This window comes from Eurosta solidaginis, unplaced genomic scaffold (assembly GCF_040869045.1).
Source record: "Eurosta solidaginis isolate ZX-2024a unplaced genomic scaffold, ASM4086904v1 ctg00001440.1, whole genome shotgun sequence".
In the NCBI taxonomy this organism is placed as follows: Eukaryota; Metazoa; Arthropoda; class Insecta; order Diptera; family Tephritidae; genus Eurosta; species Eurosta solidaginis.
Genome location: NW_027137128.1, coordinates 81,472 through 153,560, shown reverse-complemented (window position 1 = coordinate 153,560; position 72,089 = coordinate 81,472). Strand labels below are relative to the sequence as shown.

The 72,089-nt window shown below is 34.0% G+C and overlaps 1 protein-coding gene across 1 annotated transcript; it reads left to right on the top strand.

The window, feature by feature from the left end:
* Nucleotides 1-14,376: 14,376 nt before the first annotated feature.
* LOC137236177 (cyclin G-like) lies at nt 14,377-69,799 on the top strand. The gene is made up of 6 exons (XM_067758799.1): nt 14,377-14,410; nt 51,319-52,352; nt 53,827-54,066; nt 54,322-54,696; nt 54,763-54,977; nt 69,032-69,799. Exons 1-6 carry the CDS (start codon nt 14,392-14,394, stop codon nt 69,105-69,107), a joined length of 1,959 nt encoding a protein of 652 aa, XP_067614900.1. The 5' UTR covers nt 14,377-14,391; the 3' UTR covers nt 69,108-69,799.
* The last annotated feature ends 2,290 nt before the right edge of the window (nt 69,800-72,089 follow it).

Genomic DNA, 72,089 nt, shown 5'->3' with positions numbered 1-72,089 from the left:
CGAGAAAATGTTCTTTAGCAAAACAGCCAAATATTTGCATTGCTCCCATTTCCTGAATCTAGAAGTTTCTACTTATATTTTATTGACACAATCCACTAATGTATAAATAGCGCCCACAAAACCGTCTAGATTTTTGACTCCATTATGCACTCAATAAAACAATAATGAGATAATTAAGAATTTGTATTTTGTATGGAACATTGGTTTTATTAAGGGCTTTAATATAGAAAACGTAGCTAGTTATTTCATTAACCCTCTGTGTGAAATTGTTATAGAAATCTCTAAATTTTACGAATATGGGAAGGATGAACAGACGTCTAAGTCCACAACCAATTAACGTCTCATTAACACTTTACACAGGACTTTGTTTATGTCGACCCACTTAACTTCGAGCAATGTTGTTGCTCGAAACTTGATCCACTGCTCCCTACTCTGGTTTTGTGGGGGTATAAAATAGACAAATTAGCAGCTTGGAAACAGATAAAACTAATTAGTGCACCTTTTGTACTTTTCTGTGTTTATTCATTAAAAATACAAACATATCACATGGCCTTTCTTAATTCAATAGCAAAATTAAACTGTGCAAATATATAAACATATAACAATGAAATTTTGTTTTGAAAACAGCCAAATATTTGATTTGTGCCCATTTCCTGAATCTAGAAGTTTCTACTTATTTGTTATTCACACAATCCACTGATGTATAAATAGCGCCCACAAAACTTATCTTGATTTACTCAATATTTAACAAGCATCTCAAAAAGTTATAGTTTAAAATGAGTTTAAGAAATTATTTGGTCCTGTTGGTCGCGCTTAACTTCCCTTTCACCCACACGAATCCGGAATTTCGCGTGGGGGGTAGCAGTTCTACCAGTCCTGTGGTTACAGAGGATGAATTATATGTGGTGGCAATATATTGTCACGACATGTATATATGCGCTGGATCATTGATCACCTTGGAAAGCGTGGCTACAGATGTAAATTGCATGTTCGCAGTAGAAGCGTCAATGGTCATAGTTAAAGCTGGTGCCGGGCAAGAGCACGTTCGCCAAGGGAAATCTTTTATGATAAATGAAATCGACGGATACGACGGAACGGATATGGAATTAGGTATAATTCAAGTGGAATCTCCCTTTAATCGAGATACGGTTCGAACAATAGGACCTTGCAAAACTGCATTACAACGGGGCATGCAAATGGAAGTTAAGGCATGGTCTTCAAAAAATGCTCATCTTATCCGCTCTACTGTCGACATTATAGCAGAACAGGACCATTGTCGAGCTGAATTCGATTGGCAAATGCGTGTATTTCGCTGCAACACAATTTGTGGACAAGGTGCAAAGGGAATAGAACGTGGAGCACCGGGCGTTGTGGACGGAACTCTTTGTGCTGTGGCATCTCATATACGTACTTCAATTTTATATACAGATATATCTAAGGGAAAATATCCTCATATATATATAGAAAGAAATAGGGGGCCGCCATCAAGAGGGCTAATAAATGATGTCATAAATGTAGGAACGGATAGCACTGAGCATAGAAACACTGTGCATTTAGATAAAAAAGCAACACGCTCAGGAAAAAACTATTAAATTAACGTAGTAGTTTCTATAAACAGTCGTCGTCTTCTCGTGAACTTGAAAACGTAAATTTAAAATATGAGAATTTAAAATATGAAATATTAAAAATATGATATGCTTTTTACAACATTCAAATAAATAATAATTAGTTTTAAAATAAATATATAAATGTGAAAATGTAATACAAACAATGAATTGAAATAAACTATGTTACAAAATTGACAAAATTGTGAAGAATAAAACATTATTTGTGTAAACCCACATAAATGTATGTAATACTTAAATAAATGTATAAATAATTAAATAAATAAATAAATAAATAAAAATGTTTTCGTTTTTCTTTTCCATGAGGAGATGTACCTAAATTATAATTTTTTATTGTAGAACTTAAGCTGCTACAATCAAAATACTTCGTGAATTAAAAAGTCATTGCGCACATATTGTTGTAGCAATATCGAAGTATTACATATATGACTGCTGAGTGGAACATCGCCCTATCTCGGCTGAAAGCCTCATTAAAGAACTTGTTGTATAAATGCCCCATCTCACGTCAAAACATTTTAAATTTAGGCAGAGGTAGCGCGTTTTCGAAATGGTGGCTGAGATAGCGTGAAATTCCACTCAGTAGTCGAAATGGCGATGTTCTTATGGTATTATCTAGAAAATGCGATTTAATAAAAAGTTTTGGTTATATTCGTTGAATGTGTGATAAACTAAGATGTTACTTCCTTTTCTGACTTCAACCGAACTCATAAATTTATTTCTATTTCACCAATTATGAGTTGACAAAAAATTAAATACAAAAATACTAAAACTCATTGAAATACTTATCGCTTTTTATAATATTAAACAAAGTAAAATTGACATCTCTCCAACGTCCTAATCAAGGCTGCTAGGCACGGTCCCTATTGGATGAATTGCAGCCAGGGAATATTTTCGAAGCGGACCCTTCCCCATACCGGATCGCTTCGGGATGTAATAATGGACTTACCACAGCAAGGGGCGTTGTTGTAGCGGACGTTTTTTATCCCAACTCTTAACATTAGACCGCTGAGCCCGCCTTGCTGGACAGGTGGTCGTACGACCAATATGAGCTCAAAAACTTTTAAAGTAAGGATGAGAAGTAAAAAGCGATTGCGTCGCTAGGCCAACCAACAACGAGAGTGATCGGTTGGCATGGGCCAAAGAGACAGTGCCCGAGAGTAAATAGGCAACGATCAGCTAAACCTGACAAGAGTGCTTTTAAGAGTTAGGAGGCGTAGGGAAAACGCCCCGTCCCAGAACCAGGAAGCAAGCCGGAATGACAGGAACCAGACCTCAAATTCTGCAAGGCGGAGAGAAGAGGGTGTTCTATAAACCCATCCTAAAAGCTGTAGTACGGGAATAGGAAATAAGAAAAAAAAACGTAAATGGTAATAAGCTTAAGGGAGGTAATGACCAGACTCCAGCTTATTCGGTGATACTCAAAGAAGCTAATGATGAGTCTCCGGTTTTCACCAAGAAGAAGATGAACAAAGCTGCGAAACAGTCCTTAACTATGGCACTGCTAGATTGAAACAACTCCAATGGACAGGTGTCAACCGAAAGGCAGAGGTGTTGGAATTGGGCAAAAACCCTAATAAAGCTGCGAGTGTAGCAGAGACGCTTATATCAGAGGAGGGAAACAAACCCCGGACACAACGAAAAAAAGTATTGCTTGAGTGCAGTGGCGGAGAATTTGGAGAGAGGCAAACAGCTCAATGGTGTTGCGAGTCTTACAGATAAATATCCAACACAGTAAAGTGGCGTCGAGCAAGCTCCTCCTGACACTTTAGGAGGGTTTGTTTGATGTGGCGCTGATACAGGAGCCATGGGTCTGATCTGGAGGAAATGTTTCTGGATTCAGCGCTCGCGGATTCAGCGTTTATTATACAAAGACGAACAGCAGGGTAAGAGATGCAGTCATGGTTAGAAAACACCTATGCTCGTGTATTCTATCTAACTTCAGCATTGCAGACCTGGCAACGGTAGCAATAGAGGGGGAAAAAGAACCGTCCCTTATCCAAACATCCTGCTACATGGCCTATAACGTGGAAGCCCAAGCAGGAGAGTACAAAAGGCTGGTGGATCAAGAAGGGTGGCTTGTCATAGGTGTGAATGCGAATGCCCATCACAGCGTATGGGGAGGGAACGATAATAATGGTAGAGATGAGTCCCTTTTTATACTCAGTTGAGCAGAGCTCACAGAGTATATTAACTTTGATTGGATTACGGTTGGTTGTACAGGTATAAAGGAATCGAGATAGATATAGACTTCCATATATCAAAATCATCAGTATCGAAAAAAAATTCGATTGAGCCATGTCCGTCCGTCCGTCTGTCCGTTAACACAATAACTTGAGTAAATTTTGAGGTATCTTGATGAACTTTGATATGTAGGTTCCTGGACGCTCATCTCAGATCGCCATTTAAAATGAACGATATCGGACAATAACCACGCCCACTTTTTCCATATCGAAAATTTCGAAAAATTGAAAAAGTGCGATAATTCATTACCAAATATGGATTAAGCGATGAAACTTGGTAGGTGAGTTGAACTTATGACGCAGAATAGAAAACTAGTAAAATGTTGGACAATGGGCGTGGCACCGCCCACTTTTAAAAGAAGGAAATTTAGAAGTTTTGCAAGCTGTAATTTGGCAGTCGTTGAAGATACCATGATGAAATTTGGCAGGAAAGTTACTCTTCTTACTATGTGTCTACTCAGTAAAAATTAGCAAAATCGGAGAACGACCACGCCCACTTTTTAAAAAAAAAAATTTTTTTAATTCAAATTTTAAAAGAAAAGTTAATATATTTACAGTATATCAGTAAATTATGTCAACATTCAACTCCAGTAATGATATGGTGCAACAAAATACAAAAATAAAAGAAAATTTCAAAATGGGCGTGGCTCCGCCCTTTTTCATTTAATTTGTCTAGGATACTTTTAATGCCATAAGTCGAACAAAAATTTACCAATCGTTGTGAAATTTGGTAGAGGCTTAGATTCTAGGACGATAACTGTTTTCTGTGAAAAAGGGCGAAATCGGTTGAAGCCAGGCCCAGTTTTTATACACAGTCGACCGTCTGTCCTTCCGCTCGGCCGTTAACACGATAACTTGAGCAAAAATCGATATATCTTTACTAAACTCAGTTCACGTACTTATCTGAACTCACTTTATATTGGTGTAAAAAATGGTCGAAATCCGACTATGACCACGCCCACTTTTGCGATATCGAAAATTACGAAAAATGAAAAAAATGCCATAATTATATACCAAATACGAAAAAAGGGATGAAACATGGTAATTGTGTTGGTCTATTGACGCAAAATACACACATTTTGGTCGATATCTCGAAAACGGCTTCACATATACAACTAGGGCCACTCCCTTTTAAAACCCTCATTAATACCTTTAATTTGATACCCATATCGTACAAACAAATTCTAGAGTCACCCCTGGTCCACCTTTATGGCGATATTTCGAAAAGGCGTCCACCTTTAGAACTAAGGCCCACGCCCTTTTAAAATACTCATTAACACCTTTCATTTGATACCCATATCGTACAAACAAATTCTAGAGTCACCCCTGGTCCACCTTTATGGCGATATTTCGAAAAGGCGTCCACCTATAGAACTACGGCTCACGCCCTTTTAAAATACTCATTAACACCTTTCATTTGATACCCATATCGTACAAACAAATTCTAGAGGCACCCCTGGTCCACCTTTATGGCGATATTTCGAAAAGGCGTCCACCTATAGAACTAAGGCCCACGCCCTTTTAAAATAATCATTAACACCTTTCATTTGATACCCATATCGTACAAACAAATTCTAGAGTCACCCCTGGTCCACCTTTATGGCGATATTTCGAAAAGGCGTCCACCTATAGAACTAAGGCCCACGCCCTTTTAAAATACTCATTAACATCTTTCATTTGATACCCATATAGTACCAACAAATTCTAGAGTCACCCCTGGTCCACGTTTATGGCGATATCTCGAAAAGGCGTCCACATATAGAACTAAGGCCCACTCCGTTTTAAAATACTCATTAACACCTTTCATTTGATACCCATATCGTGCAAACAAATTCTAGAGTCACCCCTGGTCCACCTTTATGGCGATATTTCGAAAAGGCGTCCACCTATAGAACTAAGGCCTACGTCCTTTTAAAATAATCATTAACACCTTTCATTTGGTACCCATATCGTACAAACAAATTCTAGAGTCACCCCTGGTCCACCTTTAGGGCGATATCTCAAAAAGGCGTCCACCTACAGAACTAAGGCCCACGCCCTTTTAAAGTACTCATTAACACCTTTCATTTGATACCCATATAGTACCAACAAATTCTAGAGTCACCCCTGGTCCACGTTTATGGCGATATCTCGAAAAGGCGTCCACATATAGAACTAAGGCCCACTCCGTTTTAAAATACTCATTAACACCTTTCATTTGATACCCATATCGTACAAACAAATTCTAGAGTCACCCCTGGTCCACCTTTATGGTGATATCTCGAAAAGGTGTCCATCTATAGAACAATATGGTGATTTTCCCTTACTTTGTCTCCACAGCTCTCAACTGAGTATGTTATGTTCGGTTACACCCGAACTTAGCCTTCCTTACTTGTTTATTATATACTATAGAGTAGTCTACAGGTTGCTAACAGGAGTAGCGTTACTACATATGTTGGGCCAACGTCAAGCAATATGATAACAGATTGAGTTTTATTATATATCAGGGTATGAATAGAGGGTCCTTGACAGGACATTCTTCTCAGACCATAAACTTTCTGTTCTGTTCAGAAATGTGTATCAGGAAAACTTGGGCAGCCAAAAGAGGTTACCACCGTTGAGGAGTTGGAGGAGTGCAACAATTCTGAGAAGATTCAAACGGAAAGTAAAGCCACCATGGTGTAGTAAGGAGTTGATTCTTCTTAGAGAGCAGGTAAAGGAGATTCTTTAGTGCAGAAGTTGCGGAAATGAGGGGTACTGGGACGAATATGAGATCTGTTGTGGATCTTTAAACGTGAAATCAACAGGTCGAAGAGGGTTTCATGGAAAATTTTCTGTGGGAACATATAATGCTACAGCGAAACGACGAGACTGTATCCCCCAGCGGGTTAGAATATACCCGAGGTAGGTATGCCTGTCGTAAGAGGCGACTAAAATATCAGATTCAAGGGGTTGTGTAGCACAACCTTTTCATGTTGCCAGCGCAATATATGTATAGCTTCTCCTAACCCAATTGTCAACCTCACCTTCGAGCGGCGAATCCCGTTTCACCAACAGGCGAGGTTCTGGTGACCCCAAGCTCCTCATGGAAAGATTAAAAGATGTGTATATAAAATCAAATATGAGTGAGGAGTTAACCTTTTCAGCACAACATACACCAAAGGTAAGTCAATCGAAATTGCATTGCATAAGGTGGTCATAAATATAGAGAAAGCCGTGGAACACCGGGAAAATGCTCTAGGTGTTTTTCTGGAGCTTTCAACAAGATCACGAAATGAGTAAACATGGACAGTCTCAACACAATTAAAGTTCATCCCTCCTTTACAAAATGGATCGGCTCGAAGTTAACCTGCAGAGTGATCACGTCGCAATGGGGTCTATGCGACGTAACAAAATCTGTGAACATAGAAGCGGTGCAAGGTTGGGACGCTGGTTATCAACCAATTGCTTAGGCGTTTCCACGGAGGACCAGTCAAACTGCATGTCAGATTACGTTTCAGTCATAATAAACGGCAGATGCCTAACAACAATCAGCTATCTAGTGGATCAGGCACTTCGGCATGTACAGGCCTGGGCATCTGGCGTCGAGTTAACTACCAACGCTGAAAAATTGTAGTATTATTTACTAGGAAATATACGGTCCCTAATTGCACCAAGCCTAAGCTTGGAGGTGTAACCCTACAAGAAAAATATAGCCCCAAAATATCTAGGAGTCATCATAAAAGGTAAGTTGTCTGTGAAAGAGAGAGCGAAGAAAGCCAACGCTACATCGTATGCATCCAAGAGGATGCTAGGATGCACGAGGACATAAACTCCCTTACGGCAATTGTCAAACCCATACTTTACAATGGGGTCCTTGTTTGGTGGACAACCACACAAAAAGGTGCGAATACCAAACAAATTTAGGGGCATGCAGATTATCAATGATTAGCACAACGGGAGCCCTAAAAGCTAGTCCGACAGTAGCATTGCTTGCCATTCTACACATCACGCCTGCAGATCTAATGGCCAAAACTTTCGCGTTAGCCACTGCAACATGACTCAAGGCCTTGGGGCAACTTTAGTGCAGGCCGTATGGCCATAGCAGTATATCCTCATCTAATATCGGGTAAACGGAATATACGGTCCGGTGTTCAGCTTCGACTTCAACTACTTTTGAAGTTGCGTATCAGATTTACGCACGGCGACTCTTTCTAAGCAATAATTTGACATTTTATATCAACTCTTTCTAAACATTTTTTTTATTCATTGAAAATTTGAAAAATTATTGTGAAACATAAGAATTATTTAATAAACTTAAAAAAATTTCTATTCAAAATCAACCAAAAGTTCCTCAATCAAAAAAAAATGTACAAAAATCAGAATTTGAAAACATAAAAAAGACAGCTCAAAGCAAGTCGCCAAGCGCAAGAAACTCGGTGCACGCGCTTTCCTCGTTACCTCCTCTTGATCAAATAGCAAGTTTCAACAACAAAAATATTTGTGTATAAACAGCGACTTAAGCTCCTATTATATGGAATTGCAATGGACACGTCATTTTAAAAAGTTTTATAAACCTTTTGTACTTTTTCCTCCATAGTCATAACAAATAAAATAGGTTTATAAAGCTCTTATACCTCAAAATTTGTACGGAAATGTCAATTTAAAATGCCTTTTAAACCTGTTATATTTTTTATGAATATGGGGGCTTATCCATAAAAGGGTTAAAAGTTTTCACGGGTATTTCACTCAAAAATTTCAAAAATAATAAGATTTAGTTTATGTAGCTTTAACTTAAATTTAGAAGTATTTTTATTGTGTCAAATTCTTGACATTAGAAGGTAAAGTTTTTGTTTATTATCCATGTAAAATTTTGTGAAATGAGTTGTTCCCATGGTTTCCAATTTGTATATTGAAGGTCTCTTCAGCTAGCCCAATCTTTTCAGCCCAATCAAAAAACGAGACCGTACTAAATTGCACAATATTTAATGCTAATTTATTACGGGTTATTTAAATTTATTACACTTGTTCTTTTAAAAAGCAGCTTAAACTTAAGCTAGCCCAACCCATATGCACAATCAAAAAACGAAAACGTATTTAATGAGAGCTAGCCCAACCCTCGATATTTATTAAAATACAAGTGTAATAAATTTAATTAACCCGTATTAAATTAGCATTAAATATTGTGCAATTGAGTACGGTCTCGTTTTTTGATTGTGCTGAAAAGGTTGGGCTAGCTTAACAGACCTATTTGTATGGTATAGTAATAATATTTCACGTGGAATAATTCTGTTGAACATTTTATCCCCATAGCTCTGCCGCGAATGTTTTTTGTTTATCACTTTCTTGGATGGTTAGAGCAGAATGCCATTTAAGAGATTGGTAACGAACAATAAAACACACTAATTAGCCCGTGTGTTAATTTCCAGCAACCGATGTAACTAAGTCCGTTTAAAGAAAACCACTTAGCACTTTTTGCTGATTTTAAATTCTTTATTGATTTACCGACGGTAATATCGCGACGGTATGCATATGAGCGCAAAATTTTACTGCCTTTACTTTAATATTTCAATTGCCAAAAAGGTATCTATTTACTTATTAAATAAATTACATATGTAGGTAAAGAGTTTAACAAAGGAAATTAGAGAACAATTAAATCAAGAAAAATAAAATAATAGAAAATATTGGAACCAATAAGCGGACTGTAACAATTGAATGCGTAGCGGTAGAATCGTATGATGCTGCTGGCATTGAAATTGCATTCGCTTTGTATGTACATAGAGATAGGCATTAATATGTAATTATGTATGTACGCTTGTTTGTTAGGCAAATGCTTGCTAGTGAGCGCTCAACAGCTTTAGTAGGCTATGCAGTTATTATGTATTAAATATGATGTTATGTTGAAGGAGTTGAATGACTTCCGGCGCATGACGATATCGCAGAGGTTCCCAAGTAGTTATTACGATGGAACAAAGTAGTCTGCGGTTCCCAAACATACCGCCACCCCTGAACGGCGCGTTCAGAAAGGCAATGTCGCTACCTTTGAAATTGGACGCTTGTATTCTCCTTTGCTCGTTTTGATGGTAACTACACGTACTAGATCATCATCTCCTTTGTGCACTTCGACGATGCGTCCTAAAATCCACTTTGATGGTGGGAGATTAGGTTCTTTCAATACGACCAGTTTTCCGATTTCAAGATTAGTAGTGGATTGTTGCCATTTATTCCTCTGTTGCAAAGAGGTTAAGTACTCACTATGCCAGCGTTTCCAAAAGCCTTGAACCATAGCCTGCAGATGGCGCCAATGTTGTTTTAAGTTAAAAGTTGTAGTTAAAGCAGATGGCTCAGGCATACATGTATACGGTTCGCCAATTAAAAAATGTGCCGGAGTAAGAGGATCTGTATCAGAAATGCTGCACAGAGGTCGTGAATTAAAAATAGCTTCGATTTGGCATAGTACCGTGCTGTATTCTTCGAACGTAAGTAGGCTGTCTCCAATCACTCTTCTCAAATGTAATTTCATAGATCGTACTCCAGTTTCCCACAATCCTCCAAAACGTGGTGCTGAGGGTGGGATGAAATGCCAATTAACGCCTTCGTTTGCTAAGGATTTTTTTAAATTTATTTTTGCTAAGGATTGAGCCACCTCTGCCCGATCTTCATGAAATATGGAGAGCCGTTGAAGTTCGTTTAAAGCTCGTTTCGCACCGTGGAAGGTGGTACCATTATCGGAATGAAGGTCACTGGGCTTTCCTCGGCGTGCAATGAATCTGCGAAAAGAAGCTAAAAAGGCATCGGTTGTTAAATCACTCACCAATTCGATGTGTAGGGCTTTATACATACAGACGAATATGGCAACCCAAGCTTTACCAATTTTTGGATTTCGCGTTTTTGAATAGTTTATGCGTACAGGGCCAGCGTAGTCAAGTCCGCAATGTAGAAAACACCGACTGGGCTGAACTCTTGCTGATGGCAGATTAACCGTAAGTTGAGTGCTGGTTGCTCTTCTTTGCAAGAAACATGTTTTGCAACCAAATATGACCTTCCTTACTAAGTTTCTGCAGCCCAAAATCCAAAATTGTTGACGAACAAGAGCGAACGTCGCTTCGACACCTGCGTGCATATTGATTTCGTGCGTATGTCTTACGATGAGTAGCGAAATTTTGGCGTCTTTAGGTAGTTTAATCGGAAACTTTATATTGTAATTTATATCTGCATGTTTTATGCGACCACCAACCCGAAGTACACCTGATTCGTCCATGAATGGTGAATACCGGATCAGCGTAGATTTGCAATGTAGTTATTGTAAATTTTGTAATTGATCAATGTCTTTAAAGAATGCATGAGCTTGCGCGCCTTTTAGTAATTGGATTCTAGCTTGTTGGAGCTCGTATGTAGACAAAAACGAGTCACTGTAACCCTCTCGACGACGGCGTGCTAATGGATCGTAAATCTTCGAAGTTTCTGACAACACCATTCGGTTCGTAGGTTTTTACAGATGTTTCCGATGTTTGAGAGTGTATGGCAATTGGATTAAATTCGCAGATTGCTTTTGGTAAAGTTTCAAGCAGAGGCCAACAATTTGAGCTCTACTTTCTCAAGTTGAAATTAGCTTTTGATAAGAGTTCTATAAGTTCGTTATTCAGAGCTATCAGATCTTCGACGGTGTCGCATCCAGTGGGTATGTCATCTACGTATGCATCGTGCTCAAGAACGCGTGAAGCATTGGGATATTCTCCTTTGTAGTCTTCCGCAATTTGTTTTAAAACGCTCACAGCCAGAAAAGGAGACGGCGCAAGCCCATAAGTAACAGTTAGCAATCGGTAATGTTGAAGTTTAGCTGTTTGTTCATGCCTCAGTACAATGCGTTGATAATCAGTTTGTTCTGGATGCACCCTTATGCCGCGGAACATTTTCTCAATATCGGTTGCGAACACATACCGATGCTGGCGGAAACGTAAAAAGACACCAAACAAATCGCGTTGAATCGGTGGACCAATATGTAATCGATCATTCAAGGAATACCCAGAGGAATCTTTAAGCGAACCATCAAAAACTACCCGGCATTTGGTTGTGGAACTTTCATCCTTAATTACGGGATGATGTGCTAAATAAAAACGTCTTGAAGTACTCACATTAATCTGCTGCTCTGGAATCAATTCCATGTGTCCCAACTCAAGATATTCATTTAAAAATGCTGCGTATTGTTGTTTTAGCGCAGGTCGACGTTGCAGTTTGGCATCCATACTATTAAGGCGTGAAAAAGCTTGCGGCAAAGTGTCATCGATGGGTTTGATATCGGCTTTAAATGACCACATATGTCCCATTCTCAGCTCGTTGCACTGTTGAAGAAAAATACCTTTCTACCGGATCGTGAACGAACACGTATGCGGAAATGGTCCCTAATTTTGTTTAGTAATGAGTAATGCTTCCTTTCAAATCTGCAAAATAACTTCATATGAAGCTCATCATTTGTCACTTAAAACATTTTCTTACTTGGGGCTTGGTAGTTCCAAGGGATTCGAATGATCACGCGAATGTTTTCCGTATTCGCGACATGTCAATCACCAACATTTTCGCCATTATAAAATAGATTTTATATAATATTAATAACAACATCACATTTGAAAATGCTTAAATTTCTGCCACAAATTGATCAGCTGTTTTTTTTATCTGTCAAATCATCACTTTCTGAATTTGGCAACTCAATTCAACTTCAACTGAAATAAGTTGTAATTCGTAACACCAAACAGGAGTTGAGTTGTCTTAAATTTGAGTTGTTTTAATTACAACCCAACTAAGTTGAGTTGTAAACGGTAAAAGGAGCAATAAAGAAATTTATGAAAAATATGTAAATAAAATTGGAAAGGAAAAAATTTCTAAACTAAATGAACTACTCAAAGTCAAATATATAAGTATAAAAAAAAAAACTTATGAAACAAAATTTTTATTAAAAAAAAATTACAAAAAATAACAGATTTAGTTCCAGATTGAAATTTGATAGCTAACACTACATTGCACCGTCTGGCAATACCCTCTGTCTAGCACAAACCTAAGTCAGCTAAACGCTAAATAAAGTACGAAATTAACACGTTTACAGCTCGTGTGCTCAATAGACTATTTTTTTTTTTAGTCTTGACAGTTTAGCTCTATAATTAATTTGTCGGTATCATTTGATGTGACAAGCCATATCACAAAAGGCACATAAAATAAATAAACACAAGGCGCGCTAACCTCCGAAGAGATTTTGGGCCGAGCTTCTCTTCCTATTTGGGTCGTTCTACTTTTAATTTTTTTTTTACAAATTGACGGGACGGAAGCTACATGATTTACGCCGACTTCGAAAAGAATCTGCAAGGCAGATTAGTTTTCACTGAGTATTTTTTCATTACAGAAATACACTCGGAGTGTTTGCCAAATCAGTGCCGAGGGGCGACTCGCCCGCTCGGAAACATATTTTTTCGAATTGAAAAACTTTTTCCACATGTTTTCATGTTGCTTTGCCCTGGAATTGAACCCAGTATCTTCGGTGTGGTAGGAGGAGCGCTCTACCACCACTACAACTAGTAAACTTTGACTCTGCGACGCCATATGGAATAAATATGTTTGCATGCCTGAAATGCTGTTTAACAGAATTCTTGTGTAAATATCCTTTAAGTGTTTACGTCATTCCTACATCTTATCTTCTTATATATATAAAAATGAATGCCATTTTTCGTTGTGATTTTATAACTCAAGAACGGGCTCACCTATCCAAACCAGGCTTTTTTTAGGCTTTGTTCAGACTATTCAGTAGATGGTTTGTGTTTTGAAATTTTAAGAATCGGATACCAGGGTCTCGAGATATAGACCAAAACGTGGACCTGGATAACTTTAGGATGTGTTTGTTCAATATGGGTAGAAAATGGGAGCTGTTGATGATTGCTATAGTATAGATTATTTTTCATGCCCCTCCGTGACTAGGATCTCGAGATATAGACCAAAACGTGGACCGGGATAACCCTAGGATGTGTTTGAACCACATGAGTATCCATTGTAAGTTGTCGATAAATGCTAATGAATAGAGGGCTTTTCTTTTCTCTGGGTAACTAAGAACTCGAGATATAGACCAACTGGGAACTCGCCTTCAGGTTAAGAGATTGCCTTCTTATGTACTACAACCAGTTAAAATGGTATATTCAATCACATAACAATATAATGCTTTTACCTGAAGGCGCTTAAATGCGCTCAATGTATGGTGAAATTATTTTGAAAAACACACCACAAACCCATTTGTTTGGTCAGATTCATCCCACTTAGCCAGCGGATTATACGTTTTCATATTAACATACATACATCAATAATAGTTTAATCATTTACTAAACGATTTGTTACCTACTTAGCTACGCTCTTTCGCTCTCAAAATTTATGTACTTTCGTCTTAACTAGCTTACTTATTATTCCCACCTACAAACTTACTTGCATTATATTTATATCAACATGTATGTAAACTTCATCGTAGTTACGACGCATTACAATGCCCAATATTGCATTGGAAAGGTGACGATGGCTGCAATATCAATATACCAATGATTGATCCACGAACAGGTAAATAATATTTTCAGTGTGTTGACATTTCATCATTTGTATAAATTTCTTAAGTCAAATTTTGCACTTATTTTGAGGTCTACATGTACAGAAAAAAGTTAGTGCCATTAATTTTTATTCGTATCGATTGATGGTTCGTCCACAAGAACAAAATTATATCTTGAGATGTGGTAAACTATATCATCAGTACATCGTTGATATGTATGCCAAAATAGAAACAGAACGTCTTAATTTTATTCGTTTCAACCAAGCAAAATTAAGATCTGAACAATATATTCATTTGCAAGATGCGATAGCGAATGATGCTAATATTAATGACATCGGACGTTTAATTATATTGCCATCTTCGTATATTGGTAGCCCACGGAATAAGAACGAATATGCACAGACGCAATGAGTTATGTACGAAAATACGGTCGACCGGATCTGTTCATTACATTTACATGTAATCCGCAGTGGGATGAAATCAAAAACAATTTATTTGCAGGACAGTCGACAACCGATCGTCATGACATTACTGCGCGTGTTTTTCGGCAAAAATGTAAAGCACTTATGGATTTGATTGTGAAATTATATGTATTTCGGGAGGTGCGTTGCCATATGTACTCCATCGAATGGCAGAAAAGGGGATTGCCACACGCACATATACTAATTTTGCTGGTACATAAAATAACTCCGGATCAAATCGATAACCTTATATCTGCTGAAATTCCTGATCACACTGCTGATCCAGAGTTATTTCAAGTTGTCGTTAAATACATGGACCGTGCGGTGAACTAAATGTGAATTCACTATGTATGATTGATGAAAAGTGTTCGCAACGATACTCAAGGCAATTTACTTCAGACACAATGACGGATATCCATTGTATCGACGTATATCACCTAATGATAATGGCAAAACGGCAACCATTAGAATGCATAACCAGGAAGTTGAAGTTGATAATCGTTGGGTGGTTTCGTATTGTCCATTATTATCGAAAATATTCAATGCTCATATAAATGTGGAATATTGTAATTCTGTCAAATCCATTAAATATATTTGCAAGTATGTAAATAAAGGGAGCGATATGGCAATTTTCGGTGTTGCTGGTGATAATACAAATGATGAAATTACTCAGTATCAAATGGGGCGCTATATTAGTAGCAATGAAGTTGTCTGGAGGATTATGTCGTTTCCAATGCACGAAAGACATCCTGCGGTTGTTCACTTGGCTGTACATTTTGAGAATGGCCAACATGTTTTTTTTAATGTAGCAAATGTATTGGAAAGAGCAGCACAACCACCAGCAACTACGTTAACAGCTTTTTTCAAATTATGCGAAAGTGATACATTTGCGATAACTTTATTGTATTCTGAAGTGCCTCAGTATTACACCTGGAATGTGTCTTCGAAAAAATTTCAAAGACGTAAACAACGAACAGCAGTTCATGGGCATCCTGGCGTTTTCCAAACAGATGCAATTGGGAGAATATATACAGTACATCCAAACAATGTTGAGTGTTTTTATTTGAGATTGTTATTAGTTAACGTGAATGGCCCAAAACCATTTCAAGAATTGAGAACAGTCAACGGTCATTTGTGTCAAACAAAGCATTTGTAGGAGGAAGATGCACATTGAGATTCAACACTTCATGATGCATCTATTTCGGCTCATCCTCAACAAATACGAATGCTATTTGCCATTATTTATCAACATGTGTGCCATCAAATCCACTTGAATTATGGAACAAATATAAACATTATATTGCAGAAGATATTTTAATTCGTATGCGTCATCATGCAAGAAATATTGATTTGTTGGAAATGTACAACGAAGCTTTGATAATAATTGAGGATATGTGCCTAACGATTGCAAATAAAACATTAGTACAATTGGGTATGATCGCACCAAATCGTGAGATGCATGATCTGTTTGATCGTAAATTGCAACGTGAGCAGGAATTCAATTCTAATGATTTGCGTTTATTTGTACAATCGAATATAACCAAAATGAATATTCAGCAAAAACATGTATATGACACAATCATGCAAGCCATTTCCAATAATGCAGGTGGATTATATTTCTTGGATGCACCTGGTGGTGCAGGCAAAACGTTCGTTATATCACTGATTTTAGCGACTATTCGATCGGAACAGAAAATTGCATTGGCACTTGCATCTTCGGGAATTGCTGCTACATTATTAGAAGGTGGTCGGACAGCACACTCTGCATTAAAATTTCCATTGAATGTACAGGTGATTGAAACTCCTACTTGCAATATTTCAAGAAATTCTGCTATGGCAAAAGTTCTGCGATTAACGTCAATTATTTTATGGGATGAGTGTATAATGGCGAATAAAAAATTACTAGAAGCATTTAATCGAACAATGCAAGATTTACGTGGTAATCAACAGCTTTTTGGTGGTGCTTTGATATTACTGTCAGGGGATCTTCGACAAACATTGCCTGTCATTCCTCAATCAACTCCTGCTGATGAAATAAATGCCTGTTTGAAGTCATCAGTTCTTTGGAGATATGTACAAAAATTGACACTGAACATTAATATGCGTATTCACCTACAAAATGATCCAGCTGCCCAAAACAATTGTTAGAAATTGGTGATGGCAAAATACAAATCGATAGAACCAACGGATTGATCACTGTACCGAACAATTTTTGTACAATTTCGAAATCGATAGATGAATTGATTGAATGTGTTTTTCCAAATATTCTTCAGAATTAAAGAAATCATGATTGGTTGAGACAACGCGCCATTTTAGCACCGAGGAACATTCATATCAATGCCATTAATTTTCAAATTCAAGCAAAACTCCCAGGTGTAGTCACGACATATAAATCAATTGACAGTGCTATGAATCAAGATGAGGCAATGAATTATCCAATTGAATTTTTAAATTCATTAGAACCGGCTGGTATGCCACCGCATTGTTTGAATCTGAAAGTGGGTTCTTTGATTATATTATTGCGAAATATTAATCCACCAAAACTGTGTAATGGCACCAGATTGGCAGTGAAAAATTTATTGCCAAATTTGATTGAAGCTACGATCTTAACTGGTAAATCAAAATGAGAAGTTTGTTTAATACCGCGTATCCCTATGATTCATTTGAATTAAAACGATTACAATATCCTGTGCGTTTATCATTTGCGATGTCCATCAACAAAGCCCGAGGGCAAACGCTTAACGTTTGTGGTGTGAATTTGGAGGAATCATGTTTTTCACATGGCCAACTTTATATTGCCTGATCCAGAGTCGGTACCCCCAGCCGTTTGTTTATTCATGCTCAAAATGGAAAAACACCGACTTTACTTATTCATTTATGCAAGAAAAACAACACTTGGTGTTTTCAGTAGTAACTTTTTTGGTTTCTGAAGTATATACGATTGTTTTTTAAAAATACGTCTAAAGGTACTTCCACACCGGTAACGAAATAGTCAAAGACGTATAACAATTGTTTTAAAACAATTGCAACTTGTTACACAACCAAGTTATCTAATTCCTTGGCTTGGTCTCACCCGGATCCTGAAGCAGGTCCCCGAAACCTTCTCGAAATTGGACCATACAACATCGTCCCCTTGCTGGGACAACAAATTTTCCACAAGAATCCCAGAGAGGAACGAGTGGGCAAACGGCGTGGATCCGGGATCTCCAGAAATCTCCTTTTTTACAGATGTCTCTAAACTAAACAACTAATCTCAATCTAAGCGAGAGCTTTCGCTTACCCGACCACTGTAGAGTTTTTCAGGCTAAACTCATAGCTATCTGGGAAGCAGCCCTCTATCTTGCTAACCTGCAGGTGACCAATTCTATTTCAATCTTCTCTGACAGCCAAGCTGCCATAAAATCCCTGCAATGCAGTAACAACTCGTCACTAGTGGCATTGAAGTGCAGAGAAACCCTCAACAAACTAGCTGAAAATTGCAACCTAAGCATAATATGGGTTCCTGGCCACTGTGACATCTCAGGAAACTGCGCCGCGGATGAGCTAGCTAGGGAAGGCACCAACCTGCAAACAATAACCTCCGGGGGTGGGGCCAGCCCTCCTCTAAACACTTGCAAACACTGCCTGCGATCTCTTTTCACAGAGCAGGCAAACGCCAGATGGGCCAAGGAACCTACTTGTAGTATATCCAAGCAAATCTGGCCTAAGCTGGATGAAAAGAGATCGCAATCGGTGATATTGTTAAACCGTATCTCTATAAGCCCACTAGCGGGCCTTCTTGCAGGTCATTGTCTCATGGGCACTCACTGTGCCTATATGGGCCTGCAGACAAATGACTTCTGCCGCAGTTGTAGCGACGAGGAGGAGATAGAAAGCGTAGAGCACTATCTGTGCCACTGTCCCGCACTGTCAAAAACCAGGTACCAATGCCTCCACAGACACTCCTTTGGGTACCTTGCGGTGCTTGAATCTATAAACCCAACAAAATTTCTTCTATGAGAGTAGGGTAACAGGAAATAGGGGCCCCCCACGTGGTAGCACAACGGGCCACAACGGCCTACGTGAGTTTCCGCTCGGACAGCGGAGGCAGCCACTTTAACCTAACCTAACCTATCTAATTCCTTTGATCTTTACCGACAACCTCTGTGTAACATGTAATCTGCTATAAAAACAGAAAAAAAGTTACACAACATCGTGTTATACAACATTTTTCAGTTGAATTTCTAACAGTTTGCATAAGATTGGTTATATAATTGTTTGTAACACGTTTTGTTACTGGTGTGGACGCACCTTGACGTATCGTTATGTTTTACGTGACTACAAATTTTATATGTAATTTTTGCCTAAAATGGTAATTTTAGCTAATATTTTTTTAAACTACAGTTAATTCATTCAATTGAAGTACAAAAAAATATATTTTATTTTAATTTTTTTGCTATAAACTGAGGCCCTTCGAAAATGACTGATTTTTGTGAGGACAAGTCAAAGACAAGTCAAACTTAATTTTTAATATATTAAAAAATCAATAGATTTCTTTAAAAAACATTTAAAACATGTGAATATATATCAAATTAATGATAAAAAAAAACCAAAAAAAAAGATGTAAGTTTTTTTATATCTTTAGGGTCCTTAAACTTGAACACGTCTCTCAGACGTACATTATCTTTCTAGGGTAAAAAAAATAACGTTATCTTTCTATGGTTAAATAATAATGTCTACAGTGATTGAGTGTGTCTAGGGTGATTGAGATTTGTAAACATTGGCTAACAAGTTTTATTTACTCAGTTATCGAAATAGATATTTCATCTATAAAAAATATGAAAATACAATTTTAGTCGCAATTAAAAATAAAATGCTTTGTCGACTTCGTATCTTCTTCGCGTCGTCGCACCTTTTTTAAGTATGAGTACACGTTTCCACTTAAAATATACTTTATTAAGAAATAGCTCATCCGTTGTTCGATACTCAACTATGCAGTTATTTAAACACATTCGGTTGTTTTTGCAATATATATTTAAAGCCAATGAAACTAATTCACTGTCACTACAAAATTTTCCACCAATTGTATGATTAGACAAACTGTGTAATATATATTTAGTAGGTATGTTTGTGCATTGCTTAGCTTCTCTAACTACCTGTTATGTTGGCGCTTGAACCTTGCCAATATTGGTTTACTGCGAAAGTGATGTAAGCCTTGTTTTGAAAATTTTATATTTGACGTTTCTTTCAGTTTGGCAAATTGGTTGCAAAATGCCCAGACTCAGTATAGTATACAGGCGAAAATACTGATAGACTCTAAAATGGCCCATATACTCAAGTTATGGCGTTGTGCTATATAAGCTGTATTAGGCTGTTTTCCTGACATTTTCTCTAGTATAAGGTTTTTAAACCTGCAGCCGAAATAAGTTGATTTATCACTGAGCTGTCTAATTTAGTTTCTATTGAAAACGTAATATTTTATTTTTCATTTGAACGGCATTATAAAATTTTTTGTAAAATTTTAAAATTTGCTCTTGAATCATTTTATATTGCAGCTAAGTTTTGTTTCCATCATGTACAACCCCAATTTCCCAAAAAATGCTATTGCTCACTTGTTTGTTGGCATTTCATACTGGCGCCTCTTATATGCACAGGGTGCTGTAAGGTTTTGTGCAGCAGTTTGCTTGCTTTGACGTACACTCAGAAAAAACACTTGCCTCAAATGAGGTAAAACATTTCATAAAAAAATTTTCTTCAAATTGTGGATTATTTCAATGTACTGAGTAATAATTTCCTATTTTTGTATAAAACTTTTCATTAATGTGAGGAAAAATTTAAATTTTTTTTTTCAATCAAGTATTAATATAACCAAGAAAAAAATATGAAGTATATTCGAACGAGTTTCCGTCATCTCTTATCAAATTTGGTTTCGAGACAAACCGATTTCGGGGTTGTGCCATCATCAGTGTCGATGCTCGTTCAGAACGAGTACATCAACTATCCATCCTGTCGGAAACCCAACAAAAAATGAGTCAAAAAAAAAAGAACATCTTAGTTTATGAGAAAATTACTTGTCTAGATAAAGGGAAGCGCTTCTATGGCGCAAAATTAATCCTATTTTTCTTCCCTTTCAGAAATTGTTAGGGTTTCTCGAGTGTGGTTTTTCCCCTTTCAGACTCAGTTACCGAGCAGAACGTATTCGGTTCGATCTCGTCCAGAAATTGGGACTTACATTTACATAACACGACTCTACAACAAAAGTTTTTTCTTTGTCCTAAAGTTTATTTCATGATTTTCTGTTTTATTATAAACAAAAACAAAAAGAAAATGCCTTTTTTCGGTATAAAGTTTGCTTTTGTAATAGTTATAGTAACAATACTCATGGCGCTAGAGTGATAACTAAACAACGATCAAGTGTTTTGTACAAATCTAGAATAACCTAAAATATCGTCGCGAAAGTGTAAATATGAAGCTGATGCTATTGATTGTTATATATGTATGTGGGCAGATTATTAAAGTTCGAGATATAAAATATGAATTAAATACATCTCTCATCCTCTGTGAAGCCTACGAAGCATATTTTGGCTGTCCTGTTTGGAATCAAGACAAGACATGGGCTCCACATGTTGCTTGTAGTTATTGTAAACGATGTTTGGAAGGTAAGCAAATTTTATTTAAATAGTAAATTAAATAAAGTAGACATATTGATTACTCTTTCTATATTTTAGGTTGGTATCGAGGTGAGAAAAGATCTATGAAATATGCAGCACCAAGAATCTGGCCAGAACTAAAATACGACGTTAAAGACTGCTAATTTTGCATTGTGAATCCGAGTAAAAGACGTAGAGGTAAAAATGCAAAACCTATCGAATATCCTGATCTTGAATCTTCTTCTGCTCCAGTCGCACACGATCTGACACGACCAGTACCAGCGCCACCGAAAAAATTATCGCAGAGGAGTGGCTCATCTCTAAGTTCTTATAAAATCAATGCCGTTAAGGAGTTTTTACCGACACCGGAATAACCAAAACATCATTACATACCTACTGAAGAATTTAATGATTTGATTAGAGATATAAATTTACCAAAAAGTAAAGCAGAGCTTTTAGGCTCTTCTTCGAACAAAGTTATCAAGGCCAATATGATGAAAACACAATGGGATACTATATTTGGCGTTTATTGAGAGATAATACCTATGAACATAAAAGAAAAGTAAAAGTGTACACCTTTAAATTATTTTCCACTTTTTTGTAAGTTATATCGATATAAAAACTTAATAAAAATATATTTATTTGAATTGTTTCATTTTCAAGTAAAAATTAAAACCACAGATTTTGAAAAATTTCGTTGAAGCGGTTTCCTAAATGGGAAAGCAAACTTTTTCATGCCATATATTTTTTTTTTCGTCAAATTACGACCTAAAGAACTGAAATTTAATGCTTTGAAGTCAAAGTCAAATTTTGTGTTGACCCGTGTAATACTCGTTCTACGATTTGTAAACTTTCTTTGATGGGCTAAAGACCTTTCTAGATTTTATTTACTATGTGATAAGTTTTTTTTGCTTTTTTTGGTAAAGCTATTTTACCACATTCGAAACTTTATTTTGGAATATTTTTTTAGTTGTGTGTTATTGGATTCATTGTGACCAAATGAGATCCGTTCAAAAACAATTCCGTGAAACACAGGATGGTTGTCTTCTTTCCTATGTTCCACAATTGTCTAAAGCTTATCGATCTATCTTTGTTACAGAGTCAGAGAGAAATTAATGGTGTGTAATTTATTTGCAAAATTAACCCCATGCTTGATGAGCAGTCCTGTTTTGCGCACCGAGATTGTGGCCAAATGCCTTTTTAGATCGACGATGAAATTTTGAAATGCAATAATGGTTTCGTTTTTTGTATCAGTTTTGCATTAATCTCTACAAAAACTATCACACTCCTGACTTGGTTGTTGTAATAGAAAAAATAGATAGAGTTATTATCTTAAATAATTAAAAACAAGTATCCCGGCAATTGGGTCCAAAACGCGTACTCTTCAACCTCTTAGGCAGCGTAGGTCTAATTGTTGTTAGTTAGATGCTGCGCGAAATTGCGTGCACTCCGACAGCACATTTAATAATATTTAGAGCTTACGCTTTCTTTTTGAACATAAGTGAGATTTTCGAGACACGAGAAATTGAGAACTCGACTTCTCGCGAGGTTCTCGTGTCTCTAAGTACTCGTAAATCTCACAAGCTTTTCAACTTTCAATTCAATCGCTGCATTGGCGTAATTCTATACATTTCGGTGTTTTTTAGTTTTGGTTTTGTGGAAACTTTCGCTTGTACTCCAAAAGAAATCGTAAGTTCTATATAAAACAAGCAATGAATCGATTAAATTGAATGTTGAGAGGCTCGCGAGCCTTACGAGTAATTCGAGATTCGAGAATCTCGCGAGAAGGCGAGACCCGCGAGAAATCTCTCCTCGAACAAGTTCGAGAAATCGTAAGCTCTAATAATATTCAAAACGATAATCGAAATAAATTATGATTGTAAAAGCTGAAGGAAAAAAACGTATGTTCATTCAGTTCTTTAAATTATTCGTATTCGGTCGGGCACTATTTATTTGTTGTTTACTGGTTTTTATACTCAGTTGAGCAGAGCTCACAGAGTATATTAAGTTTGATTGGATAACGGTTGGTTGTACATATATAAAGGAATCGAGATAGATATAGACTTCCATATATCAAAATAATCAGGATCGAAAAAAAATTTGATTGAGCCATGTCCGTCCGTCCGTCCGTTAACACGATAACTTGAGTAAATTTTGAGGTATCTTGATGAAATTTTGTATGTAGGTTCCTGAGCACTCATCTCAGATCGCTATTTAAAATGAACGATATCGGACTATAACCGAAAATTTCGAAAAACCGAAAAAGTGCGATAATTCATTACAAAAGACAGCTATAGCGACGAAACTTGGTAGATGAGTTGAACTTATGACGCAGAATAGAAAATTAGTAAAATTTTGGACAATGGGCGTGGCACCGCCCACTTTTAAAAGAAGGTAATTTAAAATTTTTGCAAGCTGTAATTTGGCAGTCGTTGAAGATATCATGGTGAAATTTGGCAGGAACGTTACTCCTATTACTATATGTATGCTTCATAAAAATTAGCAAAATCGGGGAAGGACCACGCCCACTTTTAAAAAAATTTTTTTTAAAAGTAAAATTTTAACAAAAAATTTAATATCTTTACAGTATATAAGTAAATTATGTCAACATTCAACTCCAGTAATGATATGGTGCAACAAAATACAAAAATAAAAGAAAATTTCAAAATGGGCGTGGCTCCGCCCTTTTTCATTTAATTTGTCTAGGATACTTTTAACGCCATAAGTCGAACAAAAATTAACCTATCCTTTTGAAATTTGGTAGGGGCATAGATTTTATGACATTAACTGTTTTCTGTGAAAATGGGCGAAATCGGTTGATGCCACGCCCAGTTTTTATACACAGTCGTCCGTCTGTCCTTCCGCATGGCCGTTAACACGATAACTTGAGCAAAAATCGACATATCTTTAATGAACTTAGTTCACGTGCTTACTTGAACTCACTTTATCTTGGTATGAAAAATGAACGAAATCCGACTATGACCACGCCCACTTTTTCGATATCGAAAATTACGAAAAATGAACAAATGCCATAATTCTATACCAAATACGAAAAAAGGAACGAAACATGGTAAGGTAATTGGATTGTTTTATTGACGCGAAATATAAATTTAGAAAAAAACTTTATAAAATGGTTGTGACACCTACCATATTAAGTAGAAGAAAATGAAAAAGTTCTGGAGGGCGAAATAAAAAACTCTTAAAATCTTGGCAGGTATTACGTATATAAATAAATTAGCGGTATCCAGCAGATGATGTTCTGGGTCACCCTGGTCCACATTTTGGTCGATATCTGGAAAACGCCTTCACACCACTCCCTTTTAAAACTCTCATTAATACCTTTAATTTGATACCCATATCGTACAAACTCATTCTAGAGTCACCCCTGGTCCACCTTTATGGAAATATCTCGAAAAGGCGTCCACCTATAGAACTAAGCCCCAACGCCCTTTTAAAATACTCATTAACTCCTTTCGTTTGATACCCATATTGCACAAACGAATTCTAGAGTCACCCCTGGCCCACCTTTATGGCGATATCTCGAAACGGCGTCCACCTATGGAACTAAGGATTACTCCCTTTTAAAATACTCATTAACACCTTTCTTTTGATACCCATATTGTACAAACAAATTCTAGGGTCACCCCTGGTCCACCGTTATGGCGATATCTCGAAAATGCGACCACCACTCCCTTTTAAAACCCTCATTAATACCTTTAATTTGATACCCATATCGTTCAGACACATTCTAGAGTCACCCCTGGTCCACCTTTATAGCGATATTTCGAAATGGCGTCCACCTATAGAACTAAGGCCCACTCCCTTTTAAAATACTCATTAACACCTTTCGTTTGATGCCCATATTGTACAAACAAATTCTAGGGTCACCCCTGGTCCACCTTTGTGGCGATATCTCGAAACGGCTTCCACCTATGGAACTAAGGATTACTCCCTTTTAAAATACTCATTAACACCTTTCATTTGATACCCATATCGTACAAACGCATTCTAGAGTCATCCCTGATCCACCTTTATGGCTATATCCATAAATGGCGTCCACCTATAGAACTATGGCCCACTCCCTCATAAAATACTCTTTAATGCCTTTCATTTGATACACATTCCAGGGTTTCCCTCGGTTCATTTTCCTACATGGTTATTTTCCCTTATGTTGTCACCATAGCTCTCAACTGAGTATGTAATGTTCGGTTACACCCGAACTTAACCTTCCTTACTTGTTTTTTTTTTTATTTTTTATTTTTTTGCTATGCCGACTTGCGTATTTACGTATCTTTGCGTTGTTTTGCTGCTAGTGAAACTTGCTAAAATATTATCGCTCGAGTTTGGTTATACATACTTGTTTATTTGTTTTTCGAATATTTTTTATGTATTTACTGCGTTCAGCCCATTTAAGTTATTTTCTATTGTTGTTTATTTAAGTTTTTTTTGCCAGATTTGAGCTCACTCAAAATATAATACGCAGAAACTTTTATTTTTATTTTGGCTTGGTTAAGGTTTGTTTAATACTGTTGGTACGATTCCTGCAACGGTAATAAATCAAGATACATTCATAAAAGATATCCATATCAAGCGTTAGATTGAACTGGACGGTTTGTGTGGATGAAGCTCACATGGACTGGATGTGTTCATAGTGTTACATAAAGCGTGCTTTGAATCTTTAATTCTAGTATACCTTAATGACTTTTCAAAGAGTTTTATTATCTTTTTATAAATGCTTTTTGTTTTTATTTGCTTGTTTGTAGTTTTTCTCCTAAATAAATATATAGTTGAATAGGGTTACCAACTCATATCGCTTTCGTTCTTTTCGCTTCCCTTTTTGAATAGTCAAATTTAATTTTTTTAGGTTGGTAAATTTTTTTATTTCGCTCCTAGTCACGTCATAGTTATTTTATGCGTGCTTATGTCATGCTGTTTGTGCGGATAAAAGCAACAAGAGAAACATATTTTCTGAAAAAAAAAAAATTATAAAATTATCCCAGCAAACAATGTAGAAAACATTAAATCACAAACAAATTCGACTTTTGCTTCGTTTTGGGGCTTGAGTTGTATCAACATTTGACTTTGAACACAAAAATATTAGCGGTATTCTCTCTGTCTAGAAAATTTTTCAATTTACTGCCAAAAGTTTTCTACACGATACAACAAAATACATTTGTGAAAAATTTTATACGGTTCCTACATTTTCTATACGCAAACCCATATAGATTTGAATGGAAAATTTATAAATGTGACAAGAAGTAGGAAGTGATTTGTTCATTAAAAAAAAAAAACAACAAAATTTTGTGCGCGGAAGTTTTGTAAATTTTTGTATGCATAAAATATAAAATTTATAATTAAAATTAACTTTGGACGCTTAACGTAAGATCAGATCGAAAGCATATTACTTATGTAAGTGGTGCGTTCTCCGAGTGCTGCATACTTGATCTAGAAAACATGGTATATTTTCTACGTTAACTAAAATTTCGAGACGTTTCGTAGACTAGAGAATTGCCCTATTTTCTTTTTTGAACTAACACATTTTTTGTTTAAAATTTTCAATGACCAACAATCAAAATTTGTGTACTCCATTTGCGCTCACTGTGTCACAAAAACTTTCGCAATTCGAGTGACGCCAGCGCCAAAACGACGCAGAAGTTAAATGTGTTCGGGCCTTTAAAATCCAAAAGTACTTCTTAATATTAAAAAAAAATTTTTTTTTTAGAAGTACTTTTGTCGTGCTTAGTGCATTACTGACTTTTATTTGGTCTTTTCTGAATTCCATCAGATCGTTTCCAAATGTCATTTGGCTTTTCATTTAATTTTCTTCTGAAAGTTATTTCATCTTTTTATACTCAGTTGAGCAGAGCTCACAGAGTATATTAAGTTTGATTGGATAACGGTTGGTTGTACATATATAAAGGAATCGAGATAGATATAGACTTCCATATATCAAAATAATCAGGATCGAAAAAAAATTTGATTGAGCCATGTCCGTCCGTCCGTCCGTCCATTAACACGATAACTTGAGTAAATTTTGAGGTATCTTGATGAAATTTGGTATGTAGGTTCCTGAGCACTCATCTCAGATCGCTATTTAAAATGAACGATATCGGACTATAACCACGCCCACTTTTTAAATATCGAAAATTTCGAAAAACCGAAAAAGTGCGATAATTCATTACAAAAGACCGATAAAGCGACGAAACTTGGTAGATGAGTTGAACTTATGACGCAAAATAGAAAATTAGTAAAATTTTGGACAATGGGCGTGGCACCGCCCACTTTTAAAAGAAGGTAATTTAAAACTTTTGCAAGCTGTAATTTGGCAGTCGTTGAAGATATCATGATGAAATTTGGCAGGAACGTTACTCTTATTACTATATGTATGCTTAATAAAAATTAGTAAAATCGGAGAAGGACCACGCCCACTTTTAAAAAAAATTTTTTTTTAAAGTAAAATTTTAACAAAAAATTTAATATCTTTACAGTATATAAGTAAATTATGTCAAAATTCAACTCCAGTAATGATATGGTGCAACAAAATACAAAAATAAAAGAAAATTTAAAAATGGGCGTGGCTCCGCCCTTTTTCATTTAATTTGTCTAGGATACTTTTAACGCCATAAGTCGAACAAAAATTAACCAATCCTTTTGGTAGGGGCATAGATTTTATGGCGTTAACTGTTTTCTGTGAAAATGGGCGAAATCGGTTGATGTCACGCCCAGTTTTTATACACAGTCGTCCGTCTGTCCTTCCGCATGGCCGTTTACACGATAACTTGAGCAAAAATCGATATATCTTTACTAAACTCAGTTCACGTACTTATCTGAACTCACTTTATCTTGGTATGAAAAATTAACGAAATCCGACTATGACCACGCCCACTTTTTCGATATCGAAAATTACGAAAAATGAAAAAAATGCCATAATTCTATACCAAATACGAAAAAAGGGATGAAATATTTAATTTCATCTTTTCTGAATGCCCTTTGATCTTATCTGAATTTCATTTGATCTTTTGTGATTACCGCTTGATCTTTTCTGAATTGCATTCAATCCTTGCTGAATGGCATTTAATCTGTTTTGAATGCCATTAAATTTTTTTGAGTGTCATATCTTCTGTTCTGAATTCAATTTGATCTTTTCTGGATGTTATTTGATCTTTTCTGGATTTTATTTAATATTTCTGGATTTTATTTGATCTTTTTTGGATTTTATTTCAACTTACTTCAACTTGAACTTTTTTGAATATAATTTTGGCATTTCCTATAAATTGATGTTTTCTAAAAGTAATTTAATATTCTCTGAAAATCACTACTACTATTCTTAATTTCAAACTTCTTTCCGTACTACTGTTGACAACAATTTGTTTATAAACTTTTGATATTTCTTTTTTGAGCAACATATATGCACGTTTAGAAAGCGTTCTTTACTCAAAATGTCTGTTGGGATGTCCCATTAAGATTGTTTTATTGTTTCCTTATCTTCATCAATATTGGATTAAGTTGGAGTTTTTTTGCTATATGTTTTTTCGTCTCGATGACAAATCTAAAGCGGCGGCCACCGTGGTGTGATGGTAGCTTGCTCCGCCTACCACACCGGATGCCCTGGGTTCAAACCCCGGGCAAAGCAACATCAAAAATTTTAGAAATAAGGTTTTTCAATTAGAAGAAAATTTTTCTAGGCGGGGTCGCCCCTCGGCAGTGTTTGGCAAGCGCTCCGGGTGTATTTCTGCCATGAAAAGCTCTCAGTGAAAACTCATCTGCCTTGCAGATGCCGTTCGGAGTCGGCATAAAATCATGTAGGTCCCGTCCGGCCAATTTGTAGGGAAAATCAAGAGGAGCACGACGCAAATTGGAAGAGAAGCTCGGCCTTAGATCTCTTCGGAGGTTATCGCGCCTTATATTTATTTTTTTTATTTTTATCATTGTCCATTTGTAATTGCTAGATTTTTAACTTGTTTAACTTGTTTAAGGTGTTTTTTTTGGTTATTTATAATTAAGCTTATTTTCTTTACCGTTAGAGTATCGCTATAACTTGAACTGAATTTTCTTCGTCCCCAATTAATACTTACTACTTTTCTTATTTGTTTAGTATAATTACCGTTACTATGCACAAAGAAGCAATTTAAGCGTTTAAAAAATTGTTTATTTACTTTTGTCAGCAATATACATGATTTTAATTCCATTTTCCATATATATGGTCACGTAGTAGTGTGATCGTATGATTTGCTCACATATCATTCACCTATTATAATATTGTTTTCTTAAACTGTAATCTATTTCTGATTCCTGTTCGGAGGCATTCAAAAAGGCTTAAGAATAAAAAAATTTTAATTTTAAATTATTCAGGGGTGTTCAAACATTTTTTTATGGAAATCACAATACATATAAAAAATACAATGTATACTGAAATTTTTTTAAATAAAAATAATTTTTTTTTTGAAATGTTTAAAGAATATTGATGACCCCCTTAATGAATAAATTTTGAATTAAAATTTTTCTCAGTGCTACAATATTTTAGAAACAATTTGGTAGTGTGAAGTGCTTTTTCTTTGGACTTTAATATGAAATTCAGGCACTTTCATATGAATCGAACTTATATGCGAGGGCACATGGGAGACCTATGAATATTTTTTTTTACATTCGAAGTGTGAATTTGTATCTGTGCCTATTCTTCTGGAAAAAACAAAAACAAAAGTGATATAAGTGTATAGGGGTTGATCAGTTCTGAGCTTGAAAGAACGCTTTTTAATAACTGCATATCTTGTTAATAATATACGCTATGATTCTGAATACTTCCCAGTTGAAATCAGTTGAATGCATACAAGAGGGCTGAATGTATGAAAAAGTATGTTAGATTCATATTTATTCATAGGAAAAGGATGCGTGCTGTATGAGTGAAAAAGTATGAACAATTCATTGATACCCGAGTGAACAATTTATATGCATGCATGAAATATGCATGTTGTATCAGTGATATATGTTTGTAAAAATACACTTCGCTGAATTTTGTCTGATCGTATATGATTTAGGACTTTGAATTTTCTTTATTGCCTTGAAAAATGTATTCCTGTTTACGAAATGCATGTATCTTCTTTAAACAATAATTTTTTTCAAAAAGAAATGCAGGGTGTGAATAACTGATTAGAGATGAGGAAACTTGGAGTAATAAACTTGGAATATAACGAGGACTAATTACGACACCAATTCTCAGGATGATGGGTTTTGATCAAAGTTGATGTCTTCAAATTACTCCTTGTTATTGTTAGTGTATGTACATATGTATAATAAATTCCTATTGATTAATGTAGGAATAGTGCTTTCGATTTTCCTGTGCTTTTGTATGCATTCGGCATCAATACTACTATATTCATACAGAACGAGTACAAAGAGAGTAATAGAGTATTCATAATCCTGAGAAACTACACCTGTTAAAAAGAAATATTACGATGCCAGTATAAGGATTCGGGCTTGAAACTCCGACATAAATGTGACCGTGATATACTCTCTCATCTCTTTCTTCCTTGAAATGTAAGGTATTGTCTTCCTAAACCTCGTATCACCCAAGGCTAGAATTTCCCTCTTCTCGGTTGTAGAGTGGAGCAACTCCATTCTGAATAGTCAACTTCCTACAGTCGAAGTATTATCTGGCATAGGGGCTCTCCCTTGTTACATGCATGGATATTTCATCATAATCGTTCGGTTGAATTTGAAATACGTCTCCATTATTCGGAGTACTTTTCGTACTTGTCATTCTCATACTTTTTTATTTATTTATTTATTTGAACTTATTTGTACAAGTAAGACTATGTCTTTTAGATGTACATCAATCAGATCTTGCAACTACAAGTTACATATAAAAACGAGTTTTCTTGAAGAATAAAAGGTAAAGAAGATAATAACATTTAAAAAAGAAAATCTATTAATTTTTAATTGTACATTTTGTGAAAGGAGCATATTTGGCCCATTAGTTGAATAATCAATGATAGAATTATATAATTTAAAGTAAGTTGATAGAATTATATAATTAAATAAGTTATGGATTAAGGAAGGATATTACTGCTAGTTTGAAACATCTGGCTTTTCTAATTGCTTTCGTCTTGGAGCTGACAAAGAACATTTTGGAGGATGTAACGTACTTAAAGTTCGGGATCAATAGATTCAGAGTCCGAGTAGATTGACACAAAGATAGTTTATTAAATAAGTAAGGCGGATATTGAAAATGTAGTAGTTTGTGTAAGAAACATAAATTTCTCATTTTTAGGAAAGTACAAACGTCGCTTCCGAGAATTTGGGTAGCGCACGAAGATATATGGTCAAATTTCCTCTTAGAAAATACGAAGCGAGCAGTATTGGTTATGGCTAGCTGCAATTTATTAAGCGACAGCGAATCAAGGCTACCGTAAATAAATTCTCCATAAGAAATGTGAGGTATTATAAGAGCTTTGACTAACTTCATTTTAGCGTCCCGCGGTAATAAATAGGCAGTTCTGTATAAGTTACGAAGGATATTATAGATTTTACCAACCACAAAGTTTATATGGTTAATGCAGGTCAGATTTGAATTGATTTTGAATACTAAATTGGTGACAGCATCATGAAAAAGTATTTTATCGCCATTAAGCATAATTTCAGGAAGGCTACTTAAATCATATGTTATGTTCGATATTTGGAGCTATATTTTTTAGGATTCGAGTAGAGAAACACGATGAGAAAGAAAAAATTCTATTTCAAATACTACATTGATTTTCCTAACCAGCAAGCGTCTTTGAAACATTTTTGATCTCTGCATCTAAAGCTATTTTTAACTAAATATATTTTTCTAAATTATGCACGCACTTGAAAATCCATCGCATTAATTTGAAATGCAGCTTAAAACGTATTATTATTTAAATATAATACAAATAATCTAAATATATATCCATTGGCGTGTTGAAAACGATTAAGCAAATTTCTCATCATTGCTGACTACCCCCATAAGCTGGTAAAGTTCAAACTTGTTCGACATCTCAGACAGCGCCTATTTAAAATTATTAATGGTATTGAAAATATTTGTATTATATGAACTCTACTTTTTACCTTAATATTTAATTGCGGTATGAGAAAAAACCATGCACATATCATTTGCCCTACTATGCATTTAGCTGTTAATATAATATAATTTGATCTATTGATTATATTGAGCAGATATTTTAAATACTTTTTAAATAAAACAATATCAAAAACCATAAGTAAGCAATGTTGTTTCAAGCTTATCTATAATTAAGTAATATGAAGCAGCCACTTTTTGCCTGCTTATCAATAAATAAATGATTAATATCTTCAACATGAAAAGATAATCCTTAAAACGTTTTCATTATTAGTACGCTAATGAAATGTAAGTGGTTTTTGGTTATTGAACTGTTTTTTTAATTTGATTGTGTTGGATTTCTTTTGTTGTTGCTGCCTACTTTGAGTAAACCATTTAAACGGAAGCTTAAAAGTAGGTTTATTTTTTTTTCGTTGGGTTGCCAAATCACAATATTTTATGATTCATCTCTGCAAATTTATTTTTAGACAATTGCTTGATTGTTGGCTTGTTAAAATCTTTTTTAAGTAATAAGTTTTTATTTAACATTTTTCAAGAACCACATGGGCCTAACTTTGTTTCATGTTGTTTATGAATTAAAATTCTCTGAAACCTCTTCTTTGTTTTTCTTCTCAACTGCATTTCAAGCGTAGAACCAATGAAAGAAACAAATGGAAATTGTTTTGAATATCAAGTTTGTTAAAACCCAGTTCTGCATTTGAGCTCAGATTTCAGTCTCATAATAATCTCAAACAGAAAGGCTGTGATTTCACAAGCTTGGCGATTTGCTGACACTCTGCCAAATTCTTACAATTTTCCTTAAGAAATAATGTATATTGCTTCCTTTATGAGATAGAATTTTCTATTCAGGCAGTTTGCATTTTCGGTCCATGGAACATACCGATTGCTGCCGTTTCAAAAACGCCCTATTTAAGAAAACTTCAGAAACCCACCCAAGTTCAAAATTTGTTTGAAAAACGCTGTGTCAGAATGCGGTTGAAAAACGCCCTATCTCAGAAATTGTTTCAAAAATGCCTTATCTGAGCATAAACTCAATACATTTTGAAGTTAAGCGCGGATTATAAGAAAACGCTCAAGATTTTTGCTTTTTCCCTATAAGCCAAAGTTGAAGTGGTTTTATTTGAAAATATGTGTTTTTCCTTATTATTATTCAAATTGTTTACAAAAGTTCGTTCGAGATGCGGTCTGCATGCATCAATTGAGACGTACGCCCAGAAGTTTATATACATAGTATAATCTAGAAAAAATTATATGGGTTCACTACTGCGCCTGGATAGAATTTTCTTCCCAAGGTGCATCTAGAATAATAAAGGCCCTTTTAGGCATGTAGAAAGAATTCTAAATCCATCCAGAATATGGTTTAACTTAGAGAAAACTAGACAGGCCCCATGACGCACCCATACCGAATTTGTTATTGCCCATAAACTTGCGATTACAGACAGAGTTTTCTATCATTGAGCATATGTAACTAGACAGGGATAAATTGTCCCCGATTATTTTCTAGCTGGAAGTTAACACAACAATAATAATTTTGACTGCCAACCGTTTCTTTATACATGTCAACATGAAAACCTTTATTCGTGAATGCTGAAACCAATCAGTTATTGATTGGTGTCGAATTTTTCTTATCTTCCACCAAAAACACACCTGTTTTGCTTTACAAAAATAAAAATAAATATAACTGTAATTAAACGCTTAAGCAATGTTTGACTTAAAGCAAATTGCAAACATACAAATTAATTAAGTGTTGTGATTATCGAAAATAAAATCGCCTTTAAATGGAGTGCGCTGCTTGAAGCGAACGCTTAACCTTTGTGTTCAAAGTCACTGTACTCTAAGTGCTTGTTGTTGCACTTTTATCTATGTTTGTCGGAATTAACAGTCAGTCAACCTTGTTTGTTTCATATTTATTTTTATGCGCTGGTAATTTGAAAATCATACAAAATACTTGTTTTGGTTGGCCTGTTTTGGGTTTCTTTTTATACTCAGTTGAGCAGAGCTCACAGAGTATATTAAGTTTGATTGCATAACGGTTGGTTGTACAGGTATAAAGGAATCGAGATAGATATAGACTTCCATATATCAAAATCATCAGGATCGAAAAAAAATTTGATTGAGCCATGTCCGTCCGTCCGTCCGTGAACACGATAACTTGAGTAAATTTTGAGGTATCTTGATGAAATTAGGTATGTAGGTTCCTGAGCACTCATCTCAGATCACTATTTAAAATGAACGATATCGGACTATAACCACGCCCACTTTTTCGATATCGAAAATTTCGAAAAACCGAAAAAGTGCAATAATTCATTACCAAAGACAGATAAAGCGATAAAATTCGGTAGGTGAGTTCAGCTTATGACGCAGAGTTGAAAATTAGTAAAATTTTGGACAATGGGGGTAGCACCGCCCACTTTTAAAAGAAGGTAATTTAAAATTTTTGCAAGCTGTAATTTGGCAGTCGTTGAAGATATCATGATGAAATTTGGCAGGAACGTTACTCCTATTACTATATGTACGCTTAATAAAAATTAGCGAAATCGGAGTAGGACCACGCCCACTTAAAAAAAAAAAATTTTTTAAAGTAAAATTTTAACAAAAAATTTAATATCTTTACACTATATAAGTAAATTATGTCAACATTCAACTCCAGTAATGATATGGTGCAACAAAATACAAAAATAAAAGAAAATTTAAAAATGGACGTGGTTCCGCCCTTTTTCATTTAATTTGTCTAGGATACTTTTAATGCCATAAGTCGAACAAAAATTTACCAATCCTTTTGAAATTGGTAGGGGCATAGATTTTATGACGCTAACTGTTTTCTGTGAAAATGGGCGAAATCGGTTGAAGCCACGCCCAGTTCTTATACACGGTTGTCCGTCTGTCCTTCCGCATGGCCGTTAACACGATAACTAGAGCAAAAATCGACATATCTTTACTGAACTTAGTTCACGTACTTATCTGAACGCACTTTATCTTGGTATAAAAAATGAATGAAATCCGACTATGACCACGCCCACTTTTTCGATATCGAAAATTACGAAAAATGAAAAAAATGCCATAATTCTATACCAAATACGAAAAAAGGGATGAAACATAGTAATTGGATTGGTTTATTGACGCGAAATATAACTTTGGAAAAAACTTTGTAAAATGGTTGTGACACTTACCATATTAAGTAGAAGAAAATGAAAAAGTTCTGCAGGGCGAAATAAAGAACCCTTGAAATCTTTGCAGATATTACATATATAAATAAATTAGCGGTATCCAACAGAGGATGTTATGGGTCACCCTGGTCCACATTTTGGTCGATATCTGGAAAACGCCTTCACATATACAACTACCACCACTCCCTTTTAAAACTCTCATTAACACCTTTCATTTGATACCCATATCGTACACACATATTCTAGAGTCACCCCTGGTCCACCTTTATGGCGATATCTCGAAAAGGCGACCACCTATAGAACGAAGGCCCACTCCCTTTAAAAATACTCATTAACACCTTTTATTTGATACCCATATCGTACAAACAAAGTCTAGTCACCTCATTAGCACCTTTCGTTTGATACCCATATTGTACAAACGTATTCTAGAGTCACCCCTGGTACACCTTTATGGCGATATCTCGAAAAGGCAACCACCTATACAACTACCACCACTCCCTTTTAAAACCCTCATTAATACCTTTAATTTGATACCCATATCGCACAAACACATTCTAGTGTCACCCCTGGTCCACCTTTATGGCGATATTTCGAAACGGCGTCCACCTATAGAACTAAGGCCCACTCCCTTTTAAAATAGTCATTAACACCTTTCGTTGGATACCCATATTGTACAAACGCATTCTAGAGTCACCCTGGTCCACCTTTATGGCGATATCTCGAAAAAGCGACCACCTATAGAACTACCACCACTCCCTTTTAAAACCCTCATTAATACCTTTAATTTGATACCCATATCGCACAAACACATTCTAGAGTCACCCCTGGTCCACCTTTATGGCGATATTTCGAAACGGCGTCCACCTATAGAACTAAGGCCCACTCCCTTTTAAAGTACTCATTAACACCTTTCGTTTGATACCCATATCGTACAAACAAATTCTAGGGTCACCCCTGGTCCACCTTTATGGAGATACCTCGAAACGGCGTCCACCTATGGAACTAAGGATTACTTTTTTTTAAAATACTCATTACCACCTTTCATTTGATACCCATATCGTACAAAAAAATTCTAGAGTCAACCCTGATCCACCTTTATGGCGATATGCCTAAATGGCGTCCACCTATAGAACTATGGCCCACTCCCTCATAAAATACTCTTTAATTCCTTTAATTTGATACACCTGTCATACGAACACATTCCAGGGTTTCCATCGGTTCATTTTCCTACATGGTTATTTTACCTTATGTTGTCACCATAGCACTCAACTGAGTATGTAATGTTCGGATACACCCGAACTTAACCTTACTTACTTGTTTTTTCTTTTCTATTTTACTTTACTTATCTTTGTTTTTTTTTCTCACTTTATTTTTATTTCTTTTTTAATTTACGTACCTTTGTTTTTTTGCTCGCTTTATTTTTTTTTTCTTTGGATGTGAATTTTTTTTGTTTTTGTTCTCATGTTTTTTTTTTATTTGCTTTATATTATTTTTGGATTCTTTTTCTGATGTTTATATAATTAGTGCTTAATAAGTCTTTTGGTAGTTCTTATCTTTCTTTGATTTTTGTTTCTTTCTTTTTATATCTTAACCGTTTTCCCATCTTTTGTTTTTTGTTTCTGGTCTAATTTATTATTTTCTCTGTGTGCATGTTAAAATATTTAACAATTTAAACTTTTTATTACTTAAGCTTCTGCATTTATTTGTTTTATTTATTTTCGTTTGTTAATATTAATTTTTATATTAAATTTATAATTTTTTTCTATTTTTTTATTATCTCTCTAACCTTCAACTCAAATTATTAATTTTGTGATTAAAAACTCATATCTTTGGAAATTGTTTTAAGAGCAGTTGCATTTGCACTTTTCGCTTACCGTCGCATATTATTAAGCCACATTAATTTAAAAGTAGAAAGTACTTCATCAGGTTTTAAGGCTAGCGTCAGAGTGCTCGCTAGAAGCTATGCCAGGCGAGAAGCGATTTTTATTTTCATATATTTTATAAGCTTGGGAAGTTTCTAGCACTCTTACAACTTCTAGAACTTTCCATAAGAAGTATTTTGCAGGTTTTTCTATCTATTATTATCTATATTATAGCAACTCTTCTCGCTTCCACTTTGCCGTCAGCTTTATTATATTAAGTGCATTTTTGTAATATAGTTTTCGGAGGCTGAATGATTCCACAACAAGGTGGAAAACTAAGGCATGTATATGCGTAAAACTTTAAAATATTTTTGGATTTTTAGTTCAAAATTATGAGGAAGTCTTTCTGAAATTCAAAATAATTCCGAAAATAATCCCGAAATGATCCTAAAATGATTCTGTAACTGTCCTGAAATGAATTCAAAATAGTTTCGAAATAATCCAGCAGTAGTCCGATATGATACCTTAAACAATCCTGAAGTGAACGAAAATTGCTCCAAATTGGTCCCGAAATTTTCTCGAATATCGCAAAAAAAAAACACAAGAAGAATAACTGTCCTAAAATAGTCCCCAAAACATTCCGAAAATAATCTTTAAGTCACCCTAAAACATCTCCAAAATTGCATCGATTATAGTTTCGAAATGATCCTTAAAATAATCCCAAAGTGTGTTTGTAGTGATCCCGAAATAGTCACGAAGTGGCCGCAAAATGGTCCAAGAATTTGCGATACAATTCCATTCCTTCAAAAGGTGGCACTCAGATGCTTATTAGTTGATATATATCCGCATCCCCCTTTAACGAATAACATAATGTGTCCACCTTTGAATTATCTGATATGTCTTCCTCTTAATGCGGAAGAACCATGAGTCCCCGTTTGATTGTAAGGATCGAAGTATCGTCACTGTGGAGACAAAAAAAAAAAAATGATGTGTCCTTTTTACTGCCCTTTTTCGTTTACCGCACATTTGCGGATACGTTTGTTAGTTTCCCTTGTATTCAGCATTAATATAAATCCAAGTTTTGCTGTCGACCGTTCATAAATAACAACAAAATATGAAGATTTTTTTCCTCTTATTATTTGAAAATCTTCAATAAAAAATTTCAACAGATTTGAAGGTTTAATATTATGGATCTTCGTCTTCCATACAGCGTTAGAGTTACTCCAATGTCTGACAATTTGTTTCCCCTGAGGAAGGTATAAAATGTAAAGAAACCAGTAGCTGTTCCTGTTGTTGGAGTATTTAAAGAATTCTACTCTTGGTTGCTCTTGAGACACAAGAGATAACTGTACAAATTAAGCTAATGTCGGTCGAAGTATGTACATTCTCTCTAAACTCTTTAGCATTGTGTACACAACAATCTTATCCATCAAATGCCTGAGCAGGCGTTCAGGATGGCTACTTTTTACCGTTTGGACAGGATGTTAAATATGGTTACGCATACAGTCCATACAGTTATTTGGACGTCTATGCTGAAGATATCACACTTGTCTTATTCACAATGCCCTTTAGGGTACTTTTTCGGTCACAGCACGATATTAACAGCGATATACTTTTTATTACAAAACAAAAATCGTACAAAGTCCACTTAGTCAACTCTGGGCAATTATTATTGTTTAAATAAATATGTTTACACTTAGACTAGAGGAGGAAATATGTCACAGACTTATAAAACGAGCAATTCAATGCGTAATTGTGCACCTACAGCTGTGAACAGAAAAATGACAGTGCCAATGTTTATATTCAGAAAAAAGTTTCTAACTAAAACTATACAAACCATCCATAAAACTTTTTGGAAAAAAAAATCGAAAATTCGAGAAAGTTTTGAACTTTTTATTTAGGATTCTCTGAACGTTTTGGATATGTAGTTTTGTAGGCCTGATAATTTTAGTCAAACAAACACCCTTAGGAAAACAATTTTTAAAAATCAGTGCAAGTTTTAAGAGACCTATAACTATAAAAGTAAATTTAATTGACGAAATTTTATAAAAATTTCCACTGCTTTTTTTCTGTTCGCTGCTGTAAGTGACTTCATTTACATTCCAATGTATATTTAAAGTGTTTTCTTTTAAATAGTATTTGCACAGTTTAAATTTTATTTACTATATTTTACGTTTAGCTGTATTTTCTTCCACTCAATGTGATATATTGAATGAGCTGCATTTACGTATGTATTCGGACATATACCCTGTGAAAATCACTAGAACTCCGTACATGTATGTAAAGAGGTTTCCGTGAGGTTGACCCTCTCATAATTAAAAATAATTCATATAAAAAATATGTTGTGATTACTTTTGCGTTGTCCTAGGACAAAACCGTTGCATCACTTTTACATCTTCAAAACAAACTATCCCAAGTCCAGAAGTTAAATTTTCCACGAAAAACCCTCGAAGTTTACACTGGGATATCCCTTTTTGCTATTAGACACTTGACAGCGCACTCTTTAGAAGCTTACATTAAACACTCCCGATTTTTGCTCGGATATAATCATATAGTACATAAGTATGTAAATATGAAATGGACTGTCTACGCCAGATGTTGCTTGCTTGATCACGCAATTTTCTCAATGCACGTGTACAATTTGATTCTTGATATGGCAAGTCTTATGCGGCAGTTCCTCACGAACGTACGTACCAAAAACGTGTCAGCTGACACGACCTATCTTATGAGTGTACAATGTAAACGAAAACTCACCGACGTTCAACGCCCGTACGTACGTAGTCCGGAACGTAGAAATCAAAACAATTTTGATTTTTTTCCGTAAGAACGTGTCAGCTGATCGCTCTCTCACTAGACAGAGTTGCCTAGTAAACTTTTGTGCGCTAATTTTTGACCGTTTGCACTTTTATGCAAAAACACCTAATTAAAGTTTGAAAAATTGTGAAAATAATTCGAAATAATTATGTAAAAGTGCAGATTATAAATATGTAATCTATTTATACTTATTTAATATTTATTCCGGCCTTTTACAATACCAAAAATTAAATTGGAAAAAGTTGATGTTTCCATAAGCATACATGCAAACTGGCCAATGGCAACAGTGCTTTGTTGTAAACAATACACACACAAATATGTTATGTACATGTACACAGACGCACACATTAATTCCTACGGGCTTGAGAATTCGGTCAAACGTGCTTCGTACACAAACGACCGTACTTACGGCACACGTTGGTGGGTAACTGCCGCATTAGACGTCATATTTATCATTTATTTTTATTTTTAAACACAACTGGACAAGTTTGAAGAATTGGAAATATCGCAAATGCAATACACAGAAAACGTATGGACCACATTACCACACAATGTCCCAGTAGAGAACAATTCGTGTGGAGACAAACCACTTTCTGAGTTGTGCTTCCTGTAGCGTCATTCTCCGTACTCTGAAGAAAGATGGCGCAACTTCGAGAGCAGTGTATTTTCAAGCCCAATTCGACAAGGGATTATAGAAATTGTTCGTTTATATATATCGACTTATGAGTCGAGTAATACCCTATCTGTGCAGTCAGTTCTAAATCGTCCTGTCTTAGAATTTGAATAAAGATCTAACTCAGAACTTAATAAAATAACGCCCATTCTCTAAATTTGTTTCAAATGAATTCGGGTGAAGGACGCCCTATTTCAGAATTTGATTGCGGAGCGCTCTTTCTTAGAATTTGTTTCAAATGACTTCAACAATTTTTCTTAGACACCCTATCTCAACTCAAAATTTATTGATTTTATGACGAGTTTTATTTCCTGCAAATTCGGATCAAGTTTCAAAATCAACAAAAAAAGTGATTGCAAAATATATCAATGTAACATTTTTTAGGATGAAAGGACGTTGGGTTTCCTTCAGAAAAGTTGTACTCCCAGTAAGTTCGAATGATTTGCTTTGTGGGATAATCAGATATTGAATATAAATATTGCAATCGTAAATTTCTGGATTATTTATGTATGTCTTTCTGGATTTCCAAATTTCAAATGAACTTCTTTTCATATTTTTGTTTTGTATTTAATTCCAATACTTTTCCAGTGAGCTTTGGTCTCTGGAATACGCGCTACTACAAAATTGATTTACATGCTTATTATCCACAGAGATTTCCTGGGCGAGTGATTTCCACACTTTTGAACTTTTGGTGACCCCAACTGATTACTTTACAGATGGTGCTTTTTGGTGGTGCAGATGTACGTTTTTGTTGTATGAATAAAATTGAGTATATTGAGTTGGATTTTTCGGTTCAAATTATATTTATAAAAAAAAAATCGAAATGTATGAAATATACTTTTGAACACATCCGATTTTGTTACTAAACAATATTTTGATTGAAAAACATATGTACATATTTGTCTAAATATTATCTATTCGGACAATCACAAAGAAACAAAATTTCTTCAAATTCAGTCACTACCAGCCTATGTGCCCACACTATTTCAGCTGTAAAAAGCTTCTCGTGCAAATAAAAACAAAAACAAAATATTCATAATCAAATAATCATTTGTAAACAACTTTTGTGGTTAATAACATTTTCATGGTCAATAAGTAAATGAATTATCTAACATTGTAAATGTGTTTTTTTTGTTAGAAAATGCCATTATGACACATGAAAAGAAGCAATAACTAGCTTTTCAGATCTACATCAAGATCTTAATTATTAATACTAAAGAAAAAAAGTAAAAAAGTATTGAAATAAATATAAAATACTTCATTCAAGGTTCAAATCGAGCTCAAGGTCAGAACAATGTCAAACAAAGTAATTGGCAATAAACAAAAATCCAGCATTATCAGTGATTTTCACCAGATGGCGCAACACTGAATAAATATAGTTGGTAACTAGTAAGAAGGGGACTGTCTTCGGCTGTGCCGAAGACTTCATACCTTTCATGAATGGGGCTGAACAATAATCTTATCCTGTTCGTAATCTCCGAATAATCGGATGTATAAGATAAGAAATATATAGTGAACAGATCTACATACTTTAACGATTTTTAAGATAAATATAAAATAAAAAACAGGTAGGTACTTCGTGTGAGGATGCAAAGTTTCAGGTTTTTTGTGGTCTGCGTGTAAAAACTATGACTACGAATCACGTATTTCAAAAATATATGACTAAAACGTAACTATTTGATGAAATTTGATGAATTTTGAAGATTCTAGCCTTAAAAAAGGGGTCAAAATGACAGTTTATATGAAGTATATAATATATATTCGACCGATCTCTATGATTTTTTCAGACAACAATATAAGTATTTTGTGAAATTTGAAGCTTCTAACTGTTAAAACGGGGCAGAAATTGCGCAAAGTTTCTTATCTGAACAATCGGTTGTATGAGATATATACTATGTGTACCACCGATCTCAATGATTTTTTCAGACATCAATATATGCTATACACGTAAGCAGTTGGTGAAATTTGAAGCTTCTAGCTGTTAAAATGGGGCCGAAATCGTAAAAAAATATATATATACTATATATATATACTATATATATATACTATATATACCATCATATATATATTATATATATCACCGATCTCTATGATTTTTTGACACAACAATACATACTATATACGTAAGCAATCGGCGAAATTTGAAGCTTATAACTGTTAAAATGGGGAAGAAATTGCGCAAAGTTTCTTATCTGAACAATCGGTTGTATGGGATATATACTATATATACCACCGGTATCTATGATTTTCTCAGACAACAATATATGCTATACACGTAAGCATTTGGTGAAATTTGAACATATCTAAACGATTTTTAAGATAAATATAAAATAAAAAATAGGTAGGTAATCTGTGTGAGGATGCAAAGCTTCACGTTTTTTGTGGTCTGCATGTAAAAACTATGGCTACGAATCACGTATTTCAAAAATATATGACGTAAACGTAACTATTTGATGAAATTTGATGAATCTTGAAGCTTCTAGCCGTAAAAAAGGGGTCAATATGACAGTTTATATGAAGTATATAATATATATACCACCGATCTCTATGATTTTTTCAGACAACAATATATGCTATATACGAAAGCATTTTGTGAAATTTGAAGCTTCTAACTGTTAAAACGGGGCAGAAATTGCGCAAAGTTTCTTATCTGAACAATCGGTTGTATGAGATATATACTATGTATACCACCGATCTCAATGATTTTTTCAGACATCAATATATGCTATACACGTAAGCAGTTGGTGAAATTTGAAGCTTATAGCTGTTAAAATGGGGTAGAAATTGCGAAAAGTTTCTTATCTGAACAATCGGTTGTATGAGATATATACTATATATACAACCGATCTCTCTGATTTTTTCAGACAACAATATATGCTATATACGTAACCAATCGGTGAAATTTGAAGCTTATAGCTGTTAAAATGGGGTAGAAATTGCGAAAAGTTTCTTATCTGAACAATCGGTTGTATGAGATATATACTATATATACAACCGATCTCTATGATTTTTTCAGACAACAATATATGCTATATAAGTAAATATTCGGTGAAATTTGAAGCTTCTAGCTGTTAAAATGGGGCTAAAATTTGCGAAAATATATATATATATACTATATATATATACTATATATACCACCATATATATACTATATATACCACCGATCTTTACGATTTTTTCAGACAATAATATATGCTATATACGTAAGCATTCGCTGAAATTTGAAGCCTCTAGCTCTTAAAATAGGGCAGTAATTACGAAAAGTTCCTTATCTGAACAATCGGTTGTGGGGGATATATACTATATATACGACCGATCTCATAAATTTTTTCAGGCAACAATATGTGCAATATACGAAAGTATATGGTGAAGTTTGAAGCTTCAATCTGTTAAATTGGGTAAGATATTACAAAAATCCTCTTTTTCTGAAAAATCGGTTGTATGGAGGATATATGCTATAGTGGTCCGATCCGGTCGGTTCCGACAAATGTCTAATCGGACACCCAAATACACCTGCTCACCAAATTTTATCAAGATATCTCAAAAATTGAGGGACTAGTTTGCATACAAACAGACAGACGGACAGACGGACATGGCTAAATCAACTCAGCTCTTCAACCTGATTATTTCGGTATACTTAATGGTGGGTCTACCTATTTTCCTTTAAGGACTTACAATTTTCGGTTTCGTGACGAAATTAATATACCATTTCATTTTCATGAAAGGTATAAAAATAGGTAGGTAATCTGTGTGAGGATGCAAAGCTTCACGTTTTTTGTGGTCTGCATGTAAAAACTATGGCTACGAATCACGTATTTCAAAAATATATGACGTAAACGTAACTATTTGATGAAATTTGATGAATATTGAAGCTTCTAGCCGTAAAAAAGGGGTCAATATGACAGTTTATATGAAGTATATAATATATATACCACCGATCTCTATGATTTTTTCAGACAACAATATATGCTATATACGAAAGCATTTTGTGAAATTTGAAGCTTCTAACTGTTAAAACGGGGCAGAAATTGCGCAAAGTTTCTTATCTGAACAATCGGTTGTATGAGATATATACTATATATACAACCGATCTCTCTGATTTTTTCAGACAACAATATATGCTATATACGTAACCAATCGGTGAAATTTGAAGCTTATAGCTGTTAAAATGGGGTAGAAATTGCGAAAAGTTTCTTATCTGAACAATCGGTTGTATGAGATATATACTATATATACAACCGATCTCTATGATTTTTTCAGACAACAATATATGCTATATAAGTAAATATTCGGTGAAATTTGAAGCTTCTAGCTGTTAAAATGGGGCTAAAATTTGCGAAAATATATATATATATACTATATATATATACTATATATACCACCGATCTTTATGATTTTTTCAGACAATAATATATGCTATATACGTAAGCATTCGCTGAAATTTGAAGCCTCTAGCTCTTAAAATAGGGCAGTAATACGAAAAGTTCCTTATCTGAACAATCGGTTGTGGGGGATATATACTATATATAAATTTTTTCAGGCAACAATATGTGCAATATACGAAAGTATATGGTGAAGTTTGAAGCTTCAATCTGTTAAATTGGGTAAGATATTACAAAAATCCTCTTTTTCTGAAAAATCGGTTGTATGGAGGATATATGCTATAGTGGTCCGATCCGGTCGGTTCCGACAAATGTCTAATCGGACACCCAAATACACCTGCTCACCAAATTTTATCAAGATATCTCAAAAATTGAGGGACTAGTTTGCATACAAACAGACAGACGGACAGACGGACAGACGGACATGGCTAAATCAACTCAGCTCTTCAACCTGATTATTTCGGTATACTTAATGGTGGGTCTATCTATTTTCCTTTAAGGACTTACAATTTTCGGTTTCTTGACGAAATTAATATACCATTTCATTTTCATGAAAGGTATAAAAAGGAATAGAAGTAGCAAATTTGCCAGTCAAACAAACCACTGCTGTATAGCTAAATGGATAGCGCAGCATGCGTAAAGCGTACTTAAGCACCCTTCGAAATGGATCTATCTGCGCAGCTATGGCAGGTTGTCTGAAAAATTTTCTACTTACTATTCCAAAAACAAAATACAATTTTTCAAATTTAGAAAAATTAAAAAATAACAATAATTATCATTAGAAAAAAATTATTGTTCTGGCCTTGAGCTCGATTTGAACCTTGAATGATTTATCAATAGGCCGATAAAAACAAAAACAATTGTTTATAAAATACTTCTTTCTGAAAACTTACCACTGATCTTTTCGAAAAAATCGTATACATTTCCTTTTACATTGATGTTAAGATGTTATGTAGAGAAAGAGAGAATGTAAGGGATAGTAGAGATGACGGATAGGGAGAAGGAGAAGCAGAGAATCCAGGAGGGTAATGATGGTGAGGAACGGGAGATGATGATAGGAGCAGACGTACAGGGCGATAAAAAAATTATATTCATATTCATATTTTGTCCACATAAATTAATATGAGTTACAAAAAACATTTTCAAGTTTTGTACTCATTTAAATGATGTAAATGTAAGTATCAAATAAAAAACAAATAAAATATTTATTAAAAAAGTAAAAAATATGAAATTAAAAAACTAAAACCAAAAACAATAAGAAATGAATTAATTGGATATAAAATAATAGGAACAAAATATACAAAAAATTTTTTTTGAAAAACTTAAAAATAGAAAAAAAAAATAAAAACTATGAAAATAAAAAAAACGTTAAAAAAAATTAATTTTTTTCATATTAAGAATATAAACTATAAAAAAATTCCAATTATAGTTCCTTGTTGTAATTATTATATAGCCTCCCTGACGCAGACACAACGGCTCGAAACGCGTGAGAGAAAAAAGGAAGACTTATGTTGTGATTTTGATTTACCAACCAAAATAAGCTCTTATTAACTATACGAAAAACTAGAAAAAAGTAAAATATAATCTTAGAAAATAAAAAATAATAAACAAAAGAAACGAAAAAGTTAAAAAAGAAAAATACTTACAAAAAAAAAAAAATGAAAAAATATTTACATAAATATAAAAACATAAGGGGACACAATTAATGTATATTGGAACGATTACCGATAAATAATAAACTAACCATAAAAAAAAAATTTTGATCCGAAATGAATTGAAAATATTATAATATAAAAAAATCTGCAACATAAAAAAATAAAAAATTGATAAAATATAATAAAAAAAATATAAAATAAAATAAAAGTTAAATAGATAAAAAACTATAAAGATAGACAAAAAAATGTAAAATTATATAAGTAAAATAAAATAAAACAATAAAAATAAAACAAATATTAACTAATAAAAAAGTATAAAAAAACTTTGCAAAACGAAGAAATTTTATAAAAAAATTACTTTCTTAGAAGCAAAAGAATTTATATACTTAATTTTAGTACTTTAAAACTAAAAAAAAATAACTAGATAAAGAGATTAAAAAAGTGATAAAACACAAAAAAATTTAAAATTTATAAGAAAATAAAAGCAATTTAATTAAAACATAATTTTAAACAAATTGATACAAAAAATTTAATTTTTAATTAAAAAGTAAAAAAAAAAACAAATTACGAAAACTAAAAATCAATGAATTAGTAAATAAACAAAAGACAAAACTAAAAAGCAAGTAAAGAAACGAAAAAAAATAATAAAAAAATATTAAAATACAAAGAAGTCTCTTTAACAATGTTTATTTCAAAATAATAATTAGGAACGCTTAAAAGACAGACTGTAGTAGAAATTAAAAAAAAAATTTAATATTAAAAGAAACTCGTTAATTGAAAATAAAAAATTTACTAAAAATGTTAATAAAAAAAAAAAAAAAGAAAAAATAATAAATTTAAAAATAAAAAATTTTAAATTATAGAAAAATATAAAAATTTCATTATGTTGAGTAGGAGCAGCAACAACTATGATAAAAAAAAGTTAAAATGCATTATAAACAAAGTTAAAATGCATTATATAGAAAAAAAAATTTATAAGATATTGTAAAAAACGTAAAATTTCCAGAATTAAAAAAATATAAATATAAAAATTTCAAAATTAAAAAGCTCAAGAAAGTTAAAAAAAATCAAATTAAAAAGGAGACCTTGGCTAACGGAACTGTTTATAGAGAAATACATATCGTTAGCTTAATGTGAAAATGTGCTAAGTCACTTTTTTTATTTTATATTTTAATGCAGTTTTAAAACTGAATTCAAAATACATCGGTCACAAGAAAACAAATATTTTAATTTTTAATTTTTACGTGCTGTTTGCAATGATGTGTAAATGTGCTAAGTCGTCAAATGTTCAAAAAAATGTGCTAAGTCAACCAGTCAATAATATCAATCTGAATTACTAGTTATTTCTTTGTGCGCGCATTTTATTTACTTATTTAATTCATTCGGTGTAAAGTACATGCTTTGTTGTTGTTGTTGTTGTATTAACGATAAAAACACTCCCCGAAGGCTTTGGGCCGATGTTGATGGTCCTTTGGCGCATATAGATATGTTACGTTCCGGTAACAAAGCACTATTAAGGTACTAGTCCAACCATCTCTGGAACGATTTATATGACCACATTAAACCTTCTAGGCCATCCCGTCCTCCCCACCCCCTAGTTCCATGACGAACTTGGGGTCGCCAGAGCCTCGGCTGTCAATGAAACAGAATTCGCCACAGGTAGGTGAGGTTGGCAATTGGGTTGGAGAAGCTATATATTGAGTTGGGAACCCCTTGAGAGGGTTGCCTACACAACCCCATGAAATTGGATTCACCCAATTGAGACATACCTTTGGTGTTTGATAAATGCTTTGCGTTGACCATAATCTACTTCAATTCTTACATGTCGATAACTACATGCTTTCTTACAGACTAGTTAAAAATAGAAAACAATTCAAGCTTAAACTTATATAAACTGTTATTAAAATTAAGAACACTACTGAATCGATTTGCTAGATGTATAGTCCTAGTTATAAGTTCATTCATAGCATAATTCGTTTTATTAGTTAATTAAATAGTAGTTAAGTAAATAATCTATTATGCCGAAGATCACGCATTGGAATATATGGAATGAACAAATGAGATAAATAAGAACAATTCGTGCTAAAGTTTATTACATTATAGGCAAGCATGAGTGAGATTCAAGTTTTTCTGTCATGCAAAGCCTGAAGACCAAGCAATTTGCAACTGCTGGTATATGATGGGAGGCCGTCTGGCCAGTCAAGCATACGTAAAGCAATTTTTGTAAAAAAAATTTGAACTCTCTCAATTTTATAGGAGTTAGATTCATAGAAAGGATTCCATATTATTGAGCAATATTCAAGACGACTTCTTGTCAAAGATATATAAAGTGCCTTCAACGTCATAGGGTCCTTAAAGTCACTGGTGTTACGTCTACTGAACCCAACCATTCCAACAAATTTTGAAACAACGAAGTCAATGGTGCTAGAAAAAGAAAGTTTGGAGTTAAAAATTACACTCAAGTCTTTATTCTCTTGACAACGATTAAGAAATTTAGTATTTAGTTTGTAGATAAGAACCATTAGAAACAGTTTGAGAAATAAATAGTAGTTTTTGTGAAATATATAGTTTTAGTGTTTTATTTCAATCATTAAAGGTGAAGAGTGATGGGAAAACATATTGAGTAAAAAGTGCTAAGTCAGGAGAAAAAATTTGTTATGAGTGCGGAAATTGTGCTAAGTCATAAAATAGCTGCTAGGTTGGCATACATGATTTTTATTTATCTTTTTCAAAGCTTCTACACTCAGCATTGTAATTAAGGTATCCTCATTCACAGTTTTGAAAAAAGAAGGTTATTTCAAAAGTTAATCATTTTTTTTCGTCTCTTGTAAAATTCGTAAAAGTTGACTTAGCACATTTTCACATTAAGCTAACGATATAATAAAAATTTTTTTTTAATTTCCATATATATAAAAGTCTTGAAATGAAAATACTTTTGAACATAAATAGAACTATCACTAAAATAATAAAAAAAATTTAAAACAAGAAACTAATTTTGTCTTAAATTGTATGTTATTTAGATCACTTTTATGTAAATAAAATAAAACTTGTTTCCAGCTTTTTAAAATAATTCTCTGTATTGTAATATTTTTCGCATATTAATCACATTATTTTCCTAATATCATTTCACCTTTACAGATTGTAAGTTTTTTAAACAATTAAAGGATACATAAATCGATCATAAAAACGAAAACGCGTAAAAATCATAAACAAGAGAGAGAGGAATTATCAAATTGATCTATAATTTCATATAGAATTTGTATAAATATTCGAGCACATTGTGTTTGAAACGCAAAAGAAAACTAAATAGAAACAAAAATATTGCAAAGCACAAGTGTTTATTATCGTGAATAGCTCTGAAGCTTACATAATAAAACCATTACTGTGCTTTTGTCTTGCTTTACCATTTTAAAGGGACATACATATTTTTTATTAAAAACCATTTGAGGGTTTTGATTTGTTTGTTGCTTGCAAATTGACTATTTTCCTCTTATCTCGGGGAAAAGGAATTGTACGAAGGTCCTTTGAACGTTAGAGTGGTGTACTGCTCTCAGAGTTATCACTATCATTGTGACCGCTGTGTACGACACAAGCAGCAAGCAAAATTCAAATTTTATTTTCGGTGTATAAGAATAACTGAATTGTGTATAATCACTGTACAACTTAACAATCATCACATTCCTACTGAGGCTCGAAATCCGGAGAAGCATAGTATAGAGAGAGAAAAGAGCGACAGATTAAACGTGGTTTTGTTATACAATTCAGTTTCCAAATTTTATTCTGGAGAATTTAGATTTTTTTAGTTTTTTACAACTTGTTTTGTTGTAGAAAATTGGGAGTGTACATTTTTAAGCTACATATTGAGAGAACCCACTCATAAAAAACGGGAAATCGCTTTTGTGGTGCTTCTAGCTGATATCTTTGAATAAACCTGCCGTAGAAAAGGTAGCGTAAGCTTAAAATTTTAAAAAAGAAATCATAACAAATTCTCCTAATTTGGCTGAAAATAAAATCAAACAAATTTTTTCATTGGCCTATTACCAAAAAACTGTTAAAATAAAAAACGAAGGATACGCAAAAAAACTATTGAGTCTTGCAATTTTACATAAAGTAGAAAGTAAAGCGTAAAAAAGGAAAAGAAATTTGTTTCTAACTTAAAATTTCGATCTCTATCATAAAAACTTTAGGTACTAGGCCAGCCCTCACAATGTCTGTCCCTGTACGCTACTCTGCTGCCGCCAATTACGCCGTCGTTGATAATAGTGGTTTGTCAAATACTCTACAACAAGAAGAGCAATACCACCAATACCAACAACAACAATTGCAACAACAACAGTTGTATTGCCAATTTGTCGGAAATCACAACGCTAACATCAACTCCAACGCCATCAACAATAACAACAATTTGATTTTGGCTAGTGAGTGCAGCAACGGCAAGTTTGTTAACGGTTTTGACGTGCAGCAGCAGTTTATGCAGCAGCGGTCATCGATGTCGTCGTCGGTTTCGCCAACAACTGGATTGATGCCCGCCACTAACAATATCACCAACATTAATATTCATCATCACCGCCGCTCCATCAACAACAATAATATGGATAACATTAATATTAATAATATTAATCTCTTGCGAGAGGATGAAGAAGAAGCAGAATATCATTTGCATAATTCATCTCAATATCATCAACAACAACAACAATGTCATTACGAAGAGTTGTCAGCTTGTGCTATCGAATCGGAATTACCATCGCATGGCATGATGAATGGTGATGTTGATGGCGGTGGTGGTGCGGTAGCGTTGACGGCTACAGTGTCAGCGGCAGCAGCAGTTGAAGCGAATGAAAGCGTTAATGCAGCAATGCATGCTTTGGATGAGGATTTAGATGTGGATGAGTGGAATATGTCTGACGAGGGCCGGTATGGAACACCGGGTGCTGCTGGCTTGGATTATCAAAAATATGAGCTAGAGCAACAACAATTAAAACAACAACAAACACCTGCTAACATGATGAACCAACCATTGAATATGAACGCTAAGATGAATAAAAACAAAAACATTAACAACAACAATAATAATACCGATGCCAGCAGCACCACTGAAACCAAGTCGAGAGAGGATGAGTTGATTTGCTTATCGTCGGACGAATTGTATCGCATGTTGAATGAGTATAATGTATTGCAGGATAAATATCATACTGTATTGCTGTTGCCGAGAGAATCCAAGGTAAGTTTATTGCGATGGTAGAATAAGTATTTGGTTGGTCGTTTGAAATAATCACTTTTTTCTAAAACACCCTTTTTCCGATACTCTTTGAATGTTTAAAAAAAGTACTTTTCAAAAATACGGCAAATCCGTTATGCTTTTTTCTTAACTACGAAATCAAACCCAAAGTAAAACTGCAAAAGGTTTAAAACTAAAGCCAACATGACTCGGAGTTAGTCCCGAACTATCCCGTATTGATTCGGAAAACAATTATACGGAGATTCTGAAAACATTACCCAGATGGCCTGAGACTGAATTCAAAAACAATCCCGAAATAGTCCTAAAATTATCTCGAAAATCATGCGACAGTACCGAAATTAACAAAAGATGAAACCGTAAAGATCCCGAAATAGCATAGAAACTATTTTGAAAACAGTATCGCTATTCCTGAGAAAATTCCTGAATTTGTCCTGAAATGTTTCTCATAACAATCTCAAAATGACACCGAAATATTGCTGAAATAAACCCGAACAAAAAAATAAAACGGTTCCGAAATTTTCCCAGAACAAATTCACAAATGATCACGAATTAGTTACGGAATCATCCAAACGGTTTTGAAATATATTCGAAACGAAACAAACTCAGTCGTGCAATTATACCGAAATAATTCTGCAAATAACCTCCAAATACTACGGAAATGATTCCGAAGTAGCCATTTCGAAATTATCGTGAAATAGCCTCTAACTCATCGTTAGAAAGTCGTGATGTTATCCTCAAAAAGCACTCAAATTATCCGGAGATAGTCCCAAAAAATCCCTAAATAAGCCAAAACGATTCTGAAAACACTTTGGAAATTGTACGGAGACAGTTCCGAAATTATTCCGACATAGTTCCGGTAACCCCGAGGTAGTTTCAAAATATGTATATCCTAAATCGGCCCTAAAAAAATTACGAAATACTTTTGAAATGAATAGTACTGTCCTGAAATTATCCAGAAATAAATCTAAAATAAGAAATGTTTCCGAAATAACGCAAAATGATTCAGAAATTATCCTAAAATAGTCTCAGAATAAAGAAAGTCCCGAATTTATCTCTAGCCTTTAAAATATTCGTATTTCGTCCTGAAACGATCCACGATCCAATATGATCCAAATATAGCTTCGAAATAAGCTAGAAAAGATTACTAAATCAATTTCGAAAATGTCCCGAAATTATATAGAGACTCTCCCGAAATTATTCCTACATAGTTCCGATAATCCCAATAATCTAGAAATTACGCCGAAATGTTCCCAGAATACCCCGAATGATCCTCCCTGTAGAAGGAGGATGGTTGACTCTATTCACTTTTCCAAAACAGCTTAGAACTCGATCTATATGACCTAAATACTTACCAAGCATTATCGATCTAGCCAAAGAAACTTAGGGGTATATCGATTAGGAAAACTTATCCCACAATTTTCTAATTTTTTTCCTTTTTTCCTTTTACTCCTTGCAGCGTGAAGTGACAGCCGGTGGACGTGATGGCTCCGCGTATGTTTTACGTTGCCTTAAAATGTGGTATGAGCTGCCCTCCGATGTATTATTTTCAGCAATGAGCTTTGTCGATCGCTTTCTGGATCGTATGACTGTGAAGCCGAAGCATATGACCTGCATGAGTGTTGCTACATTTCATTTGGCTATCAAGCAGTTGGGATTAAAACCAATACCTGCGGAGGAGTTAGTAACTATTTCACAGGTAAGTCAAAGCGAATTAAGTAGCACGAAGAGAGTTTCATATGAATTATAGAAAGAATAAGTAGTTTGTGTAGTAATATAGAATTGAATTGAAAACATAAATTCTTTATATTTGATTAGATTTCTTCGATATTTATTCGTTTTCGAAAATTTTGTTATATCAACTTTGTATAATATATGAAAACTATTCGTACATTAAACTGTAGCCCAAATTAACTTACTTTACTAAGCTAAACTTTTATTTTTCTTCCTTCAGTGCGGTTGCACAGCCGGTGATTTGGAGCGTATGGCTGGTGTTATTGCCAATAAATTGGGTGTCCAAATGGGTACCAAACCAGTCACAGCCGTTAACATTTTGCGCGTCTTCTATGCTCTCTTCCGCAATTTAGCCAAGGAGGTGTGCGACGAATTCTATGAATTCTTTTTGCGTATGATCAAATTGGAAGATTTAGAAAATCGTTTGGAAAATTTGCTATGTGATGTAAAAACAACTGTTGTAACACCATCCACTTTGGCATTAATATTGATTTGCCTACATATGGATTTCCATATTAAGGCATCATACAAACGTGAACGACCTGAATTGAAACCCGTGTTCGAGTATATACTCTTTTTGCAACAATATTTGCGGGTAAGTTATTTAGTGAGATTGGAGGACAATGGAATTGTTACTAAATACGTTTCTTTGTTTCGTTAGATTCCCGATCGTGTATTCAGTTGTGGCTTTACCATTGTTGCTGACATTTTATCTCATTACAATGGTCAAAATAAGCAACCGTATAAGCAACGTTTAGTTTGGAAATTATCGAGTCGTACTATGAAAGTTTTACGTCCAACTAATCGTTTTTCTACCGATCTACCCACCATCGATGAGGGTCAAGTGAATATTATGGATGATGGATGCCGTTCTAGGTGAGTTTGAATGCAAACAAAAAATGTATATCGACGTACGATACGAAAATTAACATTTAACATTTTTTTTAGAAAAAATGTCCTATGCAAAAAAATTTTAAAGTGTTAGTGTTTGTATGACACGCCGATATACTTACTTAATTGGCGCTTAACCGTTTAAACGGTTATGGCCGTCCAACAAGGCGCGCCAGTCGCTCCTTCTCTATGCCAACCGGCGCCAATTGGTCACACCAAGGAGTTTAAATCGTTTTCCACCTGGTCCTTCCAACGAAGTGGGGGCCGCCCTCTACCTCTGCTTCAATAGGCGGGTTCCGATAGAAACACTTTCTTGGCCGGAGCGCCATCTTTCATACGCATAACATGGCCTAGCCAGCACAGCCGCTGCGTTTTAATTTGCTGGACTATGTTGATGTGTGCATAAAGCTCGTCGTTAAATCTTCTTCGGTACTTCGCCATCTTTCGAAGAACTTTTCTCTCGAAAACTCCCAGAGCCGCTTTATCTGCTGTTGTCATGGTCCACACTTCTGCCCCATATAGCAGGACGGGTACGATAAGTGACTTGTAGAGTATGATTTTCGTTTGCCAAGAGAGAACTATATTTTTCAATTGCCTACCTAGTTCAAAGTAGCATTTATTGGCAAGAGTGATTCTTCGCTGTATTTCAGAGCTGATGTTGCTGGTGTTGATGCTGTTTCCCAAATAAACGAAGTCTTTTACTGTTTCGAAATTATGGCTGCCAACAGTAGCGTGGTTGCCAAGGCGGATATGCGCTGACTCTTTGCTCGATGACAGCAGGTACTTCGTTTTGTCCTCATTCACCATCAAACCCATTTAACGCCGATATATTGTGATTAAATTTAGAAAAAGTAGGCTTGTTATAGGGCTGAAAACTGTTCTATTTTACCAAAGGTTCAACCATTTTGTGGATCGAAAAAAAAAAAAAAAACCAAATCACTTGTTGCTTATGGATGGATCACTGAAAAAAAATTATTTTGGCCAATTCCCAGTCGTTATTTCTCTAAAAGAAATTCAATATACTTTAGGTGTTTTTTTTTTCAACTAAAATTCCTAGAACGGGGTTTTTCGAAGAAATTATGAAAAACTCTGAAATTTAGTGTTAAAAACAAGTTGTTGACTTTTTTGCTTTCTTTGTTAGTCGTCTAGTTTTTGAAAAGTGATGACGCTTTTACTTTCGAACACCATACATATATACATACACATATGTACATACATTTTTGAAAGAAACCCAAATTGTTTTCCTACTAAGAGCTTATGCTCTTGTTATTATTCCTAAATATTGCGCCTAACCAAACATGTGCTTATTTATCTAAAACCTTTTATATCTTTTGCTGCAAATGCTGCAGAAGTCAAATTTTGCATATTAAATAATTAAATATTTTTGTCGTTCGTTACATTCCAAATAAAATCCTTATCCGAGCTAAGCAAAGCTGAATAAATTTTTACAATTAAGTAACTAACATTTTTTAGTTTGCACGAGAGATTAATAAACGCTCTAATGTAGAAAACCTGACTAATTACTTCATTAACTCTCTGATTTAAAAAACATCGAATTTTCGTTTTGAATTTCTTTTCTAAATTGTTTAACACAGTTTTTATTGTAAAATTCCTTTGGGCTTTTTCATTATTTTATGAAAATTATTTAAAGAATAAAATATTTGAAAAAGTTTTTTGTATTTGCTTTTGATGTAGCTTTCGAGTTTTCAGAGGTAAAAATTTAGACACAAGTACTACAAACAAACACACCTGCGAATACCAAAAAATATCAGCAGATTGTATTAGTTCTTTTCACCTCTTTTTTTGTTTTTGTTAATTAAAATCAACTTAAGAAACTAAATTGAATAATTGTATAATAAAAGCTATGTTTACAAATTCCGAATACGTTTCCAATAAAGTTCGAAAATTCTTCGAAATTCTTTAAAAATCTCCATAAATAACAATTGCTTTTGTTTTTATCGGCCTATAGCTATCGAACCCGGTATATCCATAAATATTTTAAAATTTTGAGTTAGAAATTTACGAAACTTTTTGAGTATGCAGTTTTGCAGTCGACTTCATTTTGATCAACCAAAGTAAAAGTTTTAAGTGTCACTAAATTGGTGGTGCTTTAAATTTATTTCCATACAAAGGGTTTAAATTTTTTCTAACTAAGATTCGAGTTTCCTAAGATTTAATTTTTCGATATACTCAAAAACTTTTCGCACTTTTCAGTGATACAATTCTTTAAAGTTTTTTTATTAAAAAGAGAAAATTTGTTGATTAGTTTTGCTGCTATTTTAGTGTTCACGTTTGTACGTACATATGTACTTATGCATAAATCTGGCCAGTAAAAAATTCATATATATATACTCACATGAATACATACGTATGTATTTATGACGTACATCAAGTTTAGAAAATTGTTTGGTAAATATTTACTGATGTGCTTAAGTATATCAGCCAAAGTGTTTATATCGCACACCTACATACATTCAAACAGCGATCCACCCAAAAAATTTAAAACATCAGAAAAGGCGAAAAAAGGTATGCGCCAATGCTATTTTTATTTTTTACAATGCCTTTTCAGGCTGATTAGTTCCGTAGGTATTGAATCGAGAAACCGAGAGGTATGCTTAACTTCAAAATTTTAGGTTTTTAAGTTATCTCTCTATTGATCTAGGTGTGCGCTATGTACATACATATGTGCAAAAACATCCGTTCGTTTCTGATTTAGTTAAAAATATGTAGATATGTATGTACGTAAATACATAGATGTATGAGTGCGATGTACATGTTGACAAGTTGTTTGTTGTTAGTCAAAATGTTATTTTTCAAAACATTATCTCACCGATAAATATTGTTATTTTTTGCTCATTGATAGGCAGTGGTAAAGACAAACTTTTGAGAGCGTGCCAAAAAAAAGAAAACAAACCGCGAAAGTCATAAATTACACATCGCAACAATATATATATATATATATATTTTTTTTTTTTTGATTCACAGGAATCATAAAATTTTCAAAGTGAAATTTTCATGTAAATCATTCTTGTTAAACAAACTTATTGCTCAACATGTTTGAGTTCTGCATTCAGTATGATCGGTGATGACTTCATTGCTTTTATGATTGCCTCTATGATCTTCTTCGTGTTATGAAGAAAAAGGCAGAATTCTTCCATATCCATTATAGTGTTAACTACTTTGTACTCTTTACTTTAATTTTTAAAATAATTCTTAATTGAGTTTTCGTGTTAACTAAAAAATTTTTGAATAACTTCAAACAAGAAAAATCTAATTAGTATTAAAATGTTTAAACTCAAAAATAAACAAAAACTAGTAAGAACGGGACTGTCTTCGGCTGTGCCGAAGACTTCATACCTTTCATGAATGGGGCTGAACAATAATCTTATCCTGTTCGTAATCTCCGAATAATCGGATGTATAAGATAAGAAATATATAGTGAACAGATCTACATACCTTAACGATTTTTAAGATAAATATAAAATAAAAAACAGGTAGGTACTTCGTGTGAGGATGCAAAGTTTCAGGTTTTTTGTGGTCTGCATGTAAAAACTATGGCTACGAATCACGTATTTCAAAAATATATGACGTAAACGTAACTATTTGATGAAATTTGATGAATTTTGAAGATTCTAGCCGTAAAAAAGGGGTCAAAATGACAGTTTATATGAAGTATATAATATATATTCGACCGATCTCTATGATTTTTTCAGACAACAATATAAGTATTTTGTGAAATTTGAAGCTTCTAACTGTTAAAACGGGGCAGAAATTGCGCAAAGTTTCTTATCTGAACAATCGGTTGTATGAGATATATACTATGTGTACCACCGATCTCAATGATTTTTTCAGACATCAATATATGCTATACACGTAAGCAGTTGGTGAAATTTGAAGCTTCTAGCTGTTAAAATGGGGCCGAAATCGTAAAAAAATATATATATACTATATATATATACTATATATATATACTATATATACCATCATATATATATTATATATATCACCGATCTCTATGATTTTTTGACACAACAATACATACTATATACGTAAGCAATCGGTGAAATTTGAAGCTTCTAACTGTTAAAACGGGGCAGAAATTGCGCAAAGTTTCTTATCTGAACAATCGGTTGTATGAGATATATACTATGTATACCACCGATCTCAATGATTTTTTCAGACATCAATATATGCTATACACCTAAGCAGTTGGTGAAATTTGAAGCTTATAGCTGTTAAAATGGGGCAGAAATTGCGAAAAGTTTCTTATCTGAACAATCGGTTGTATGAGATATATACTATATATACAACCGATCTCTCTGATTTTTTCAGACAACAATATATGCTATATACGTAACCAATCGGTGAAATTTGAAGCTTATAGCTGTTAAAATGGGGTAGAAATTGCGAAAAGTTTCTTATCTGAACAATCGGTTGTATGAGATATATACTATATATACAACCGATCTCTATGATTTTTTCAGACAACAATATATGCTATATAAGTAAATATTCGGTGAAATTTGAAGCTTCTAGCTGTTAAAATGGGGCTAAAATTTGCGAAAATATATATATATACTATATATATATACTATATATACCACCATATATATACTATATATACCACCGATCTTTATGACTTTTTCAGACAATAATATATGCTATATACGTAAGCATTCGCTGAAATTTGAAGCCTCTAGCCCTTAAAATAGGGCAGTAATTACGAAAAGTTCCTTATCTGAACAATCGGTTGTGGGGGATATATACTATATATACGACCGATCTCATAAATTTTTTCAGGCAACAATATGTGCAATATACGAAAGTATATGGTGAAGTTTGAAGCTTCAATCTGTTAAATTGGGTAAGATATTACAAAAATCCTCTTTTTCTGAAAAATCGGTTGTATGGAGGATATATGCTATAGTGGTCCGATCCGGTCGGTTCCGACAAATGTCTAATCGGACACCCAAATACACCTGCTCACCAAATTTTATCAAGATATCTCAAAAATTGAGGGACTAGTTTGCATACAAACAGACAGACGGACAGACGGACATGGCTAAATCAACTCAGCTCTTCAACCTGATTATTTCGGTATACTTAATGGTGGGTCTATCTATTTTCCTTTAAGGACTTACAATTTTCGGTTTCGTGACGAAATTAATATACCATTTCATTTTCATGAAAGGTATAAAAATAGGTAGGTAATCTGTGTGAGGATGCAAAGCTTCACGTTTTTTGTGGTCTGCATGTAAAAACTATGGCTACGAATCACGTATTTCAAAAATATATGACGTAAACGTAACTATTTGATGAAATTTGATAATCTTGAAGCTTCTAGCCGTAAAAAAGGGGTCAATATGACAGTTTATATGAAGTATATAATATATATACCACCGATGTCTATGATTTTTTCAGACAACAATATATGCTATATACGAAAGCATTTTGTGAAATTTGAAGCTTCTAACTGTTAAAACGGGGCAGAAATTGCGCAAAGTTTCTTATCTGAACAATCGGTTGTATGAGATATATATTATGTATACCACCGATCTCAATGATTTTTTCAGACATCAATATATGCTATACACGTAAGCAGTTGGTGAAATTTGAAGCTTTCTTCAACCTGATTATTTCGGTATACTTAATGGTGGGTCTATCTATTTTCCTTTAAGGACTTACAATTTTCGGTTTCGTGACGAAATTAATATACCATTTCATTTTCATGAAAGGTATAAAAATAGGTAGGTAATCTGTGTGAGGATGCAAAGCTTCACGTTTTTTGTGGTCTGCATGTAAAAACTATGGCTACGAATCACGTATTTCAAAAATATATGACGTAAACGTAACTATTTGATGAAATTTGATGAATCTTGAAGCTTCTAGCCGTAAAAAAGGGGTCAATATGACAGTTTATATGAAGTATATAATATATATACCACCGATCTCTATGATTTTTTCAGACAACAATATATGCTATATACGAAAGCATTTTGTGACATTTGAAGCTTCTAACTGTTAAAACGGGGCAGAAATTGCGCAAAGTTTCTTATCTGAACAATCGGTTGTATGAGATATATACTATGTATACCACCGATCTCAATGATTTTTTCAGACATCAATATATGCTATATACGAAAGCATTTTGTGAAATTTGAAGCTTCTAACTGTTAAAACGGGGCAGAAATTGCGCAAAGTTTCTTATCTGAACAATCGGTTGTATGAGATATATACTATGTATACCACCGATCTCAATGATTTTTTCAGACATCAATATATGCTATACACGTAAGCAGTTGGTGAAATTTGAAGCTTATAGCTGTTAAAATGGGGTAGAAATTGCGAAAAGTTTCTTATCTGAACAATCGGTTGTATGAGATATATACTATATATACAACCGATCTCTCTGATTTTTTCAGACAACAATATATGCTATATACGTAACCAATCGGTGAAATTTGAAGCTTATAGCTGTTAAAATGGGGTAGAAATTGCGAAAAGTTTCTTATCTGAACAATCGGTTGTATGAGATATATACTATATATACAACCGATCTCTATGATTTTTTCAGACAACAATATATGCTATATAAGTAAATATTCGATGAAATTTGAAGCTTCTAGCTGTTAAAATGGGGCTAAAATTTGCGAAAATATATATATATATACTATATATACCACCATATATATACTATATATACCACCGATCTTTATGATTTTTTCAGACAATAATATATGCTATATACGTAAGCATTCGCTGAAATTTGAAGCCTCTAGCTCTTAAAATAGGGCAGTAATTACGAAAAGTTCCTTATCTGAACAATCGGTTGTGGAGGATATATACTATATATATGACCGATCTCATAAATTTTTTCAGGCAACAATATGTGCAATATACGAAAGTATATGGTGAAGTTTGAAGCTTCAATCTGTTAAATTGGGTAAGATATTACAAAAATCCTCTTTTTCTGAAAAATCGGTTGTATGGAGGATATATGCTATAGTGGTCCGATCCGGTCGGTTCCGACAAATGTCTAATCGGACACCCAAATACACCTACTCACCAAATTTTATCAAGATATCTCAAAAATTGAGGGACTAGTTTGCATACAAACAGACAGACGGACAGATGGACAGACGGACATGGCTAAATCAACTCAGCTCTTCAACCTGATTATTTCGGTATACTTAATGGTGGGTCTATCTATTTTCCTTTAAGGACTTACAATTTTCGGTTTCGTGACGAAATTAATATACCATTTCATTTTCATGAAAGGTATAATAAATTTTTAAAAATAAAATAAATATTTGGTTTATTACCAAATATATTGAGCGGGAGTAAATGTAGGGTTATGGGGTGCTGGTCTGGTGGAAAGCACTAGACACGGCGAGCACCTCCAAAATGTTAGTGTCAGTGCAACGGACGGCGCTTATTGGTATCAGTGGTGCTCTGAGAACAACACCTACCTTGGCACTGAATGTCATGCTGAACATACATTTAGTAGATATTGCGGGAAAGGCAGCCGCGGCCCGGTCGTTGGTCAGGCTTCGTGATATGGGTTATGGGCTTTCTTACTTCGGACACTCTAGCCTTCTTACTAATTTCGACTTTATCTCGGACAGGACGGACTATTGTATACCGATGACTGCTTCCTATGCAACCTTCACCCTAGTCTTTCCCGCGATGGAGGAGTGGGAAGAGGAATTATGTGGGGCATGGGACCGGTTAACTTATTCACGGATGGGTCGAAGTTGGACGGAAAGGTATTGCGGGGGGTCTTCTGTCAAGAGCTAAATGTAAGCCGCAAGTTTAAGTTGGCTGATCACTGCAGTGTATTCCAAGCGGAAGTTGCTGCGATTAAGGATGCGGTGGATGGAATGCTATCCAGTGCTATTACGGTTAGGGAATTTAACATCTACTCTGATAGCCAAGCGGCTATCAAGGCCTTGAGTGCGATCGAGGGTGATCTGGGAGTGCCTGGCCTCGCTTGCGATTGCATCGAATTATTTTACAATTAAGATTATCTGGGTCCCGGGCCATAGTGATATCCCGGGTAACTGTCAAGCGTATCTCTTAGCCCGCATCGGTACAACTGAACCGAATGAAGATGGCTGTAGGGATTTCGGAATTCCGCTGGCCAACTGTGGATTGCTTCTCCATAGCTGGGCCTCGAGTCAGCTCAGCAAACGTTGCGTGGACACCACGTCTTGCAGGGTAGCAAGATCTTTCTGGCAGAAAGTGAATGGCAGGAGGTCTGCTGAAATAGTTGGATTCACTAAGGCTCACCTATCAATGGTCATTGGGGTTTTGACAGGGCACTGTCCGATGGGTATCCATGCGGTACGTCTCAATATACTGGAAACTCCATCCTGCTGCAGCTGTATGGAGAACAATGAAGTGGAATCACCAAATCGCTTTATGCTTGATTGCCCAGCTTTTGCCAGAACTAAGCGAAAGTACTTCGGCGACTCACTTGGATCTCCCGAGGATTTATCCAAAGTTGAGATCGGTATCATTCGGAGCTTTATCGTTGCTACTCAACGATTCTCTAAGTAGCTAGATCTAAGTCACCGCTATTTTTGGTGTATGTGGTATCACAACGGACCTTCGTGTTGTCCAAGTGAGCTATCCTTATCCGGGCAGCTACCACCTCACCTAACCTAACCTAAATGTAGGGTTATCTACTTAAAATAAATATACTGTATTTTTGTAAATTATTTTAATTTTACTTTACTTTTAATGTTCTTTCAAAATGAAAATTTTTAAGTTAGATATTTTAGAATTTTTAAAAATGTGAAAATAAATAATTTTTGCGAGATTGATTTTCAACAAATAAAATAATAATATTTTAGAGAAATAGTTATTATCTTAACTATATTGGCGATCCTACCAACGGACCTAAAATTATTTGAACGTGCATACTTGTACAACGAATTTGGATTTAAGTCAACGTTGTTAAATGCAGAACTAGTGAATTATAAATGTTAATGTGACTATAATTATCACATACATGTGCCTACACAATGATACGGAAATGTTATTAAAGAAAAGCCAGATCATTAAGGCAGTGATTAGTTTAAAACTCAAAGACTATTTTATATATAAATTTGATTAACAGAAACATATTCTAAAATAAAGTAAACATTTTTATAGTGTAAAAACATCTAAAAGAATTTTGACTAAAATAAATACTATTATTTACAAAATAGTTTATATGGAAAATTTTCGCTTCAACATCACTAAATTATTTGAACAAGAATCTTTAAATTTTTAATACAATAGTGAACAAAAATAAAACAATTATAAAATTAAAATCTGTACTATTACAATACAATATCTATCAACAATCCATGATAAGATACATTACCTGAATCGCTTCAACTTCTCAAGGACTGTGCTAGTGATTTGGTGTTTGCCAAGAATCAACTAACTAAAGTACCAGCATTTGTGTCTCTATATACACGCCTTACTTTGCTGAATTTGTCATGCAATCAACTTTCCGATCTGCCGCAAGAATTGGGTGTCTGAATACTTTACGGGAGTTGAAAATATACAATAATCGTTTTGATCACATACAAAACTGTTTTGATGAAACAAAAAAATCTTGAAATCCTATTAGCTAGTGATAATCGTATCAATCATATAGATGCTTAAATCAAAAATTATATATATATATATATATATATATATATATATATATATATATATATATATATATATGTTTAGCATTATGAATAAATAAAAATAAACAATCTAATAATAATAAATTTTAAAATATAACAAGTATATTTATAACAAGTAAATAACCCTACATCCATTTACTTCCTTTTCTTCTCCCCCTTTACGCTAATCTCTTCCTTGGTATCCTAATTCACCTAATTTTCTAATTTGGTTTATATTCACTTACTGGGACTTTTTTTGTTATACAATTGCAATCATACAGGCGCCAGAGTGGAACACCACCATATCTCGGCTGTCAGTGCGAAAACGCCATATCTCAAAATATTTTACAAAAACTATTTCAGAACTTGCTTCAAAAACGGCCTACCTTAGAATTTTTTTCATAAACGCCCCAACTAACTGCGTTTTTGAAACAAATCATTAGATAGGGCGTACTTCAATGGAATTTTGAAAGTTTTCTGAGGTGGGGGGCGTTTTTGAAACGACAGTCCAGATAGGGGGTTATTTTAATCATCAGCCGATATTAACCCAGCCATGACTCGTTTTTTTGTATATTTTTTTTTTTATCAATGAATGCCAAAATTTGATTTGCTTTTAAATTTTTTTTAATGTTGAAAATTTTGTTTTTAATTTTTTTATTGTTTTTTTATTTCAGAACGTATAGCCACTTAAATATTTTTAACGTTTTTCCGTTAAGAATAAAACATTCTTAGAACATCATTGAACGCACATATGTATATTTATATATATGTAGTTATAAGCTGCTGAAGATTGTCTGAAATTTCAAAATAATAAAAAACACAAAATTTTTTATCGCTTTCAAGTTCATTGCATTGAAACGAGGCACGAGCAAACCAAATTGTATGTATGTGTATACAACTTGCTTATTTTCACTTCTAATTAACTTTCTTCTTATCATTTATCATTGTTTTTATTATTAAAAAAAATTTATAACCTGAATATGGCCACAAAGCAATCTTATTTCTTGATCGCTAAGTAAATTCTTAAGTAATCAAAAAACAACTGACAATTTGCGTTCATTGTTTTTTAAACTCAAACAAAATATGTGTTTTATATAAAAGGAAAATTTTGCTTTGCTATTATACAAGAGTTCGAGGTTTTTTCGTGCTTGCCAATAATGTAAAGTGAGCTTAAAATATGAGCACTTAGGCAGCTTGATAAGCAGGCCCAGACCAAAGCGCGTCAGGGCGTTCCGAGCATAGCCACAATAAGAAAAGTCCATCTCAAGAGGTAACTAAAATCCATATAAAAAAATCGCTCCCCATATGAAAACTGAGGGATAGATAGACCTATCGATTTTCTCAACAGTGATGACAGACCGTAGGAAATATCCGATTTGAGGGAGGGATATGTCGCAGCAAAATTGATTAATTGAAAAGGGCCAATTTTAGATCTTTCGAAAAAGGGACTTTCATGTTACAATATTATTGGTGTATAACTGAATAGAATTTACTTCACTTCAAGTTGGATTTTAGAAAGTGTCAACTGTATTTTAGAAAAATTTAATTAGATTTTATATTAGTCAGTTGGATTTTCGAAAGCGTCAGTTAGATTTTAGAATTGTCAATTGCATTCTGGAAAGCGTCAATTGGATTTTAGAATTGTCAGTTGGAGTTTTGAAAGTGTCATTTGGATTCAAGAACTGTTAGTGGGATTTTAGAAAACGTAAATGGAGTTTTTGAAAAAACGAAACGGGTTCATTTAACTGTGTTGCACTCCTTCATATGTATTCAAATTACTTACTAAATTGGCGCTTAACCGTTTAGACGGTTATGGCCGTTTTAGAAAAGGTCAATTAGATTTCAGAAAGAGTAAATTTGAACTTTTGAATGTTTTCTAAAACCCAAATGACGTTCTCTAAAATCCGATTGACAGTTCTAAAAGCCAATTGATGCTTTCGAAAGTCGAGTGAACAATTCTAAAATCCAACCAATGCTTTCGAAAATCCAACCAATGCTTTCGAAAATCCAATTGATTATTCTTATTTCCAATTAACCCTTTCTAAAATCCATCTGGAAATGGTGTAGAAATAATAGGCAGTCTCACACGAAAAAGCGTCACTCTTACTCAAGTCTTCTATTTCAATCCCTTCGTATCACCAGATCGTTTTTGTAACACAGACGTGCAAAAGACTGTTCAATGCACTTATTTCAGTATTGCAATGCAACGAATGCAATCCATTGAACAAAAAATGGAATAATAAAAAATTCTTCGAAATAACGACTGACAAATTTTTACTTTTATTTATTATTCCGGAATGACGACAAAACTATTGCTGCCACTGGGCTTTCAATAATTTTTCCATATAGAATGAGTTCCTTAACAACTCCGTCACCACTCTATAAAAAATGTGCTCTAATTTGCTGTCGGTATTTTAATTAAACTGGTAACCTTGACTTTACCCGTAATTGTAACCGTGATCGTAGATGTAACCAGAATAGTAATCGTGGTCGTAACTATAAACTTTTTTGTAATTGTAATCATGTTCGTCACTGCATTTGTAGCTATAAAAGTTACCGTGACTGTAACCATTAACATGAACGTAATCGGGGCATTAACTGCGACCATAATTATCAGCTCCCCTATAACAGTTAATGGTACAATAAGCGTCGCCGTGACCGCTATGATTGAAATAAACGTAACTGTAAGCGCTACTACATTTGCTACCGTAACCGTAACCGTAAGAGTCGGCGAAGCTGTCACCATAACCGCAGCATTTTGAGTTCGTAAATATGTGGCAGCTTGAAAAACTCTAACGTTTGAGCTCAAAAACATTCAAGTTCGAAAAACTTTAAAGTTGAGTTCCAAGAATTGTACAGCTCGGAAAATCTTTAAATTTCAAGGCGAACTAATATTTTAGCGCGAAATTCTTTGGAGTTGAGTTTCATTCCGGTCTTGTCTTTTCGCGCGAGCGGTCGTTCGGGTCATCCTCTACTCAACGTAAATTTTTGGGCTTTTTGCGTTGAGTGAAAAATTAAAGAGTCCACAAGGTTGGCTTCGGTGCGTCCCTCGGGCGTTTTGGCGAAGTTAGGAGATGCAGTGCCTCCCTGACCTGGAGTTAGGGCGGTTTTATGCACTCCTAATAGGAATCAGTGACATTGGAAAAATGGCGTGGTGCCAATTAAAAACCTAACCTAAAAAATTTACATACATATATAAACTAACGGAAAACCTGGCGTGATGCCATACAAATCAAAAGGTTTTTATATACGAACGGGACTTGTACCCGAATCAGTGACATTGGAAAAATGGCGTGGTGCCAAGAAAAAACCTAACCTAATATTATACATACATACATAAATTAATGGAGAACCTAGCGTGACGCCATAAAAATTATATACGAACGGGACTTTACCCATAACGGGATACTGAAATAACATGGCAACAAGCCATATATTGAATTTTAATAATTAATAATTTTGTCATGTGCACATGACTAGAGTGAATATGAAAAATAATTACAATAATTAAATGGATAATTAACAACTTAAGACAATTTGAATATAACCTGGCGTGGTGCCATGAAAAAACCAGTTTACAAAGCACATAGTTAAATACAAATAGCAAGCTGCTACACATGGTTCTGGCCAGTTGGTATTACCATTGTGTACTAGTGGAGCCTAAATTACTTACATACTTTGGAAAGTTAATCCAGAAATTAATCATTTTATGCATTGGACAATAACCTGGAACTGGGACTTTCAAATATAAGAAGGTCCTCCTCCATGCAATCAAATCTCGAAAAAAAAGGAGTTGAGTTTGAATTTTGGCTAAGTGTCATATTATTGACTAATGTAACAGAGCACTAACCAAAACCGCAACTTTAATTGTAACCGCACCCGGTACGTAACCGTGACTGTTGCAATAAATGAACTTTTTCTTCATTTCCTTTTAATTATCACCACCATAATGAGCATCATCATTACCATCGTCATCGTCAGAAATATCTTTTTTTCCTCTTTCTCCTCCAGCTTCTTTTACCTCTCCTTTTTCTTGTAATTTTCGTCTTCCTTGGCTATATGAATTCCCTTTTTCTCTTTTTCCCTTTTCTTAAAAGTCTCTGATTTTGCTCCACAGATTTGGTTTATGTGCACTCGCTGAGTTTTTCCTAACGTCAAGTCAATAGCTGCGTTCTCCCATATAATGTGCAAAATTTGTTTTCCTTTGAAAAAAAAAAAGAATTCTGTAATGAATAAAAATAGTGTATGAAATCTTTTCGAAATCAGCAGAAACTATAATTTTTCTTATATTGCATTGAAATATTTAAAAATTTGTGTATTTCAAATTTTAATTATCTTTACATTATCTAAAACTGCTTACTTTTTCTTTTACAGAACCGAAAGTATCAGCTCTGAGGAGGAGGAAGATTGGCCGACATCTCCAATTATTCCAATTTTCGAACAGTGTTAATACAGAACATACGCAAAACAGCAGTGTGCAGTCAATACATCAGATTTTTGCGTACAAACTCAACAAATAACTGCAGGATGATAATTATTTGCCAGTTAAGACGGTCAAAGTATAGAGGAGTAGGCAAGAAAAATGAGAAAAGCAAAAAAATTTGCTATAAAGAGATAAAAAGTTATTGTGTAGAAGTAGAAACAAATTTTGTATTATGAAACGTAAAAGAAAATTGAAGTTGTGAAACGTCAACGACAATGACATATCCTGCATGACACAACAACAAAACTTTCGTTCTCGTTAAAAAAAAAAAAACAAAAAAAAAAAAAAATGAAAAAGCGAAACCGTCAACGTAAGCAACTGGAACAGCATACATTTAATTTTTTTTTTGTCATCTAAACAATAACACCCAACTCTCCACTGCGATGTGTGTATATTTTGCTATGCATCATAATAACGAAAGATTTAGAATTTGTTTGATTTTTCTTTATCTTTAAAAATACTGTATATGTATGCTTGTATGTACGTAAGTTAAACGTAAGAAAAAGAAAGAGAAGAAGAAAAAAAAAACAATTCGAAAGGGATTAAGAGCGGGCGCAAATTTGAAGGGAAAGATGTTTAATTCTATTTCAAATCTTATAAAATTATGCGAACGAAAAAAAGTTTTAAAAAGAAAAAATTAAAAAACAAAAAAAAATAAATGTGGCGGACCATCATACAAAAGATTGATGCCGTTCCAGCGCATTTTTTCGTTGTATAATTGTGTGCTGGCTTGTCGTTCAGATACAGCTTCAGATTTTTTACAAATAATTTTGAGCTTGTATCTCTTAACAAATCAGAACACAATTGAAATGTAAGAGCGGTATATGCTCAGCAAAATATGAAATTATAGTAAATAATTTGGAAAAAAGCGCGGCAAAGCAGAATGCGGGCAGCAGGCGCTAAGGAAAATCAAATCTTATAGTTAAGCGATTGAGTTGAGCATGTGTACGGTTCAGAGATGGGAAAAGCAGATGGGAAAAGATTCGCTCAAGCAAACAAACAAAAAAAAAAAATATAATAAAAAAAACTTATAATAAACAAAAAATATAAAAATATTCAAAAAATTTCTAAAGAAAACTAAAGTTTTGCAAACAAAAACAAAAAAAAAAAAAACAAAAACAAAATGGAAATCGATTTACTTTAATTACTTATAATAAAAACAGCAAAAAAAAAGAAAACAAAAAACCAACTATCAATATTCAAATTCTGTTTTATGTTCGCAAAATGTTTGTATTTTGATTCTTTAATAAATAATATTTTGTTCAATTATTTTTTGGTAAAACAATATGAGATATTAAGAATATATGCAAGCAAAAGATTCAAATAGCTAAAATAAGAAAACTATACCTAAAGAATTTCAAAAAATATATGTATTCAATATGTAGTTTATACACTTAAAAACCAAAACAACACAATATTAATACTGCAATATCAATCAAGTCAAAACTGTAAACTGTAAAACTGTAATGTTATCTTTGTGTACAACAATAATTGAAAACAAATTAAAGACGCAAATCATTTTTCAAATACTTAAAGATTTACCGTTTTATTCTGACAGTTTTCTTTCTTAAAAATTTTAAACCGAAAAATTTAGTGGTCACAAACAAAATAATATTTTAAATTAAATTGAAAAAAGTACAAAAATATTACTAACGATTCCAAAATGAAAAGCATAAAACACTTATTTTCACACATTTTCAAAAAGCTGGAGGTTCTTAAATTTAGTATTAAATAAAAAAAAGCTATTAGGACGCATTAAAGTTTTTTAGTTCTTATTTTAAATTTCTATTTTGACGTCTGTAAAAGACTAAAATTAAAGCAAAATGCATAATAATGAAAGCCTAAAGTTTAAGTTTCAGGCAAGAATTGTGTTTACTGGTTATTAAGAACAAGAAATATACCTAAGCGAAACAATTCTTGAAATTTCCTTTCTTAACTGCACTGCCATTTTAGTAAAAATGTCTTAAGTGGCGCAGTATTTTTCGTAGATCCGTGTTTTCAGGAAAGCTTATGGTTATAGTTCACAATGATGAAACAACAAAAAAAAAAAAAAAAACAATTTTCAGTTTTTCAAAATTTGAGTTATTTCAGCCGTTCGCAATTAGAATTGGTTTTAGAGCTATAATTTAAACATATCTTCGAAAGTGACTGATTTTCATTTTCCGCTGCTGTAACTTTTTAAAAAATGATTAAAAAAAGTTTCACCGTTGTCGCGAAAATAAATGAAAAACGTTTAATTTCGAAAATATGTTTATGTATATATATGTTTGTTTAGACTCTTTGAAAAACGTTTAACCACCCCACTTCCGAAAGTTTAATTCAACGATTTGTATTAAACGCTTGGCATTTTCGAGATACAATTTATCTTTAGAACTCAAATTATAGTAACAACTTTTAAAAGCAGCAATAGCCGAATGCATTTTGATAATTTTAAAATATCTTAAAATTTCGAAAAATTTGAAAACAGATTTTCTAAAATTAAAATAACAACTACTAAATGCAGCAATAGCTGCATGCCTGCTGATAATTTCGAAACAACATAAAACTTCCAAAAAATTAGAAATTTTCGAAAACAGATTTTCGAAGAAATTCAAAATTAAAAATTTTTTTTTTTTAAATGTTATACAATGAACCAACTAAAGCGAAATATATTTTAAACTTACAGACAATTGCAAATAAATTAATAAAACTTGACATTTAAATTCCTTTTAAATTTTTGCTCTCTGGCTGTTATTTCGTAAAATAGCCATTTCCTAATAAATAGTAAATATTCAGGCATTTCATCATATTTGAATATATGAATATTAATTATTTGAAACAAATGTAAAGAGTGAAAATTTATAATGTGAAATACCATTTACTCAATATTCAATGCGAAGCGTTGGCCGTACTGAATATGCTGCATGCTTCGCTTCTCATATGTAATATTCCGTATGTGAGTATACTGAC

Bases quoted from the DNA above. Each gene is read 5' to 3' on its own strand.
- LOC137236177 (XM_067758799.1), top strand. The intron at 52,353-53,826 runs GTAAGTTTATTG...TACTCCTTGCAG, and splicing joins TGTTGCCGAGAGAATCCAAG to CGTGAAGTGACAGCCGGTGG. The intron at 54,978-69,031 runs GTGAGTTTGAAT...TTTCTTTTACAG, and splicing joins GATGATGGATGCCGTTCTAG to AACCGAAAGTATCAGCTCTG.